The sequence below is a fragment of the Pezoporus occidentalis genome, unplaced genomic scaffold, assembly GCF_034315485.1.
Source record: "Pezoporus occidentalis ecotype Australia unplaced genomic scaffold, CSIRO_AGI_Poc_V1 ctg288, whole genome shotgun sequence".
Lineage (NCBI taxonomy): Eukaryota > Metazoa > Chordata > Aves > Psittaciformes > Psittacidae > Pezoporus > Pezoporus occidentalis.
The window spans coordinates 536,477-607,853 of NW_026914807.1; the positions used below are offsets into that span (position 1 = coordinate 536,477).

General features: G+C 48.9%; 1 long non-coding RNA gene across 1 annotated transcript; it reads right to left on the reverse strand.

Moving 5' to 3' along the window:
• Positions 1–14,129: 14,129 nt before the first annotated feature.
• LOC134167416 (uncharacterized) lies at positions 14,130–26,260 on the reverse strand. The gene is made up of 3 exons (XR_009966177.1): positions 25,903–26,260; positions 17,001–17,238; positions 14,130–14,458 (listed from the first exon to the last, which is right to left on the reverse strand). It is a non-coding gene; the product is annotated as an uncharacterized LOC134167416 (long non-coding RNA).
• Between the last annotated feature and the right edge of the window lie 45,117 nt (positions 26,261–71,377).

Consider the following 71,377-nt stretch of genomic DNA (forward strand, 5'->3'; position numbering starts at 1 on the left):
CTCCTTCCTATCACTCTGTGCACTTGTAGGGGCTTATGGTATTACTGCAAAACACTCTAGACATGCACAGCATGAAGAAACAAGTTGAAAGGTGCATTTGGATGCTCCAGACTCAAATCAGATAAACTCACAGGATTCACGTGGCTTCTGACACCAGGTGATTGCAAATGGTAATAAATACAATCCAAATTTAGGTTGGCACATGCTTTCCTAGCAAGAGGACAGAAAATAACTGCATTTTAACAGACTAAGTGGTTAGAGAACTTTGTTAATTCAGACATAAACCTGTTAGCATAAAATATTGCCAGAGGTTTAAAATGGCCTCAAACAGTTTACATTTTTTATCAGGATCGCTGTTAGAGACAACTAACCCTTTCTCTCCCTCCTTATGAATAATGTTGCTTTTCCACAAGACAACTCAAAAGCCAATCTCTTTGTACGCAAGAGAAATGCCTCTAATCTAGACTTTATTAGACTGATCATTATATAATGGCTTTAGAAACTCTGGACAAAATAGAGCAGCGGGTTTAGCTGACGGTAATGTCAGATTGCTGTCAATAATCCCCAGCAGATGCAAACGTGTGACCCTTTTCCCCCTTAATTGTTGAATATTTATTTTTATCTTATAATGTTAATAAGGTTTATTGTGCTGCAGAGAGAGCTGATATCACATGACCTTCATCTTCCTGACTCACAACAAAACCAGAAATATTACACTGCCTGTCACGTCCTGTTGTTTAATGATAATGTGTAGGTTAGTTGCTTTTCTTCCCCACACAATATTATTTATTCCTTTTGGACTGCCTTCCCTTATTTGGAGTTTCCCTCGTGTTGAGCAAAAAAGCGTGACTGAAATAGGAGGTTCTGGAGCACCTTTTCAGCCTGAGCAGTGGGAACAAAAAAGACCCCAGTAAACCCAACTAGTTTTAAGATAGTACTTTATCAGTTTATGAATGGCATTATAAGACATGATTGCCTACCAGAGCAGGGGACTGGATTTGATGAAGCAGGAGGGACCTAGCAATTCCATCTTCCTAAATAAGACTTAGATAAAAGCCCGAGTAACCCCCATCTCAGTAAATAAAAGCAGACTATGCGAAGGACATGGCAGGAAAAAAAAACCCAGACAATTTTCATTTTCTTTGGAACAAAACTGACTCCATCATGTATATTTGAGATGGCAGGAGCCCAAAGTAAAGGTTTGCATCTGGTCCTCTATTTGTGCTGTGCTGAGCCAGGATCCCCTACACAGATAACTCATTTTGGATCAGCTATGTTGGTGTTGCATAGGATGTAAGAGCCAAACTGGTATGAACAGAAAAATGAAATATCCTGGAGAGCTAGGCTGGAGCTTAGGCTGCACCTTTTCACAGCACTGCAAGGAAAGGTGAGGCTCACATTCAGATGGATTAAATTTATCTTGAATTCACACACCTGCAAACGAATGGCTGCAGTTCCCAAAGCGCTGAGCAACACTGCCATGTCCAGCAACTGCTTCCCACTCCCTCCACAGCAGGGGGAAACCCAAGGTGTGCTTCAGGCCCAGCACCTCCTGCCAGTCACTGGGGCAGACCAACCAGGGCATTTACACCCTTCAGTTCTTGGCCTCACATCTAAACGAAGTAGGGATATGGAGCCATCCTCAGTATGTTTCAGAAAAGCAATCCCAGAGGGGAGGATGCACAGTTAACTTCCCAGCTGGGAAGTTCAGCCCTTTGGGCAGTGGGTACCAGCCTCCCAGCATGGCCTGGCTATGAGTGATCTTGCTGGAAGGAATGGGGCTAATTGTGGAGGAGGTCCCCCACTTTCTGCAGGCAGACAGGACCTGGCTCTGGCTTTGCACCAACAGCTTGGCAAGGGGCGTAGCGGGATGCCCAGAAGATTTAGCATATTGTCTGTGCCAGAAATCTCCAGCTGCACAGTTCTGAACACAAACTTAGTATATACACAAAACAGTGAGGATAAGTAATTTCTGGGTTTGTTACATGTTTTAAATGGCATGAGAGCCCTCAGCTATTCCAACACATTCCCTTTGCAGGTTCATTAATGAGACCTATGGGAATTGGATTGGGTTCTTTTTCACTCAGTTATTTGGACTGTGAGAAAAAAAATTGCAGAAAGGAGAAGCTATTTTCAAGCTAGAACTTTGCTTTTTTTTGGTTTTGTTGTTTTTTTTTTTCTATTTCAAAACTGAAATGTTTTACCAGGCTTTTGCTGCTAAGTCCAGATATTTTGGGCATTTATGAGTTGTGCTGAGACTGGTCTAGATGTTTGTGGGTGGTTATTTTCTTTAGATCTCTGTGATGAATTATTTACATTGTTTTTTTTTTAAAACATGATTTTATGGTCTGAAAATAATAATTCATGGTATAAAAATAATGTTTCGATCCATGTGGTATTGAAACAATATAGTACTTTTGCTTTGTTCAGAGGGCTCTGTAAGCATTAGTGAAGTGAATGTTAGAGTGCACTTGTGAATTAGGCAGTTTATCCCAATCACAGTGACACATGACATGACTCCTAAATGATTTGGCACTGGTATAACTATTTTGATGAGAGGAGGATCATTTTTACTGGGATGATAAAAGCTCCACAGCCCCCAAGCCTGGTTACAATTATATCAAAAATGAAAGTACTGTATCTGGGTCTGGCTGTTCCCCAAATACTGGTATTAGCACTCTTCCACTGACTCTAAACTGGCATAGGCCAGGTCTTGGTTTTCAGCTTGTTACATCAATACTGATGTAGCTAACATGTGACAGGTGTCGTGGTGAAATCATAGATCCATTGAAGTCACTGGCAAAATTCCCATTCATTTAAATGGTCCCAAGGCTTTGCTCTGCACAGTTTAGGCTTCAAGGGCAATACTCAAAACACAGATCACCCCCAGTTACAACATGGCTGTTTCCCTAACCCAGGAACAAGATGATCAGAAAGTGGTAGTATCCTCAGGCATTTTCACAGGGTGGGTAAATCTGGTGGGGCCAATTGCCACAGAAACACCTCTGTCCATCACTTCTTTACATGCACATGGCCCTACGGAAGTCACTGTAGTGGGCAAGCAAAGCTTTAGTTAGTTTTGAGGCAACTTACTATCAAAAAGGAAAGAAGAAGAGATGCATTAACTTCCAGTTTCCCACTGGCTGCCTATCAGTGGAAACCTTGACCCTCTGTGTGCGGTTTTACTGGTGATGCAGGCCTGGGATTCAGTGCATAGCCTCTGGGAATCACAGGGAAATCACCCTGCAGTCACATTCCCTGAGCCAGGAAACAGGCACAGATGCACATGGACTGCCTGCATTGCCCCATTTTTCTGTGCTTTGGCTGAAGCTGTGCGTGCCTCTGCATCCTGTGAGTACTTATGCAGAGAGAAGCTGCCTGTGCTGTGGAGCCACAGTCCCAGCTCTGTGCGGGAACCAGAAAAGCTGGTCCATATCTTCCTTAAGGAAAAACCAACAGTCTGGACTTCTTTTTGTGTCCCTCCTTGATAGAGTTTATGTGCCATAAGCAGCATACTTACTGCTGTCTGGAAACCCACGGAAGATGTTGATTCCTCAGCAAGCACTGCTTAAGAAGAAATAGCGTCCACCCCTATATGGGCTGATCCACTGAGAAACAGCATCATAAGCTCTAGCTTGGCTTTTCAATGCTTTTGATACCCACTCTGTTTAAAGTTAGGCAGGGTGTCTCTGCCATAGACAGTAGTGAAGTCAGAACCTATTGCCTCGCTAAGGCTAACTTCTTTTACCATTAAAGTAAATGAGATAGCACTGTGGAAGGCAATAGCAAAGATTAGGCTTCTGTTTTCAACAGAGGAAAAAAGCTGAGTGCTGGACTGTCCCATCCTCACACCAGTTCCTATCCTCCACCTCATTCTTTCCAAAGTGCTGCAATGCGAAAGTTCAGCAATGGGAAGGGAAGGCGGGATGTCCAGCCTCACTGTGTATGAGGAAAACTCAACAGTAGAAACGCTGGCTGAAGACTGAAACAGATAGATCACTAAGGCAGTATGGTCTGGATCACTTTAATGAGATAGGTATAAACCCAAAAATGTACCTTTCTATGTAGTCAAACACTAGGATATACATTCAGAAACAGAACACAGGCTACAGTCCTAGGACTGCAGGAAGCTCCAGATCTACAGAGGATTGACTCTGAAAAAGATGAGTGTGTCTAACAGCTCAAGAAGGTTGTGGATGAGGTGAGGATGAATCCAAGAAAGGCCACAGAACAAAATGACTAAGTACTGGAAAATGTGGCTTGAAGTGACAGACTGGAGAAGACACTCCATCTGTTTAGCTTAACGAAGACAAAGTTGAGAGAATGACTTGATCACGGTCTCTAAGTACTGACATGGGGAACAGAAATGTGATAATAGAAGGCTTTTCAATCCAGCTGACGCAACCATAATATGATCCAACTGGAAGTTGGAAGCCAGACAAATTTTGACTACAAATAAGGTGCAGCTGTTTAACAGTGAGGGTAATTAACCAGTGGAACTAATTACCAAGGACTGTGGGGACTATCACCAACAACTTTAAATCAGGATTAGATTTCCCCCCTCTCCTGCCAAAGATGTACTCTAGTTCATTCAGGAATGAATTCATAGATGTCTTTCATTGCACGTGTTATAGGTAACCAAGCTGGCTTGCTCTGCCTTTGCAGTCTGCACCCCTGCGATTCACTGTCCCTCAGAGTACCCAGATGCCATGCAGAAAACCTGCAGTGCCTGCCCAAAGTGGCTCATGCTCTTCATACCCCAGGCTGTTAAGTAAGGGGACAAATGGGTAAGAGTGGGAGGAGAAGGCTGTGAGAGATGGGATCATAGATCTCCTTCATGAAAGCCTGTGCATTATTTGGTGATTCAGTTACCTCTTAAAAGATATAAAAAGAATGTAAGAATTAAGATGGTAAATTTAATTGTCTGCCCTGCTAAAAGCCTTGCAGACAAAATGAGCTTTCAGGAAATATACTGATAAAGCGTGCTTTGTGTTCATCCTGACTTTGGCCAGGGCAAGAAGCACCCTAAAATTCAGCAGAGGAAGAAGCAGCCCCTGTCTGGAGTGAAGCTGTCCTGGAGAATGCCAGGGAACCAACGCGTGGTTCCTGGTCTGCAGTTATACACAGCGGAACTGCCACAATCTGTGGTCAGGTCCATGTGGGCATTCGATCTAAGAAAACAAACAGCCCAGCATCAGTGAAGTCTTGGGTGCAGCAGCCAAGAGGGAGATGTGCTGGCTGGCCTGGGGATCTGTGATGGATGGAACCCTGGCCAGGACTTGCACAGTCCCTGGTGGGACCCATGCTGTGCTCCAGCTCCCACTTGCCTGCTGCTGGGAGCCCACACTGGCCCCTCAGCTGAGCTCAGGGCAGATGAAGGGGAGGCCAGCACATGAGACAGGGTATAGACAGCGTCTCCCTGGCTGTGAAATCAAGGGAAGACCGGAGGTGTTTGCAGTTTTCTTGTCACAGCCGTTCTCCCTCCTGACATGGTGGTGGTGTTGACTCCATAGCAGGACCCAGGGCCCGGGCAGCATGCAACTGCAGCTGGGTGACAGAGAGACCACGGGGGGCTCTCCCAGACAAGGCACGGCGTTGCCCTGGACCACAGTGGCCCTGGCAGCCTTCTGGAGCCTTCTAGAACCTTCCAGCACCTTCTCCCCCTTGCCCATGTTGAGCATAGCCCCTCACAAATGAAGTATGTGAGACCCATGTCTCTCAGCCGCGTTTCTGTCAAGGCTGGGACATGCCGGGAGCCATCCATGCCTAGGGGAGGGCTCCTCAGCTGCCTGCCTGCACCTGCTGGCGCTCGCAACTGCAATTAGCTGCACCCGGTCGAAGCCAAATTGAGGCCCCTTTCAAACCGCAACTCTGTGCGTTTTGTTTCCAAAGGGAAGTTCATCTTTTATGTGCATGCGAAATGGATACAACCCAAGGAACAGCTCTTTTTTTAGTGCTGTTTTCCTTCTCTCAGGCAGGCAGGGATTTGCTTAAAAAAGGCAACTGCTGCTGCAGCGGGAGATGCAGGGGCTTGGGTTTTTCAGCCATCCTTCTTTTGTGGCTTGGGAAAGGTGTTTTCTCAAAGAACTGGCTTGGCATGTGGCCTGATCACAGTGAGGGTATCCCTGGTGTGGGTGGGCAAGCTGGACCCCCTGCCCCATTTGGGAAGCCTGTTCCCTTTGTCTGGAGCTAGGAGACGAAGTGGGGGGGATGCACTTCTGCTGTGGGGAGGACATGTGTCCCAGGGGTGCAGTGAACCCTCTTGGAAGCCGCATGGGTACAGACCTATCAGTGCTGGGCAGCCTTTCCATTGCCTTTGGCTCTTTCCCTCCTCCCTCACTCCTCAGCATTGTTGCTCCTGCATTCACATCCCCATTCACCCATGTGGGGTTCCTCCTTCATAAGGAGGCTGCAGGCGTGGTGGTCCCTAGCCCTGCTGAATCAGTTCACCTGCAGGCAGAGCCCCGCTTCGGGTGACTGGCAGGAGGTGCTGATTCAGTGGTGTGTGGGAGATCCTGCAGCCACAGCATTAAGAGGGTTTATAAAAGAGATAAGGTGCAGCTCTGAGCTTCCCTTGGTAATCATGCGGCATGGAATTCGGGACTGTATGGAGACTTTCGGCACGGCTGACAGGTACACAGTGCTGATCCAATTGTCCTCAGTTGCTACTAGTCAAAATAAGGGGCAACTGGAATTACAAAGGATTTCTGGGTAAGCGCTTAGCTTTGATTCTGAATGATCTCTTACAGATAATCCACATGTAATCCTCAATACAGAGAGTCTGCTTTAAAGGTAGCTCCATTTTGAGCAGGCCTCAATAATGCATGGATGTCCCGATTCACAAAGTAAAGGGCAGGAGGAAAGGCGAAAGCCACATAGGTTTTACAGTCTTTTTTTCTAGGCTGAATAAAATTTAGGGAAGTGGGCTATCATGTATATACCATTTATTAAGAGAAGATTACCTGCTTGGTAATTATTTCTTTGGGAGAGTAATTTTACACTACAGTGATCATGTATGACTGTCTCAGGCACGTCTGATGTGTCTAGAAAATAAACAAATGAACAAAAATCTCCTGTAATGACTCGGTTCATGATGTTTATACCACAGAACACTGCTGTTGTTGTTATTTTCTATCTGTCAATGAAGAAAGTCAGAAACTGGGTAGCAGCTGAGACTCAGTGTGAGGGAATGAGCGCGTCACAGTCTGGCACCTAACACTGCATGGCACTGACTGCTGGGGCTGTAAGGTTGGGGTTAAGCCCAGGCCCCTAGCATCTGGAACCTGAAGCCCCTTCTGTGGTCAGCACTACCACTTCAGGCTCATTGTTTCTCTCCTGAACTCATTGTGTCAGAGCGAGGCATGGGGAACACCACAAAAGGGGCTGCACTGCAAGAGCAACACTGCCCAACAAATCCTCTTGCTCTGCACGATGATGAGCCCTGCTGTTCCCCCAGAGAGCTGCCGTGGGGCAGGAAGGAGGCTTGCAGGCCGGATTCAGGTCCGAGCTACCTGTGACTTGCACGTGTATGAAACTACAACTGTAGGCTCACAATTTGTACTGCACTGAGGCCAGACAACAGAATGAGAGAGAGATCTCCAAACCCATCTACACATTTTGCATGATTCATGCTGGCATGAGTCTTAGGGCTGGGTTTTCAGAAGGTCTAATTCCTCTCAGCACCAGCTTAAGCATTCATGCCTTGCTATTTATCTCCTTTGAAGAGTGCTCTTCCTACAACAACTTGGTTACCAGAGAGTGAGCACAGAAGAGTTTGAGTCTGCAACAATTACTTGTGTGAATAATCCTTGGGTAATTCTGAGAGGTTTTACCTGTCTGACTAAGGACTCTCAGAATATCACCAAACTCTGGGATACATATCTTCTAGAAATATTTTTGGCCCATTGTTTCCTCTAGGGTTTTGAAGGCAACTGGAATAGGTTTTGTAATCTCGGGTATACCTTAATTAACATCCCTGCAACATTTTAAACAGCAGGCTCACCTCTTGGCTATACAACAGAGACATGCTGGAAATGATACCTGTTCATCCTGAACCATTATTCTCCTAGCTACCGGCTACAAGCAGGGAAAGGAGGCCCTGCCAAATACCACAGAAAAAAAAATCTAATCTTTCCCTGTTAGCAAATTCTGAAAAAGCAAATAACATTTTCCTAGTTTGTTTGCTCATTTGTTCCTTAAAAGAGGCAAAGGAATCTGTGAATCAGAAGAATTTCCATCTCAAAAATTGCTTTGGCAGCCAGTGGCTTGTAATTTAAGATTAAGTGATTGAATTTCATGCAGCCTTGCTTAAAATTCAGTACCCCACACACTGTCACCATACGCATAAAAAACCCTGCACAACAGCCCCCCTCTCCCCCACCATCTATAACATCTGCTATAAATCTACTATAAGTCTGTAAAAAAATGTCCAATCAGCTGGGAGGTCACAAAATGCACTTAATAAAGACATTGCCTGCATGACTGCTGGATTTTTCCCCTCACAGCATTCACAGCCTATCAGGCAGCTTCCGTCCCGATGCAATGCCAGTGCCCAGGCTGACTTCAATCAAGCTCCACAAATCAGCAGAGCAGAAATGCCTCCTTTCCTCCATCACCTGAAGCCAATGCTGACTCATCTCTCCAGACCCATTCCTGCTGCCCCTCCTCTGAATTTGCTGATTGCTGAATCATTTCCACCACCCCCCTTTCTTTTTTGATTCGCCCTGAACTGAGTGTCCTGTGCTGAATGCAACATGCTTCGTTTCCACATCTGACTGAAAGGGAGTATGGAAATTAATTGGCTCAGGCTGCTTGCAGCCTTTTACACACGCCTGTACTCCGTGAGAGGTGCCGTGCATTTGCCTTTCCGTTGTAGCTCCCCACCAGCCACCTGTCTCCTTGCGCGCACACAGCCTGGATACCAGAGATGGATGTCCCCTTTCTCTCCCTATTGTCCAAGAGGGAGGGCAGCTGGCAGGGCTGTCCTCGTGAGGGCTGGAACTGCCCCCGTTTGACTCAAAATAGGCCAGATTTAGTGAATTCTCCAGCTTGTGGTAAATAGCGTGTGACTGGTGGTTTGGCGAGGGCTGCAGAGAGGTGTTGTACAGTGCAGTGTCACTTCTGCTGAAATGGTTATTTGTTCTCCCTTCTGGAAGCAGAGCCCAGTTGAAAGAGAGCAGCCAGGGAACATCCCTCTGCTGTGGGAGGAGGGTACTGGGGCCCTTGCAAGCTGGAGTATAATCTGGCTCCATGGCTACACCCCATCCCAAACATTTTCACGCCTAGGTTTCTAACTTCCATTGGTTTCATACCCTATTTTCTCACGGGGCTTTCTCCTGACTGTGGAGAATTTGGGTTTCCCTGGAGAAGTTACCCTATGCCTTGGATGCAGGAATGCTACTACTACCATTTTAGACACAGGGACTGAAGATAGTGGTCCCTCTGTCCCACACTGAACAGTCTCCTGATGAGCTGACCCATGGCTCTGTGGAGCTTCTCCAGCTCCATGCAAAAGACAAAGCTGGGCAGAAAGAAGGTCTTATCTCCTTGTCATGCAAGGGCAAGCCCAAATGGAATAAGACTTTACAGACAGCCAGGAAGCAGGGTGATGTCAGGCAGGCCAGGAGTACCAGTGTAACATGGGTAGGAATGGTTCAGACGCAACTGCTCCAAGGTTTTGGGAGTAACCCGGTGATTGCTGGGGGGTAATGGGCTTTTTTGAGGGGTTGATGGTGCAAAACCGATTCTGATTCAATTGCTTGCTGGAGGAGCAAATCTGAGATCCAATGCTCAGGAGAATATTGATCATTTGTACTGATTGTGTTTTCTTTGGAAGCACTTCAAAAAGTGGCTTATAGATTCCTGGAGAAGGACTTCTGTGCCCAGAAACTTGTCTCATTTTCCCCTCTATGATCAGTTGGTCTAACAAAAGATACTGTCTCTACACACAGACTTTGTTTTACCTATGTCCTTTGACCATTAGTCACCACAAAGCTACTTTGAGGTTGCTAGGGCATTTGGCAGGAGATCAGTGGCATGAACACTACAGAAGTCTATAGCTGTCCCAAACTACTAATAAGAATATTTAGGTAGAGACACCCTGACACCCTTACTTCCCTCACCTATGGCATCAGGCCTTGCATCCTACTCTCAACAGGCTGATGGTACGAGGCCCACTGGGTGCTCGTGACTCACTTGTATTTGCAGAGACTTGGGATGACCCATTCTCACAGCACTGTAGGCTTGATGCTGCTTGTGGTGTCTCTGACATGATGCCCATCTTTCTCTTCCATCCTTAAACTACCTCTTGCCCTAGGACTTGTGGCCTACAAGAAGGACTATTTCCTATTATTAATAGAATAGCAAGAAATAAAAGCGCAGACACATTTTAATGTGGTATCATTTACGGAAAAGACACGATCTTCTGCACACTGGATATCAAAACCAAATGAGAAACTGTTCTTCTAGTTTTGTCAGTTTCTCCCGAAGCCACTACTACTTGAATTCTGGAAATTTACAGGATGAAGGATTTTGTCATGATATCTAATTCTAATCTGAAGTGATTTACTGTTAAGTTGAAGATCAAGCCTGTACATATCCCCCTCCAAGTGGTTTCTATGACAGTTTCTATTAACCATAAAAATGTCACTTGCTAGGAAGTATCAGCCTTCTTACAGGCTTTGCAATCATCACTACCAGATGCACACTTACTGAATGGAATAAATAATAGTCTCATACAATTAGCCTAGCATGCAGGACATGTCTGGCTATCTCTCTTGGCTCCAAAGTGATGTTTTCACAAGAAAATCCATATATCAAGAGATGAGGTCTATTTGGATTCTCTGGAGTTCTTCACAACTTGAAATGTTGTAATGCCTTATAAGTAAAGCATAGTGGTATATAAACTTAGGCTAAGAGTTCTGGTGCATATTTTTGTGGTTTCAGTTTGTATAAGCAACTGAAATATCCATTTTATATTGTTCTGACCCAGAAATTTAAAAAAAAAAGTGTCTCTTCTGTGGCTTAGAATGTATTTTGAAATACACCAATGGCTCTGTGGCATTTCCTGCCATTGCACCATCACAGTAAACCTCGTACTTACCAGATGCACTTTGTCCCCATCTACCCTTGAAGGAAATGACACACAGCCTTTATTGAGGCTGTGTGTGTAGTTGAGGGCTGCTGTCCGTGTGGGATGTGTTAGCAGTGTTGAGACACAGATTTGAGTTAATCTAGTCCTCATTTGTGAGCTGGAATGAGAGTTTGGTTTTGCCTCATAGGTCTGTCAGAAATCTTACCATTTACACTTAAGGTCTCTGCTGTTGGCAGGGAACTCAAGAAATCAGCCTGAATAATGAAAATGACATTGAATTGGTCCCCACATTTCAAGCTATATTCTGAAGACAAGTCATAAAGAAAGTTGCAACCTGGACCTACATTGCTGTGCTTGCATCTGAAGATTGAAATCCATGGGGCTGCTGAGCTGAAGTGCTGGATTTGGACAGCATGAGACATATATATACCCTTGCAGCAGCAGAAGCCTTGGAGCCTTGCAGCAAAAGTATCAAGAAGTCTTGTTGTTTTCACCTGCCATGTTCTGCCCTTCTTTGCACCAATCTGACTACAGAAGTTGGTGAACTTTGACTTGTGTGTTGGGGAAGAAAATCACCCTGACACAGTTTGCAGCTGTCACAGTGAATAGAGATATCAGCAAGATCTACAGAGCATCTGGATCCCTTGATGGAGTGAGCCTACAGAGCCTGGGTAGATCAGAAATAGTGAGGGAAAAAGAAAGCAAAGCATTCAGTGATATTTCTAGTGTAAGGAGATTGTGGGTTTGAAAGTAGACTCTCTGAGAGAGACACATAGGCTATGACTTCAGAAAAGGTTGTAACTAACCACCGTACCAAAGGAGTTATTCTGATGTGAATTAGAGCAAGTGTCCTCTCCTGAGATGAGCACCATTGGTGTAGGGAGTTGTATGAGGCCCTTGAGAATCAGGCAAATGGAAGATCTTGTGCCACGCTGGGCAGTGCTCATGGGAGGACATGAGGTAGACAACGAAAGGGTTTAGTTCCTTCTCCCCTCTGTCTCCTTTGCAAAGGCTGTTGTGAAAACGGAAATAGCTTAAAAATGTCTGGCAGAATGATCTGCGATCTGTCAAACCTGCTCTAAAGGGGAAGCTGAAGAAGCTTATTCTATGAGGCTTAAGGAAAAAAATCTTCAAGTATGACTTGACTTCAGTGCAGGCAGAGGTGAAGTATTTCTGGTGCTAGCAGGTCCTTTGTCTTTTATCTACCAAGTGAGTATATATCCCAGAACAAAAAGTCACTATGTGTCTCTCATCCATGCAATTTACAAAGATTTATAAATTAAAGTTACAATTACAGAATATTATACAATATGCAATGCTAAAGACTGCTGTCAGAAGGAAAAGTACATGTGGTCTGTTTGTGACTGCAGAATCTAAGATGAATACCTAGAACGTTCCTCTCCTGGAAACACTATTAATATTTTTTCACATGGTGAAATTGGTTTGAAGCAACTTCACTGTCCCGTGAAGTCTCGTGAAAACAGAAAACAGATTATATTGATACGAGAAAAGATGATGTTCAGAGTTGTCTAAGAACCAAAACCCCACATACATTCTTTAAAGTCTGTGGGATGAGGCTGCTTTTTTCACTGCAATATTCACACATGCACCTTGGAGACTCCCATCTCAGCCAGTGTCTGAGCATGCTCTTGCATTTCATCTGATGGCTCAGGAGCAAAAGTACCAGCTTTTATTCAGCAACATGTAGCTCCAAAATCAATGTCAGCTCAGCATTTTCATTGCTAACAAGCTAAACACATTCACAGATATTATTTGGACTAAAACCTGATAAACAGCAGTGGAGGACTCTGAAGAAGACAAATTGCATGTGAACCTTCTTCTCTGCCCGGGACAGATGAGAGAAAAGAAAAAAGTCATTTTTGCGTGTTTTCATCCCTGATACCTATGATGTGGCTTTTGACAGCCGAATGTCATCAGAAAAACAATGACTTGGTGAGTATTTTGTGTGGAAAGATCCAGTTTAAAAAGTGGGATTTGTAGGCCACACAGAAAAAATACATCATGCCTCCAAATTCCAGTCCAGTGAAAGCCTGGGAATTAGTTGGGCCAGGTAGTAAGCGACCTCTCTATATTTCAGAGTGATAGGAGGAACACATATATGCTGTGTGCAAAGGCACTTGCTGAAAAACCCAAAATTGAGCCAGTATCTCTGAAGGGTACCAGACTAATAAAAATGGGAAGACAAGACTTTCATCTGCAGAGTAGGCATTCCAAAGGTCCTGGGAGCCCTAACTTATCTGCATAGTGGAGAACTCAGTGACAGTTTTGTTTTAGCATCTGTGTCTGTGAGGAGAGAAAGGACAACTTGGTACCAAGTGGAAGATCCCAGCTCACTTTGTGACTGAAGTTTTACCATTATCGTGTATTAGATTTGCCATAGCAAATAAAGAATCGAAATTGAAATAAAGTATTGAAATGGCAGTAAAGGCTACACATGAAATTTAACTGTGTCATAAACCATACCTTAGATGGCTATAATAATAAAAAATGTTGGAAAGCCAGGACAGCTGAAGATTTTGTCCTTTTCAAGAAAACCCCAAATAACCCAAGCCCTCTCACTCCCTACTTTTAAAACAAGTCTGCTGTCCTGCTTCATTTATCAAATGATAACATAATAATACCATAATTGAAGTCACTCACACAGGCAGTAATTATCTAGTGATTCAGTACAGCACAGACTTGCTAGGTGGAAGACTGCACTAAGCTTATGCAGAGATTTCTATCTTGCCCATCAGTTTCTGCATGCTAAATGTATTCTGAATTTACAAATGTTGAAGTTTTAAGGTGAGATTTTCTACGCTTGGGCTAAACCCAGAAGTTATTCATTTTTGTAATGCCAGAACAAAACCATTCAGCCCCTTTTGAATTATGTGAGACTGAAAGACATGGCATTGATAACATTGCTATTAACAGCCGAATCAAGACTCCCTGACAGTACATATAATAATTATTATTATTTTTTTTTTTTTAATTGAGCAAGAAACAGCAATACGGGGGGAGGTGGAAGGCAGGAAACTTCACAGAGTTTATGCCTGCCAGTGAGCGACACCTGATCCAGAATCCAGGCTCTGGTGATGTACAGTGCAGGCAAGGTATGCTTGAATTAATGCCTAAGACCTGGCTGATACATACTTCATAGTTAATCTGGTTACGCAGGGTTTATTTCACAGTCGGAAGTTCTTGCGCTGGAAGGGAGCTCTGCTGGGGTTTTCTGAGCACACGACTGAATTAATGAATGAACGAATACAGCTTGCCAGCACAGATTTAAATTGCTTACTAGATCAAAATCTGCTCATTTTCTCTGTCCTTTATTCCAGCCTCTCTGTCTTTTATTTATTAATTTATCTGAGAAAACAGATAAAGAGCACAGATTAAAAAAAAAAAAACACAAAACCCCTCAAACAGATAAAGTGCCTGCAGACATCATCAAGACAGCAAATGCAGATAAATGCTTCTTTTTCATGCTGGCCTGAACCTTGGCACTGAGCTTTGAGTCCCGGTCCTGGGTTGGGAGGTCCCTGGCAGAGGCTGGTGGGTAGTTGGTGCTGGCCATGGGGCTGGGGGTGCAAGGACCCACGGCTGTGCAGCCTCTGTGGCCCGGCTGTCCTGAGAGAGTCATCTTGCCACCGAAAACCCTTTTTTGCAGCCCCTGGGAAGAGGACAGCATTAAAGCAGTGAAGCACTGCTTTGAAAGGGTGAGAAATAAACGGGGGCTGCTTTGCCTTCCTGCACGTTGTTTCTGTCTTTCAGATCCATGCTGTCTTTGGTATTAGCCAGTTGTCAGACTTTAATGGATGCTCGCAAACAGGATCTCTGGAATATTTTGATTTATTTGGCTACTGGGCAGTCCTGCAGCCTGCTGCCTTGACTGTGGTGTTTGTATTTTAATAGGAGTTTTAAGAAGGCTTGGCTAGGGGTATTTAAGGTAGTCCCTAGGCTTTTACACAGACTTTCTCAGCCCTGCTTAAAAACATAGCACTGAAGAGACGCGGTGACAGATTTTTCAGAAGCGGAGAAGCAGGGACCCTATAAGGGTGCCACTGTTGATGCTGTCCCGAAGCCTCTTTCAGATTAGCGAGCTCCTCTCACACCGTTGTGGCTCCTTTTGCTTCCCTGTGTCTGGACTCCTTAACTCCGTGTCCAACCATGCTGCGCAAGGCCAGGATGCAGGTAGCCCTCCTCCACTGCTGGAGCAGAGCACTGGGGAAAGGACAAGGACGGATGCCCGCTCATCCCCACCGCGCTCCCCAGCTCCTGCTTTGCAAGGCCAGACACCTCCCTCCGAGCCCCGGCACTGGAATGCGCTGCAAGGAGGTGGCGTGTGGCTGCAAGGAGCTCAAGGCAGCAGCGAGACTCCTCCCCGGACTCCGGTCTGCACGATCGCGAGTGAAGACAAATGTTGCTTATTCAAGGTGAAGGGTAGTGGTGGCACGAAGGAAAACCAGCCCGAGCTCTGCGCTGAAGTCTGGAGACCTTCCTGAAGGTTCAGTTTTTACGGTGTCTTATATTTGAATTGTAAAGCTTGTGGAAAGAAGAGGCTGATCATCAAAGACAGATTCTGCCAATATATCCAGGTATCCTGAGCTGAACTGCCCCTGCTCTTCCTCACCTTCCTCTCCCCGTGCTGCTCGCACAGCCTGAGCAGGGATGGATAGCTATGCTGCCTGGTGCAGTGCAGGTGCGCAGGCATCTGCTACTGCGTTATTGACCAGGTTTGCTTTCCTCATCTAGAGACTCGACTGCGAATTTGAATCCAGGTCTCTGGAGGTTCTTGCCCCGTGTGCAAGCACTCTGCCTGCTGCTGGCTTAACAAGGATCAGCACCAATGTGCACTTCTGCTACACACCCTCCCAAAGGGAGCTCAGTGCTTCAGAAACGAAAATCTGCTTTGACTGGAGGGACTCAGCTCTCTAATAAAGAGAGGAGCAAAATAAGTTTGGACTTTGAAGGGGTCACAGTGGTCACCTGCTTAATGCACTCTGGGAGGCTGTTTAGGCACTGAAAACCAAACTGGGGAGCAGTTCCAGGCTGCCCAGCTGCAGCCTGGAAGCAACTAAAAGAAGGAGATCCATGGTGGATGATTTTAAAAGGCACATCGGATCCCAGATAGTCAGTAAGCTCTACAAGTATTTGGTTGGAGGTTTCATGGAGTGACCGCTATCAGTGTGAGGCCCTTCAGAGCCAGCGAGCTGTTTGTGGCTGCCCTCCTTCCTCACCTGCCCCCGGGGCACACACTGAGAAGAAGGGAAGCTTGAGACCTCATGGCAGGGTTGAGCTGCTCTGCTTGGCCTCCCCATGCCTCCAACAGCAGCCAGCTGCCCTGAGAGGAGAACGTGTGATCTCAGCTCATTGCATGCATCTGTGCAGAAGGATGGGAGTGCAAGGGTAAATAGCAAGGCACCTGGGAAAAGGCTTGCTTGGGTAATGCAATGATTGTGAAGTGACACATCGATTCAGGAGGAAAGATGCAAAAACCGGCGCATTGTAACTTCAAACTTCACCAGCTTGCAGTACCAAGCATCCCTTGAAATGCTAATTAAAACGAGCTGAGGGAGAGGAGCCTGCTAAGGGGATCACAGCCACGCTTGGATTGAGTAATAAACATGTAGTAGGCATCCATGTTTCCCTGTATGCAAGCTTTCCAAGCTGAGCTGACTGTAAATGTTGCGGTTATGTGAAACCCACACAGAGTAGGATGAGAACACAAGCTAGAAAGAGGCAAGGCCTAGTTACAAAGCTGGGAGAGAAAAAAACCACAACAGCCTTCCACAAATAAATAAATAACTGCCTGAAATGAGGGCTAATTAACTTGCAATAAACCAACTTAACCACTTAGGGGCAGCGTTAACACAGAGTTAACATGCAAAACAAACCTGTGTTTTCTCACCTGGTTAATTTAATATGCGCGGTGAATATTCATGGTGTATGAAATCCTGATACATCAACACACCAAATGATGCAGTCTGTCAAGCCCAGGAACGTGTGGTAACAGGAGTAACTCAGTTGCTCATCGCACAGTGTTAACTTTGATCAGTTGGTGTTTCTAAACGTATTCATAGAGGAGGTAGGATTTAGCTGCTTTTCCTCTGCCAGGGTCATGGTATGCTCTATATAAAGATTAAAACCTAAAAAAGGAGATAAAAAGGGCTTCACTTAAAATAAATAGAAAGAAGATGAAATAGAAAAAAGCTGTCTTTGAGAAATGCTGCTCTTGCATGCAGGAGTTGAAAAACCCATTTTATCTCCATGGCCACATTCAGAGTCACTTTGCTTCCAGACAGTATGTTTCTTTCTCTGCCTCACATGCAAAGGAGTCATGGTTCCTTGGATTCCTCTGAAATATTTCCTTGCATAAAAAGGAGCTCAGACCCGCTTCAGGTATGTTTACACTCCCTGATCAGAACAAGTACGTAAAGGAAAGGTGGTTTTTTTCAGTGTTGCTTGTCTTAGCTAAGTTAGCTCTGCCAGGCAGAGGCAGCAGGAAAAACACAATAACCCGGTTTTGTTTTCTTTTATTTTTTTGAAATAAATAAATAAAATAAAGGGAGCTTACAGCTTGAATTCAGCCTAAGGTAAAACTCCGCTTATCTCACTGCTTTCTTAACCTGAAGTATGAAAAGTGCGACATTTTCCCTCCTCTTCCCCCCCCCCCCCCCCCCATTGGCACATGGTCATTTTCATGGCTCATACATGGCTTGCCAGTGTCCCAGCATCATCTTTACAAGCGCCAGGTACTCCTGCTGCTCTGGCCAGGGCTGGGGGCAGCTGGAGACCTGCTCCCATGGAGTGTCCAGTGCTCCTGGCAGTGAATACCAGATCCATGCACCACCAGACCACTCGTCAGGAGGAATGCGGATCAGGTGCAAGCATGTGCTCCTGTTTCTGCTGAATTAGCCAGAGAGCACAGTGGGGAACATATGCCAGCTTTATGCTCTGTGCTGGCTGAGGGAGGACAGGCGATACCTGATCTGGCATCAAGTGGGCTCAGTGCAGAAAGAAGATATTGAACATGGCATAAAGTTAAAGTGGGATGGGTAAACAATATCTGATCTGGCAGAGGAAGCTGCTGGTACAAAGTTGGCCTGTCAGAACCATTAAAATAAATTAAAACCAGCAGAGTGAGCGCCATGTGGCCAAAGTGTTTTTGCTGCAGTACCAGGGAATTCAGAGCCAGTGTACTATGCTGTCAAACCATGCACTTGGGAAATGGGTTGAAAACATGCACCCACCCTTGCTGGCATGCCTCTCTGATGAGCAACATGGGCAGATAGGGAGGTGAAGGGCCAGGGATGTTCAACACTGGAGGTACAGACCTTGTCCAGCATGGCCCAAGTGGCAGCAGCTACTGCAAAGCAGATTGTGCCCTGGCAAAGGGCTTCCCCTGGGGCAGGAAGTGGTGCTGGGGGTGCTGTGCTGGGTCCAGGCTGTCAGGGAGGCTGAGCTGGAGGAGAAGAGGGATGTGCGGCACTGCTGCCAGCACTGCTTCTGCAGAGGGAGGAGGGTCAGGCTCCAGAGCCGTCGCCCTGCCAAAAGCATTAAATCGACTGATATACAGTCCTGTGAGGAAAGGAAGCAAGCTGTCAGAAATGAGAGAGAAACAACGGGCCCACTGCACAGCATCACCCACAGACCAGCCTTCTCCTTTCACCTGACTCAAGTGGGTGAAGAAAATGGATGTTTAGGCACTTGCTTCCTTTACTTATAAAATTTGAGTGTTGCCCCTCTCTTTTCTTCTAAGATGGCCAGCACAGCCTGCGGACATCCAGTCCCACAGCTCCTAGGAACTGGAAGGAGAATGGAGGGGCTGACTCGTCATGCATTATGCTGAATATTTACCCCTCATGCATGCTATTTGATTTTAAATCTAGCGTGTAATATGCTTTGCATCTAGCATGTTGCTCTTGTGTGTTTTTCCCTTGCCCTGCCTGTCTCTTGCTGGCAGCTGCCATCGCGAAACAAAAGGCAGCTGCCAGTTTGAGTGAACATCTCTCTCTCTCTCTCTCTCTCTCACTCTTTTCCCTCTTGCTCTTGGAGCTGATGCAACACCACTTCACAGGCTGGGTGGCAGACACTGATGCAAGGGGGGCTCACTGCCCTTGGGATGCTCGGGCATGCGGTGCCTCTGAGATTCACTGCCAGAGCTCAAAGCCGTATTCAAGCTCTTGAACCTGGCTCAGCAGCAGCCAAGAGACAATCTGCTGTCACTCTGCCAGCACACCAGCTCAAGCTGCAGTGATTGCCCATTTCACAGGGTTTGATGTTGCTGCTTTTGGCAAAGGTGACAATTTATTAAATACTACTTTGGTCTTCTGCCCCAAGAGTCAAATGCAGGGATCTCCTCCTCCAAAGAGGTGGTATTTCCATGTCAGCTGAAAAAAAAGCCTGGAAGCAGCAAGACTGAACTGAAATGGCACTTGGAAGAAGAGACTTTCTTGTGTCAAATTGAAGTACCGTGAGGGGAAAGCAGGGTGAGATGCCAGGAACTAGGCTCTCAAGCCAGCTATGAGCCTTGGATGCTGCTGTTCTTTGGCCAGCGAGACTGTGCAGAGTTCAAGCTGCTGCACATATTGAGGGAGTGCATCCCAAACTCATCCAGGATATTTATCCCTTGGTTCCTTTTAAGACTGGCTCACTCCATGTTCTGGGAGACTCTGGAGACCATCAGAGGGGTCAGTTCAGCTGTTTTTTCCAGAGATGGGAAGTATGGAAGAGATGCGTCTGCTTTTCTTGGGGAGCCTTTACCCTGAGCTATAATGGGACCTTGCTTTGGGAAAACATGTTGAACTCTTGACTGCTGTAAATAGCCATGGTCTGGGTAATGCCTCTAAGAAGGGAGTGCTTCCTGATGGAAAAGGACGAAGATTAACTCAAGTTTGCTGGAGCTGCAGTCACTAGCACATCCTCAGTTTTTCCTTATCTCTCTGGGCTGTGGCAAGGGGATAGGGAAAAGGTGAGGGCAGGAAGGTTGTAAGAAGTCAAGCAGGACCCTGAACAATAGTGTAAAATGAAAAATCCACATAAATGCAAGCCTCAGTTCCAATAGGGAAGTTAGGAGATGAGATTCGAAACACCTTCCTGTCTGGTGTGTGCTGAAGAAGCGTACTGAAACAAATTCTCATGCAAGCTGTATCACACTGACTGTCAGAGAAACTGAACCCGCACTCCTTTCCTTTGTGTCAATTTTCTTTCAGGCAGCTCCTGTTTGGTTTTGGTGTATTTTATGTATTTATTTTTTCACAATAGAAATGGGCATTCTCACATCACTTATTGTAAACTCTTTTACAAAAATTGTGGGAATATGGGCTTGCTTTGAGGAGCAGTTTGGAAAGATACTGTTTTGTTTGATTTGCCCGATAATAAAGTCCAAAGCAGACACTGTTTATTTTAAATCATGGAGGAAAGTGAGGAAAAGAAGCTGCAGAAGACAGGTCTGAAGTCCTTGAGTAGCTGTCAGGTCAGAGGAGAAATTACCAATGTAGGTGAGAAGTTTGTGCTTTTTATAAACAAAGAACGAGCTATGCTTCCCAAGTGAAGATAATTTCCTCTAGATTAAGAAGGGTTGCAAATAAGCCAAGAATAAAAGTTTATTGCCACAAGCAAGAGAGGGCATCTTGCATTGCTTCACAGCACTGAATTTCCTCTCAGATAGGCAGCCAGGCTGCCTGCACTGAAAGGGTGCACTGCAGGAAAAGAGAGGCAGGAAAAGACAGGAGTGAACACTTCTGCCTGAGCTATCACAGTCCCTCTCATCTGAGCTCCTGGATGGACTCCACAGGTTTTCTCTGATTCCAAAAACTACATAGGAAGTACAGTTTATGGCAATATTTCCAGTCTGATTTATCTAAGCCACACACTACAAGTGGAGTGTGAAGAAGCAGTAGCATAAATGAATGGCTGGATGCCTTCAGGTTCTCATGATCTTTGTGCTCTGATTTCCCAGAGTTGTGCTGCAAGACCATCAGCGAGTCCCACTGCAAGGATCTCTGTTGCTGTGATGTGACACAGGGCCAGAGGTGCTGTAGCCTACACAATGGCTATAAAATAGGTAAAGCATGGTTCTGCTCTGAAAAACAATATATTTAACTCCTGTGACACTGATGAGTTAGCACACCTATGGCAGAGGGAGTGCATGAGTCAGGTCCTTTCCCTTTGCCACCACCTGCACTGGCAAGTCAGGACTGACAGCTGAATGTCTATCCTTTCCCATTGCTTTGGCTCCTCTTCTCTGAAGGCAAAGGAGCTTTTCCTGATTGAGGTATTTTCCTAATAGCTTTCGCCTTTAGGGAGCCCTGTTTAGTAGCAATCCTGAATGGTCTCTCCATGTCCCCCTGCGCAGGGGCAGGCTGCTGCTGCCTGTGCTGGAGGCTCTGTGGGATTTGGCCTGCAGCAGCCTCTTACAGTGTACACGGCATCTCCACGTCTTCCCTGGTTTGGCTTCTGGCCCCACTGCGGCTCCAGTCCCTCTCTGCCAGGCACAGCTCCTTTCTCCAGCACACATAGAATCATAGAACAGTTAGGGTTGGAAAGGACCTTAAGATCATATAATTCCAACCCCCCTGCCATGGGCAGGGACACCTCACACTAAACCATGTCACCCAAGGATCTGTCCAACCTAGCATTGAACACCGCCAGGGATGGAGCATTCACAGCCTCCCTGGGCAACCCATTCCAGTGCCTCACCACCCTTACAGTAAAGAATTTCTTCCTTATATCCAATCTAAACTACCCCTGTTTAAGTTTGAACCTGTTACCCCTTGTCCTGTCACTACAGTCCCTAATGAAGAGTCCCTCCCCAGCATCCTTATAGACCCCCTTCAAATACTGGAAGGCTGCTAGGAGGTCTCCATGCAGCCTTCTCTTCTCCAGGATGAGCAGCCCCAACTTTCTCAGCCTGCCTTCATACAGGAGGTGCTCCAGTCCCCTGATCATCCTCGTGGCCCTCCTCTGGACTTGTTCCAACAGTTCCATGTCCTTTTTCTGTTGAGGACACCAGAACTGCACACAATACTCCAAGTGAGGTCTCGCAAGAGCAGAGTAGAGGGGCAGGATCACCTCCTTCGACCTGCTGGTCACACTCCTCTTGATGCAGCCCAGGATATGGTTGGCTTTCTGGGCTGCGAGCACACACTGCTGGCTCTGGTTCATTTTCTCATTGACCACACCCTCAAGTCCTCCACAGGACTGCTCTGGATCTCTTCTCTGCCACTGCTCAAGTGGCCTGCCCCTTTGCTTAAGTGATAATGCTCCTCACAAAAGGATTCTAAAACATCTTCATTAAAGATACAAAAAAAAAATCTCTTGCCCTGCTCTTTCCTCTGGTGTTTCCACCCAGATCTTCTGTAAGCCTGTCTAGGTCTGTTTCTGTCCCTGGTCTCTGGTCAGCCAGTCCCTCCTCACTGATGGCTGGGGATCTTATCCCATTTGCAAGGCAGCAGTGGCAGAGAAACAGGTTGTCCTCTGCTTTTAGCCTCTGGGAACGCCTCAGCTACTCCTCATCTGCCTCACCATTATTCTGATTTCCCTTCCAAGACCCTCTGTCCTCTACTAAAGGGCCTCTCTGGCCTCTCCTTCTTTCTTAATATCCCCTTCCTTCCTTCTGGCCTGTACCTCTGTCACCAGGCTGGGGTTTCTGCCACCCTGTCCTCCCAGTGCACACTCTTGCCGCCTTAGGCGCATGGGCACCCACAAAGAGCAGCCCCAAGCCCCTAAAGCGGGCTGCTTCATCCTGTGACATAATGATCTTGGGGACGATCTCAGAGGTCAGGAGGATCTGAGGGTGATCTCACAGAGGGTGGGAGTCACGGGCCATGGTATGTAGGGGTGGACCCTGAGCCTGAAATAATTCACTTTCCTCTTGCCTGGACCTCTGCCCATCCTGGAGACAAACACTGCTGAAAAACAGAGGATCAAGACCAACTGCTTCCCTCTCCCTCTGACATTCCTTGTTCAGTGAGAAAGTAGCTTATGTATGACTGATTCCCCTTGTGATAGGGAGAGAAAATCACTCAGCACACTCGGATGGAGTGTCAGGAGTGACAATGGGGATCAATCAGACTTCCATCTCCTAAAACAATTCAGTAGTCTTTTCTTTGCTGTGGCATGAACCAAGAAAAAATATTTCTTCCTTTACAACCCTTTTACTTGCCACTTCTTCAGCTGAAACTAAAGAGTGTGCCTGACAGTGTAGAAATAGCCTCTGCTGAAGTCCATCCTGGGGGATGCTTTCTAGTGGTAGCATGCCAAGCAAGGACATGCAGAGTGTCACTGCAGAGTCCCAGATTGCCCTCCTGTCCCCAGTCACATCCCCAGCCTAATGGGAATGATGCAGAGATGTTGGGACCCACTCTTTGCTAAATCCTTAGCCCTGGAGGAATCATCAGATCATGCTGTTTGCATACTGAGGTGCCTTCTGTCACCCAGCCCTAAACAGCCTCTTGCTAAGGTGTAGGTCTGGGTCTCAGTGTGAAGTTTTGAGGCCAGATCCTCCCTACCAGTTCCCCCACCAGCAAAAACAACTCTTGTGCCTTACCGTTCAGTGCTTTCAGCTTTTAACCATGGCAAGCTGGGGACAGACCTTAAACTTGCATTCAATCTCAGGGAGAAGAATCAGAGATCATTACAAGCCCTGAGGACCCCAAGCACTGGAGAGGACAACAGAAAATGCCAGTTGCCTCAATGCTGGAGGAGGTCCAGACCATCTGCATTCATAGAGGGACTGATCGTAGCCAGCCGTGCCAGCAGGGCAATCCCAAGCTCTCTCTCCCCTTTCCACAGTAATATCCCTTCCCGAGACTGGTGTGGACTATGGCCCATTGCATGGAGTTATGCAGCTGGGAAAAGCCCAGGTACACAATGAGATATAAAAACCTCATTAGCAAGCCAACAAGAGCAGACACAGTACAGGGCACTTGGGAAACCGGAGTTATGGGGGTCTGCACCAAACAGAGAGGGCAGGTTCACTTGTAAAAGATCCCAGAAATGGGCACCTTTCCTGGGGGGCTTAAAGTTAACAGAGGCAACATGCTGGCACTTGGAAATGCTCTGCAGTGGACTGTGAGGACACAATTTCCCCAGAGAGTAGCAGCGAAGAAACCTAGTCTCAGTCGTCTGTAATCTCAGCAAACCATGGAAATCCCTCTATTTTTTCCATTAAAAGGCTCTCTTGTGTGGGGAAGAGGAAGGCTGAGCTGGCACCCTGTTGAAACCTCCCTTTTAAGATACTCTATAATACCCCTTTTCTCATGTCTCCCCCCATCTGTCAGACTTGCCTGCCTCCTGCAAACGCTTCAGCAAGGCTGAATTTCAAGTGCCGTCTTGCAACTGTTGCTTGCATGTCAACCCCCAAAACGAAAGCAAAAAACGGGAGGATGTTGAGGGCTAAGATACAAGCAGCCCATACGTATGTGATGCAGGGAGACGGTTCATGAGTGGCTGACGCTTGTCCTCCCTGAGCTGGGCTCCTGCTCTACACAGCCTGGCCAAGTCGAGAGCCCTGCTCAGTGCAGCCTGACTTCTCGATGGTTTCGGCCTCAGTAAAGACTCTGGTTCTGATGTGTGGATTTCTCTTTAGGATGAGAAGGGGAGCAAACCCCACAAAGCCTCCTCTCAAAGGCCAAACTTCCCCAGCTGAAGCCAATGAAGAGCAACCCAGCTGTTCCCACTCCCCCAGGTTGGCACGGGCTCTGCAGGCAACCAATCCCCCCCACGCTTCCCCCCAGCAGCCGGGGAGCCTGCGGGGTGCCGGTGGCCGCGGGAAGAGGGCAGAGACCCGAGGCGAGGGCCCCGCTGCGGGTGTCCCGTCTGGAAAGCCGGGGCCCCGGGGAAGCGCGAGGTGCCTGACAGAGGGCTGACTCAGCGGGAGGCAGCGGTTTGTGTAACCTCCAGCAATCCATTATTACAAAGGGGCTTTCAGGAACTCCTCTGTGCCAGGCACTGCGAGGGTTATTGATTGAGGAGACAGTGTAAATGCACAGAGAGGCTCCATCCATTAGGGCCGCTGCTCTCCACCAATTAGAAAAAAATCATTACTCAGCAGCCATCAATGGGCTCTGTGCAGCGCTGAAGTGCATGCATTCAATCTATCTTCTCCCACCTCCCTGAAAACTTAATGACAACTATTAGAGCTCCGCTGAATGCCCGGTGTGTACAGAAGCAAAAGATTCATTTGGTAATCTTAGTAATTACGACGCCATAGGAGGATGCATCCTAAATCCAAACAAGGGTGTGAGGGGGGGAGCGCGGGGGGAAGAGCCTGAATTCCTGCGTTGCGAAAGCCCTTGTCATGCAGCTTCCCGTCCCTTCCCACTCACCTGCTGCCTCCCCTTCCCTCTTCCCATGGCCTCTCGGTGGGCTTTCTGGGCTTGTTTTTCTGCTCCCCAAAAGGGAAACATCATTTTATGAAAGCAAATTGAAGTGGGGTGACTTGGGAAATATTTGAGACCTCTGGATGAGGCACAAGCCTGGCAACACTGTTTGACAGCACTGCCCTGAGCAATTGAGGAGGCGAATTCCCATTTACAAAAGCCCGTAGAACCATTCTGAAGCCCCGCTGGCATAACACATGCAGGGTGCAATTTATTTACTCTGCCACAGCCCTCTCCTTCCCCCCTGCCACACAGCCTTTTCATTTACACATGGCAGGACTGAGGCCGAGCTAGACCCTTGTCTGCCTCCTTGCCAATGCATGTCACTCCAAGTTACGGGGAAAGCAAAGTCCCAGGAGGGAATTTTTGGAAGAGCTTGAGGATGGATGTGACATGTCATTGAAGTTGAAAGGAGCAGTTACTTACAAGCAATGGTGCTTTTCACAGGCCTCCTCTTGTCCAATCTGGGAAGAGGTAAGTCATCATTATATGAGGGGCACCGACAATGTTCATCAGCAGCCAGAGCCTGGAGACTGCTGTCAGTCATGCCGGTGTTCAACACTGCACCTCCCAACAGAGGAGTATCTTCCACACCACCAGCAGCCGTGCATCTGACAGATGTCATCAGAATAAGGGAGAGCTGAAAGTGAAACTTTGCTGTTCCCTTTTTAGTACCCTCTAGAGGAGCTGATCCTGCCAGGGCCAGTTCTTACAGCATCAGCCTGCCTGGAGGGGAGGATCGCTAGTGCGAGGAGAAGACAAGCTCCCAGTGTCTGCCTCAGTTCAAGGTTGCAGGCTGATCTTGCAGAGGGTGAGGAAGCTGGGTCACCACATCTCTGTAGCTAACCTCGGCATGTCTGGGATCAAGACATTAGCCATGAGCATTACAGCTATGATTGGCCTCAGTAATGATCAAGTATGAGCAGCATGAGACTTCTTAGGCCTTTTCTTGGACTCCTTGGTCTGTTTCGCATGCATGTGTTGTAGGAATAATGCAAAAGTTCCTGGAACATGCAGCAGATGGAAAAATATGTTAAAGGGGAGATGGCACAGACAATCATAGGAAAATTGGGAAAACTAAAGTAAATCCTAGAGTCTTTTTATTTTTTATTTATTTAGTTTTATTTTTTATTTATTTATTTTATTTATTTATTTAGTTTTTTATTTTGGTTTTACTCACGGGAGGTTCAGCAAGATTTATGAAATACAGAATGAAGGTCTCAGACTTCATCAGGTTGTTAAAGAAAATGCAACATCCAAACTTTCTCCGAAATGAAAACAGAAAAAGGAAGACATTAAAGATTACTCAGTGGGGAGAATAGCCTTCCTCCTCTGTGTATGAAATGTGAGAAGGGTACTGAGGGAGCAGTTACTCTTTCTGCCACATTACACATCATAGGACAGGCACAGAGAGCCCGTTCCTTGCTGAAGGCCAAATAGGCCTTTGAAAACCTCAGATAAGCAACATATTCATATCCATCTTGATGTTATCCAGCAACAATGATGAAAATACACAGGTGGCTGCAAGCCACGTGCAAAATGATTTTGCAGCCTGTGTCTGTCCCTCATGTACCCTAACTTTCATAGAGGCTAATGGGTCACACAGCAGGGTTATACCCCTGTAAGTGACTCTCACACTCTGTCCTGGTGACCCTGTTACATCCACCACTAAGTGGCTTTTAATGTGAAAGTTTATTAAAGAATTAATTCCCAGTCAGGCGAAAGGACGCATCTTGATAAAATGCAATGACAAGATCTGCACATTGAATCAATGTGGTGAGGCATTGGGAAGAATGGATGAAAGAACTGGGAAGAAAGGATGTTGCCTTCGTTACAAGACCCTCCAATACCTTCTCATGATCCTTAAGGTCTCTTCCAAGCCAAACCATTCCGTGATTCCATGCTCCTTCCCCCGCAGTGTGCTGCCAAAAGGCACAGACATTCTCCCTTCCTTCCTTTTGGCTGGCTGGGGAGAGCCTCTGCTCCAGAGGCACTAGAAAAGGGAAGACCACGGCAACCAGATTAAATGACAGGCGCCCCTGTGGTTTCTATTCAGCCATGCCTGACCTTGACATGTGAATCGGAGCCAGGAAGGACAACATGCAAGAGTCCATCTGATCTGCCGCTCCTGGGGAAGATGCTGGCAGCTACCCTGTGGTCTGTGGATCCGGCCATCTGCCGCAGACGGGGGGTAGCTGTGTAGAGGCCCAGCTGGCAAACAGGCTGGTGGCTGGCTGGCCCTTAGAGAGTGAACAGTGTCCACAGGTTCATTGCAGGTGGACTCAGGAGACCACGGCATTCCTTGAGCATGGAATTTTGTCTGTGCTCCTGCGGCTGAATAGAGACCAAGCTCACGGGCAAGGTGCTTTGCAAATCAGGCAGAATGATAGATCAGAGGACCAAACACCATCTTGGCCCTTCTTCTCTTTATGACCTAAAGCCAAGCTGTCTGCTAATATGGAGCTCACTGTATGACTGCCGTTAAGTCATGGAATTGCTTCCCCCGCTTAAATGGGAGCAATTGGTGCTGGGCTCCCTGTTATATATGAATGTACTTACCTGCAAAGCCTTTACCACTGTCCTTCACCTCTTTGTGAAGACCTCTGCAATGCAGAGAGGGGAAAAGATCAGGCATTGAACTGATAGCACTGGCCATTTACTACAAACTGCAGGATTTTGGAGAGTGAAGGAGGATATATTGGATCCTTTGAGCAGTGGGGCACTTTGTTTCTCTGACATTGGTGCTCAGAGAATGGTGTAGAGGATGATTGCCTAGAAATACATTTGCTAAGCTATTTGCTTAAACTACAGAGTCACTTGGGCACCATCAGACCGAAGGAAAGACATGAGCTCTTTTGCCAAGAGACTATTGATAACATCTTTGAAGAGAAACCTTAAAGCCCCAGTGCCATTTGCTGAGTGTCCTTCTCCACATTAACTGTGATTATTGTATTTAAGGGGTAAGGACAGTAAGATTTTGTGTCATAGTTAAAAGAACTCCAACCCAATAAAGACACAAAGCCAAAGCTTGAGAAGAGGAACACATACTACAATGAGCACTCAAAATATGGTTATTTTACGCTTTTCCTATTTTTTAGACTGTTTTTTTTTTTTGTTGACTCTCTGAATAAGGAAATGGCTGATGAGGGTGAAAACTCTGTTGAGATGTTCTTCAGTGTGTGCCTGGGGATAGAAGGCAATTTAATCTCCAAGGCTTTAACTCATCCTAAATGACAGATGCACATCCTAAATGCCTTCTAATGAGATGATATCTGTCTATGTTCTCTTCCTGTAATTCCAGGAATGTTCAAAGAAGCTGGAACGAGAAATCTGCCCAGAGACTTCCTGCACATGTAAGACCATGTTTTGAAACTGTATAGTGGCCTTTGCTGTTTTGCAGGCTATGTTATTGTTCTGGATGGTGTATTTTCAGCATATTTATCTACATTTGGGAAAAGGTCTTCTTGATGGTCCAATCTTACCCTATTTGGAAGTACTCCAGTTGGAAGCTCTCAGGGATTCTTTTCAGAGTTTTCTTGCCTTTCATTATGGACTTTTCATTATAGACTGTCTATACAATTTTAAATGTTTCTTGGTGATTAGGCTGTTCCTTCTGGATCCTTGAACCAGTTTTGTCAGGAAACACCATTTCTGCTGTGGCAGACCAGACAGGAGCCTTGCTTTGGTGGGATCATTACTTGGGTGTCTTCCCCTCACCCCTTCCACTATTTACGAGTTCTCTCTTAACAGCATTATCTTTCCGCCTCTCCTAGAAGAGCTTGTCCTCTTTTCTATAATTTCCTGTTGCCACCTACAGAGCGTGGTGTCAGCCGTTTACAGCTCCCTCTGTTCTCTCTCATCCCCCTCCACTGTGCTTTTGTCAGTCATTCCTTGTCTTCCCCAGCTCTTTATTTCCTCATCTTCTGCTTCCTTCCTTCACCATCATGGCACCCCTCTTGTATTTCCTCCTTTACCCTCTGCACTGTGACTATGTCCCAGTACTAACTGACTTGCTACTGTGTGCCAAGACAGGTCTTCTTGTCTTCACTTGGACCTTGTCTGAAATACCATAAAGACCTACTGGATCAAAGGCAAAGCCACCTCATCATCCCCCAGTCCTCTCCATGCGTCAGCTACCCTGGGAGAGAGCTGCAGGCTGGTGGGGAGGATGTAGCCCCATTCCTCTTCAGCATGAGGAAGGACCTTCCTGACCTTGGACCCTAAGTAGAGGAATGAAAGATGAGCTACCTCCGTTAGGCTTGTCTCCTCCACCTTGTTATTGTTACCTCCTTCCTGGAGGCCCCCAACTTGCCCTACAGATGTCAGCTATTTTTTCCCTCAGATTCTCCTGCGGTTTAGCAGAAACCAAATTGCCCTCATCCATATTTACCTTAGTAAGACTGTTGCTTCTATTTCAGGCCTGGTGGAGTCCTTACATTCTCAAAATCTGGGTTGTTTCTCTCAAACACACTATTTCACTTAATGAAAGATGCTACCTCTGTCTATAACCCTTCCACCCTTTCAGATGAAGACATAATGAGGTACAATCTCCCTCACTTCTTCTCTGAAACACATCTGCTTTGTGTCATCTCTTCCATTCAGAGATGCTTCCTTGGACAGGACAGGCTTCTTGCCATCTTCCTGGAAGCAACACCACTGTTCTGCCTCTGCTGCTATTGAAATTTATGTTGCTGGAAGAGTCCCTACCACACTGTCAGGAACAGCACAGGTCACCCATCAGCTGCCTAGAAAAACAGGCAGAGAGTGTCTTTCCAGCTGAGATATGAGGACCACCTGCTGCCAAAGTGGGAGACTACTTCCAAAGCAGTTGACCGGAGTATGCCAAACTCATGCCAGTGCCCCCACAGGGTTTGAAGTAGTGATGGTCGATGCAATTAGACCACAGCAGGGTTGCAACCTGAAAAGTGTGCTCTACCCAATCTACCAAAATTACTAGGTGCTGAGGCCACAAAGTCCACAAGACTGGTTTCGTGCTCTGCTTTGCATCACTCCACTGCAGAGTCTGTTATGCCTCTTGTCTCCAGCAACAGGGAGACCTTAACTGCATGAAACGTGGCCTGAGCTGCTCCTTTTTTTCTCCACAAAGCACTGGAGAAGGGCAGAGCCCATGCGCAGGCAGAAGATGGAGAGGAGAGTCAGCGACAGAGGGGATTGCCCTGAGGAAGGGAGTTGCCACTGCCTCAGGTTTGTGGTGTGAAGGAAGAGAGGGGCTATACCAAGTCCTCCAGTGCAAAACACTCTACAGGTTGTGCCAGGGGATGCAGTGTCTCAGAAGGGATCTCACTCTACCCCAGTGTAACTGGACTGACTAAGCAATAAGAACTAGGGAAGAATAAAAAGACTCTTGCCTTCACATGGACTCCTGAACATTTCCAGCTCAAACCTTTGTCCTAGAGGCTCAGCAAAAGCATTGCTGTGGCCCTTCTCTTGGTATCAGTGTCATGAGAGATTCAAATGGCATTGTCCACCTCCAAAGCTTTTGCAGAATGAATGTTTTCGTTTTCCTATGTGCCTGACTTGACACACATTCCTGGACCACTTGGAGGTCACAAATGTAATTAAACCTCTGTGAATAGTAGCAGACCTCACAGAAATAAAGGCCTTAATCCAATCAAGCCACATTTGTACTCCCTGTACAACATCAAGCGTGGCCAAAGCAGAAGGGACAGACCGTGGCGAGCTAGAAGGGCCCAGGAATTTCCTCCGTGAACCACTAATTATGGATGAGAATGTGATTGTGACACTTGCAGACAATACGAGCAATTTCTCAAAGTGGGGTCCCAAGGCTTGGTATTATCACGCCCAGTTAGTGCAAGAAACACTGGAAAGATCACAGCTAGTTCTTGGAGTAAAATAGTTAAGGCTTTCGGGAGAGCTATAATTTGTTAGGTGGAGATCAGCTTTAACAGATTTGCTTTGTATTGGTAAATTTGGGGAGAAACTCGTCCTCTCTTTCCTGTTAAAAAGGGGAACGCAGAAGCAGCCTGTTTCCCTAGGAAGCGCTTTTAATCAGCCCGTGCAATACTAATTAATTTTTGCATAACGTCCCATGCTGCATTCCACCCTGGAGGAGGCAATGCTTGATGTGTGGGCCAGGTGATTCACTGGTGATCAGAGGAGCCGGCTGCAGACCTTTTCTGGAGCTGACAGAAAAGCCTCCTGGAATTCTGAGAAGAAGAACATGTGACAGTGTTGTCACAAGCTGGGTGACTTCAACCCATACAGCTGTCAATGCTTGTAGAGGGCTGAAATTTTAGCAAGGAATGGGCAATTTCTTTGCTAAAGAATTCACAGTATTCATCCCAAGTAGAGAATTCTTACTAGCCTGGTGTAGTGAGTAAACACCCCTTCACTGATCAGATGAAGATACAATCTGTAAGTGGAATTATATGGGCCTTTGAGGGATTTTCTGGGTGAGCGGCATGTTGTTAACTGTCAAAATATTAGTAAATTGTGCCTTAACAATATACAGTGAAGTAATGAAAAACCCCAGAAGTCTGTAACAGGAGCAAGGTAGGTACACAGAGATGGGAGGTGGTTCCTGATGGCAGGTTCTGGTTAAAAGAAAAGGTGCTTGAAGTGTGGAGCAAGGTGATGTTAAAGGACCTTATTGATAGAGACCTTGAGGAAAGGTAGGAACAAACAGCTGTGTGCTTCATAGAAACCTGCATCCACCCTGCTCGGAAACAGGACCAGAAAATAGAATGAGAATTGTTGCTACTCCTTGTTGTTCAGACTGAGGGGATAGAAATCACGCTGGCGATCTCCATATGTGGGGTGATCTCCATGTGTAAAGCTGTACAGAGAGTAAAAGTGCTGGTCCCAAAATGTTTGTAGTGAAAAGGGAAATAATACCCTTGGAGGGAAAGCACAACTTTTGCTTCATGTTTTTCTACCAAGGTAGGGCTGAAGTTTTCTTGTGCCTTCCCTTGTGCTGGCGGAGGATGGAGAACGTATGAAAATTACTTTCATTGGAATCATTGAGCTTGAAAAATGGGGCTTTAAAAAGGAGAGAGTGGGAGAGAGAGAAAACCGTAATGTTTTACAAACCATTTCACCTGCCTGACAAGCAGCCTCGGATCAGCTTCAATGTGCACAAGGTAGTGCCCTGCCTGTTCTTCTCCAGGGACCTGCTCCAGAGAAGGCTCCTGCCGCAGGCCAGACTGAGGAGACCGCTGCCACGCTCCGCTCTTCGTGCTGCTCCGGGCTCTGTGCTTATGCTCAAGTTCAATAGGCTTTGCTCCTTTGCTCATTCAGCTGATTAAAAGTCATTTTTTTCTCAGGCCACCAGCATGTGAGCTGCAAGGATTTGTTCGTTATTGCTCAGCCATGCTGCGAGATGCTGTCTCGAAGTAATTAATTGAGCAATGCTTTGGAATTGCGGAGGAAAAAGATTTTCGGGGCGGGGGGGGAAACATAATGCAGGAAGGTGGGGAGAGGCTTACATTTTTTTTCCTTTGAAGTGAGGATCTTTTGCTGAGAGGGAGGGAGGTGTAGCCAGAGAAACCAGCTAGCTTGTTATTTTACAGCGTTATTCTCCACAGCTGTATGGATAAACACATAGCTTCAGCCTGCTGCTTCTGCCTCATTTTAAAAATAACTGTAGGAGCGGAACTTTGTTAATGAGAGTTTGTTGTGAGGATGTTTTTCAGGAGAGGTAAGCCCATCCCCATTGCAAACCCTCCCTGCTATCCAGCACGTGCGAGTGGGGAGCCCTGGGAGGTCCAAGCCACCATACGGCTCAGGGCTTTTGGTGTCGTTTGCGGAACATCTGCTCCTTTCCAGCCAGACCTCAAAGAATCCTGGAAGGCTAACAGCAACCACAAGTTCATGCAAGGAAAAAAGGGTGGAGAGACCCGGCAGCTGTCAGGCGGGAGTATTTATATCGAGGCTGCCAGCAAGGAGTGAAGTCCGTAATTCCCCCATAACCTCTCTTGCCTGGCATGGCATCGGCTGTGCGTTCTGTGCTGCCATGGCCATGGGATTAAATGGCACTAAATCATAATCAACCTTTTAGACAAAACTGCCTTTAAAAGCAGTTAAAGACAAAGTCTTTACAGACAAAGTCTCCTGCCTACCGCCCTCACTTGAGCCTGGGGGCAGGTTTGGTCAGCTTGCACTGAGGTGACACTCTGCAGGTTGTTTTGCAGTCACCCTTTGTCAATGAGGTGCTGCAGAGTGTGGATCCACCAGTACTGGAAGCTGGAAGCACTCTCAAGTGAAGTGGTCTTTCATCCCAATAGGACAGGGAATGAAGTGTAGGGCAACTCAGACAAAAAATGGGAGCCCTTGGAGGGGGGAGGGATATATCAGGAATTCTCAAGAGAGCTAGAGCAAGAGTGGGACCTATAGGCAATCCTTTACAGGGGCAGAGATTATGTGTGAGCACATGTGTGAAGTCTCCAGGCAAATCAGGCACTGTGTATCCCAGTGTACAAATAGCAGCATACTGTATTTTGCATGCCCTTAGCGGATTTTGAACTGAGAGGCACACAACCAGTTGACTTTCTGTTTCGCAACAGGGAAAACCAGGTAGCAAATTCAGAGACGAAAATTGAGTGTGCCCCTTCTCACACAAAGACCTCTATCTCCTATGAGTTTTGTCATACCTGCCTGCCAAAGATGGCACATATCCAAAGGCAAGGGCTGCAGAAACTGCTGAGAGAAGGAATTACAGTAATATAAATAATAAGTAATAACCTGCTGGCACTCCCAGTGTCTACCCACTCCAGAGCTACCCAGCCTCTGGCAAGACTCAGCATCAGTGTTTCAGGCAAAACACAAGTAGCCTTGTCATCAATGCCCCTAAAAGAAGTATAACAGTGGTCCATCTGCTTGCCAGTGGTTTGGCCCAGGCACTCCTGTCCCTGGAGCAACTCTGTGATGCTGGGCTCCTTGTATGAACTGTGATGGTAATGGCTCTGGCATGCTCAGATTGTTGAGTTTGAGGGTGATCTTGAGTACCTTTGTAAAAGGAATTATTTGAATCATAGCAGCAAGCGGAGTTTATGAAAAAGCAGTGTCTATTTATGAATCTGTGGCTTTTAAGGAGCACTGTGTTCCTGCTCAAAAAGGCTCAGCTGGGGCCATGAGTTCAGCATTGTTTTCAGCCCGTTCTTGGGGCTGCATTTAATTGCCCTGTTGCATAATAATTTCAAGCTATTTTAAGGAAGCATGTGTACTCATCACAATTATCAGAGAAACACAGATTCCCAGAAGCAGCCCTCATCGCAAAGCAGCGCTCAAGCCTCCTCAAATAGCCAAGCCTGAGCCGCCTCTCCCTCCCACCAGCCCTTTCCTTCCCTGGGCCCCCCCATCAATAATCTGCCTGCTTTTGCCAGCAGTGATGCTTATCAGAAAGGGCAGCTCAGTGAACTGGCAGGGACGTGATGCGAAGGTCACCCGGGGATCCCTGGCCTCAGGCACAGCCCACCCTGAGCCTCCCAGGAGCCCAAGGGCACAGGGCTGGGGAGCAGCCCCACCGCCGCTCGGGGAGGGAGAAGAATAGGGCAAAGCGAGGGCAGAAAGAGAGAGAAAGAGCACAAAAGAGCGCGAGGCATTTAAATAGCGCTTGGGATGGTTGTTGTGATGGGGCCTGGGCCCTTTTGGATGTTGCTGCTGACACTTCTAAACGAGCTGACGGCGCCTGGTCTAGGGGATTATGTTCAGCAGCGACTTGCTGTCCTTGCCAGTAGGCACAAACAAATAGCGTATTACACTGGGGCCAATGTTATCGAAATGGCTTTAAAGAAGCAGTCAGCTTTAGTCTCCCTCTGCTCATTAGAAACGGCGGTTAATCACTTGCTGTGAAAAGGCTCACCACCACGTTGCTTACTCCTCCAGCCCTCCTTTGCTGCCCTTCTCACAAGTAAATTCCTTATTCAGCTGGTCCACCCCTCACAATCAAGTAATTTCTTATGCCTGCCACCCACTCTGCCTGGATTAACCTCAGGTGGTCACTACATTGCAGGTTTCTTGAAAAGCGCTGCCTCTGAGCAAAGTCGTCTCACTTTTTATTCCTAAGCCTGCTTTTTAAAATCCCTCTGTGTATCTTGAACCAGCAAGACTCTTTCCCTACAGGCTCTGCTAAGTGGTTTAATAGCCTCCTGTTTCTCTTAAGTCCCAGTGCTAACAGTACTCAGTTTTACCTGTGCTGGGTGTGCAAAGAGTGCTGGTGGGAAGGCTCTTGCTGGCTCCCCAACCATGCTGGGCACCTTCTTCACTGGGAGTCTGAGCTGAGATGCAGCGGGCTGTGAGGAAGGTGGAAGAGCTCAGGCTGCGCTGGCAGCAGGCTGGTTGTGTTAGCTAACTCAAAATCTAGCATGGTTGGTATGGAAAAGCAGTCCTAGGCTTTTGAATGGAGGCAGAGGCCAGGGACATTGGCTTATTACATGTTAGCACTGCCTGATGTCAAGTGGTGGTGCCAGTGTCCATTGCAGGGACATTTTGACAACCTCTCTGCTCTAGCTGTCTGTTTATTAGAAGCACCAAGACGGTGACTGAAAAATGAGGAAAGTAACACCTAGACCCTAATGTGCTGCTAATGTAACCGCAGTGGTTCAAAGCTCTGGCCAAAACAAGACGACTTTCCTTTTGCTCAGTGCTGTAGGTGACTTTAGAAGAAATTGCTGCCCCTAGGACAATGTTGGATGCAAGCAAGCAGGGTGGCTGGGCGGGCTTCCATACCTCACAGGGTATCCACAGATGCAGAGGAGCCTTCAACTGGATTTCCAGAAAACCCCAGGGTCTCACTCACTGGTTACAGGAAAGAAAAGTAGATCAGAGGGAAACATTAGAAATGCCTTTAAACAGAGAAACTAGGGAGACACCACATTCCCTGAAGAAGCAATAATGTTTTGTGAGAGCATGGGGAATCTGTTTCACACTGCAAAGTCTCAGCTATGGGGATTTTATCTGTGTCACCATGTGCTGTGTTACTGCCTGCAGACCCCTGTTTGCAGTGGCACAGCCTGCAAAGGCTTGGCTGCAAGTGGCAGTGTGGCTTTTGCTGAATCCCAGTGACTGGAGAAAAGGAAGGTGCTCTAGTTCACTTCCAGCTATTGGTTATGGTGTGTGCCATAGCTTAACCTACAAGGTAGCTAGCAGAGCTGACAGCAGTATGTTCCTGTTCTCTTGCATGTGCTGCTGCTGGTTTGCACTGTTTTTCAAAATTTGCAGAGCCCCTCTGATGTCATGGAATCATAGAACAGTTTGGGTTGGAAGGGACCTTCAAATGTCATCTAGTCCAACCCCCTGTAGTGAGCAGGGACATCTTCAACCAGGTCAGGCTGCCCAGAACCACATCCAGCCTGGCCTTGAATGTTGCCGGGGATGGTGCATATACCACCTCTCTGGGCAGCCTGTGCCGGTATTGTACCACCTTCATTGTAAAGAATCTCTTCTTCATATGTTCTCTGCAAATTTCATGGCAGAGAAATTCAGCCTCTGCCTTGGCTTCCTTGCAGGCAATGCAAATCTGCGACTGAACCCTGAAGAGGGAGGCAGAAGCAAGCACCCTTGGTATGGCCACTGTCTTGTCTGTCCCCTGGGCCACTGGAAGCAGCAGAGCACTGTTAGTGCAGCTGGGAAGAGAGTCCCCCCCAGCACTTCAGAGGTTTGGGGTTTTGGGGACAGGGACTGATCTTCTGCCAGAGGTCCTGCCACAGGTCATAACAAGGGGTGGTTGAGCACCCAGCTTGAGCTGGCATATGAGAAAATCCCTTGCAGAGGGAGAGGTGACTGTACACACTGGCTGTCATAGGCAGTGCTGGCAGCAGTGCCTGCCTTTGCTGTGTGTGCTGCAACACAGCTACTGTTTCACAGCTGGACTGATGTGTGCTCCGGTCACAGAGCATGGAGCATGGAGGGAGAGGCAAAGTGAGACCTCAGCTCAGACCGTCTCCATGTTTCAGGGGGATTAATCTGTGAGGCAACGTTTTTTAAGCCATTCCAGTCTTTCATTATGTGCATCGCACTGCAGCTCCTCATGGAATTTCAGAGTTCAGCTCCTGTGGCTGCAAGAAAATTCTAAAGCGCATTTTTTCTGCAGCTCTGTGGAGAGTTCCCCTCACCAGATTGACCAGGAGTGAATCACAGCGCCTTACTTGGGACATCCCCTGTACCTCAGGCAAGGCTCACGGCTGCAGCCTCGCTGAAGCCACCAAGACACCAGCACAACCAGTCTGTGGTTCGCTACTGTAAAACAAGTAGAGCCTTTTTGGCTGAGGGAGAGTAAACGCTCATGGGGGACAGGGAGGCCCCCTTGCACAGGCAGCTTGCAGCAGCGCAGGGCTAGGCGTGCGAGGATGGACCGGCTGCTTTAAGACCTTCCTCCGCTGCTGAGGCAGCTGGGGCTGGACCGATGCCTGGGTATAAACTAAAGCAGCTTCACAACTGCTCTAATTTATGTTCGATTGCCAGCGGCCCCGGGGCATTTCTGTCAGCCGGGGCTCAACCAGCTGTAACAGCATCTTGGTTTCAGCTTCTCCTCCTGGCCCTCACTGCTTTTGCCGGTGGCTGAAAGGGACTGGGGTGCAAGCAGCCCCGTCACAGGTCTCTCTTGTCAGACAGATCTTCAGGGCATCTGTGCTGCTCACCCCAGTATCTTCTGGCCAGGTTACAGCCTGTGTTTCCACCTCCCTGGGTGAAAATCGTTTCCTACTCATACGGTACGTGTGACGGTGCTTTGCTATCTATATCTGTACATATGACGTGAGCAGCAAACTCCTCTGCAAACCGCCCACAAATCACCCTGGAGTCAAAAAGCCCGATTACAAAGACTACAAAGAAAAATAAAAAGCGCCGTCTGAAACTCAGAAATAGGCGATCTACAGTAATTTTTCCCATCTCTCTGCTTTTGCTGGAATTAATCAACAATCTCTGCCTGCAATTGCTGGGAGTAATTTATTTCGAGAAATGCAAAGAAAGAGCGTTTAGGATAAATATTTAAATTTCCTCTTCCAGCCCATCCTATTCTCAATCATTGTTTGTGCTCGGTTCAGCCAGCTATGCATAAGCTGATGCTTATTCTCTGTGCTCTGGATATTTACATATTTTTTTCTGCACTGAATCTCTGATCCCTAAGTCTTTCTTGGGTGGGGAAACAATTATGTAAGTAAAATGTCCTTGGTGACTCAGTTCTGGGTGAGAACATATAGGGTCACCTAGGGCACAGAGAAATCCTTACAGACAGGGATGGTGCTCCCAAATGGATGTCAGCACCTGCCGTTTTTTAACTTACTTCCCCCTTCCCTAGGACGGTGCTGAGGAAAAGGGAGCAGTAGGAGCAGACACGCAGAAAGCTTGGTTCTGGAAGGTGTATGTATGCTAAGTTGTATGGTGTGCACAAAAAGTGAGACTGGAGTTTGGTGTAAAAAATGAAAAACCTTTTCTGTGAAACCCATGCAAGACTTACTGCTGTGGGATCTATTTTAAAATGTTTTGTTGTGGTTGTTGTTTTTTTAATAGGAAAAATACCTAAATTGAGCTATGGGAATAATCAAACAAAAGAGCATAAACTTCAAAGGCAGTGCTTCATATCTTTCAAATGGAGAAGTTTGAAAGGAGGAAGAAATGAGTATAAATGATTAATTCCGATCTGTGATTGTTCATGCATGTGTGGGATGTGGGTTTCCCCCAGCTTCCTGTAGCCAAACATCTATAAACACAGTCTGGATGGGCCCTGGCTGACCCTTGCCTAACTCGTGCCGCCCCACCAAGGCTGTGCTTCCCCCTTTGGTGAGCTCGAATTAGCCTGTGCCAATAGAGGTTTGCACTGGAGCTGGGTGGGGGGAAAGCAATCTATAAACTTTAAAGACAGCTCATCCACCACGTGCAATTTGTATTTTACACCTCATAAATTTTAACAGCTGAAGTTATAACTTCACCGTTAACCCCCTGCATGCTGCACGCCTGCCTTGGTGCTACAAGGATGGAGGCGGTGTCAGCACATAAGAGTGGCTGCAGCTTGAGGGGCTTTCCTAGCATCACTTCCCCGCCTTGGGGAGCGTGGATAGGACGGAAGTGCAGCTTCCCCTGCCTTCTCCCCCAGCTTTGGCAGTGCTGCAGCAGCCAGGAGGAATTTCTTACTTTTCCTCCTAAAATAGCTCAGCCACTTGTTCAAACCCTTCCTTCCATGCACATTCAGGTTGAGCATTAGAATAGCAAATGCCCTCCAGATACCACTAAGCGGCTGCTTAAAAGCAAAATAGCAAACATAGAACCACGGATGACTGCAGCATGGAGTTAAGATGCACTGCACTGCTGGCAGGCTGCGCACGTAGCTCTAGCTGGACGGCTGCACGCTTGATCTTCTGTGACTGTCATTTGCACTGTCATTAAAACCCATTGTTGTGACTCTAAAGCAACACCTCAAAACACTTGGTGGAATCAGAGAGAAGGTTTCTTATAACATGAAAACTGCACATGGAGGTGAGAGCTGGGACCTCTGCTCTCCGGTGGTGTTTCATTATGGGCGCTGAGACTATTAAACCAATTTCCTAGCACTGGGCTGCGAGGTGTTTGTTGGATTTCCCCAGCCGAATGAACTGGCTCTGGAGCCTGCAATTCATTAAGCGAGTTATCAGTCAACAGCCTCCCCTGCTCTCTCTTTGCAGTGTCTGCGATCCCTGACTTGCAGCTTGCTTTTCCAATTTGGTACCACAGGAGCCAGTTTCAAAGTCTCTTTATCTGGGGCCACAGTGACCCAGCACTTTGTTCAGTTGAGTGCGAGCTGTTGTGTGAGAGAGGGCCAGCCATGCCATCCGCAGCCCTGTGGATTCAGCCCCCACAGCCACCTGGGATGGCTGTCAAGGAATGAAGTCAGGTAGCAGCATACCCATGGTGACCCAGAGCTCTGCTGGGACCATATCCTGAGCTCCATGGTGGGATTATTGGCCAAGCCAGCAGCTGGGAGTAGTGGGAGCTGGCTCGGAGCAAGCTTAACTATCTGGAGGGCATGGTGCAGAGATACCCCATGGCCAGCCAGCCTGATGTGTGCTGTTAGACCTATGTAAGCTGTCAGCCCCTTAGCTAGCACACTTGAGATAACATCTTAAAGCGAGACAATGCTGTAAGACAACATCTTAAAAGTGTCTTAAAGGCAACACAATGTGTCCCTCAATGCAACCTACACCACCCAAATCTGCCTTAGGCTTCCACATCAACAACCCCTTTCAGAGGGCAGCAGCAAGGGTGTGTTCCCAGTCATCCTCCTCTATGTCCTGGTTTCCAGAGAGCCGTGCTGGGATGTTTTTTTAATGTTCAGTCTGTACAGATTTCCTGGTGAAGAGATAGAGCCTGAAAACTGCTGTTGGGGGCTTGCTTTCCTCATGCTGTGCTGCGAGGGACCCTTGAGAGCCATTGGTGGGACAGGGATTCAAAGCCACTGCCTGTAGGCTGAAGAGGCACGAACTCCCACCCAGCCTAAAGGTGTCAGAGGAATGTGGTACGCTGGGTCAGCTTTTATCATCTCTCATCAAATTCAGAATTGGCTCTAAACCAGACCCCGTGCTGCTGTCCTAGAGCCATGACAAGTCCCTTGGTGACTCTGCAGGAGGCTGTGCTGACTGCTTGTACATCCAGCTGCCGCCTGCTCCCCTCTCCCTGAGAGACAAGCAGGGAAAATTGGCCCATGCTGAGGTGTGTGTGGCTGCAGCTGGATGGCTACCAATGCTCAAATGTGCTGGGCTGCTGCTGAGGCACAGTACTCTCTTGGGAGCGTCGCTCCCAGGGGAAAATATGGTCTTTTGGGAGATCTCCAGTCAGGCAGGAATGGGCTCCCCCTCCCTCTGGCTCTGCTTTCACCCTTCATTTGGGTAAGGGTATGGCAGGGGGTGACCAAAGAGCTGCGGATGCTCGATGGTGCCGGGCTGTGCTGTGCACTTATGCTGGCACTCGGTAGTGCGGGAAGGCTTTTTCTTCCAGGCCTTTGCATTTGCAATTTGAATTTAATCCCGTGAGCTAAAGATAGCTCTGGCTCGCCTATTGTTCCTCCAGCTGGCAACAGCTTTATTTCTTTGATGCTTTCAGTGCTCAGTTGTTTCCAAGGAACTGGGAGAGACGCTTTTAATACAGAGCCTGTCCCAGCACTAAATCACACTGGTCACCATGTTCACCCTCCTGGCTCTCCCTTAGGTGCTCTGCTTCTTGCTGGCAAGGTCTCTTGCAGGAGCTGCAGGTCTCCCTTGTGTTGGCATGAGCTTTGTCTGCAGGTACCTGCAATGTCGCAATCCAAATTCCTCATCTGGCTTCAGTGCTCCTCCAGCAGCAGGGTTCTTCCTCAGGAACAGTCCTTTCATGAAATCCTTGCTCAGATATTTGGTAATTAGCCTTACTACCATTACTCCATTGAAGAAGTGAGTGATGTGATCCTTTCTGATATTCTTGGTGGCTATTTGGCTTCATTTATGTACCTCTTTAACGTGCCCTTTTTTGAGTGTCTCTTTGGTAATTTATTTCAGGACCTTTCTGTGTCACGTCAGCCAAGCAACCGCATGCTCTGCAAGGTCACTGAATGCATGTTAGTCTCTCAAGTAGTTTGCACCATGATTTGAAGTGGATTAATGTCAGTAAGCTCTTATCTCCGATTGCTTAGGTTTGTAGTTGGTATACGTGCATCACACACATATATGTATCATACATATTGTGTTGTGCAAGTGATTTGATATCTTCCAATCTTAGGGACAAAACCTGAATTTGGGACTGTTCCATGCTAATTCATGACATTAATTAGCTATAGCAGGCAGCCAATAAACCAACATAAATTGTTTCAGGTTCCTTAGGAAATGTGCCAATACGAGCGCAAATACCGATTTAGATGTGGAATTTTCACAGCGCCTCTTGGTGAAACTCATTCATTAACTTAAATAAACGTGAGATGGCTGCAGGCTGCTTATCAACACTGCGAACAGGAAAAGGGAGAATGCTGGGTCAGTAAATCCCTGCCTGCGCACACCAAAAGCATGGAACCCGCTGTCAGGAAGGGTGGGGAGAGCCCTGCCTCGCTGCGGGCAGCAGCCGGCTTCCTGGCCGCGCAAGCCACAGCAGTGATTTCCTGCTCTCTCAGGAAGCGCTGCTGGTTCGTACGCTGGCGTGATGCCGAAAGGGTTGCTGGCCAGCGTGAGCCATGGAACTGTGCAGGAGGTGAATGCAAAAAAGGAGTTAAAAACAGTTAGGGTCCTGAAGTGTTCAACAGGGACACTTCCTTTTCCACGGAAGAAAAAGCCATTCCCACTTGGAGGCAATCTGGCAAAAATCAAACATGCAGCATGAGGGGAAGTGTGCCTTTGTGTTCCCAGGTACACTAAGGGGAATATCTGCAGCCTTTTCCCCCTTTTCTCAAGACCATCCTAGTGCTGCAGAAGACTGCATCTGAGTGTATGAAATAAATACTGCTTTTAAAATACTTTTCTCTCCTCAGCCCTGTTCCAGTTCCTGGTTTGGCACAGAATGGGGATCTCAAATAAAAGCAGACGGCAGGAAAACTCTGACTATTTGGAAAACTGGCTGCGAAGGAGTGCAGCTGTAAGGGACCAGACACTTCAGCAGAATGGAAGCAGGATATAAGAAGTCTTCAAGAAGTGGGTTACCAAGTGGCCGTAGGGATGGACAAACACCATAAGCATCAATTATTTACTTGAGCACATGTGTTTCAGGCTTTGAATGCCTGCAGACATAGGACTGTGAGTCAGATTTCCCCATGCAGCCTTGGGGACTTCTCCCACACTGCTGCTCAGGTGCTTTTCTCCAGGTCCAGGGGGTGTCACAGTAATGGGAGTTGTATTTTGACCGTGACAGCAAAGGAAGCAGACACAGGGAGCCTTCATTGTCTTGATACAGTTGTCAGTGAATGGTTGCTCATGTCAGACGCAATCTTGGTATCCCCAGGAAATGTGCATACCTGTGCAGACACAGGTCACTGCTGTACTGAGTCCATGTAGTCCTTCAGGTATAACCACCTGGCACCCCTTAAAATAAAAATAGCACATTTATTTTATTATCAGTATTACACAGGGAAAAAACTAAAGCTCTCCTGTAAGAGAATGTTGATGCTCTGATTTAAGGGATGAAATAAAACTGTTTGTGAAGGCAAAGTGTTCCCCTATGTTTTAGGCAGAGCAACACTGATGATTTTAATTGCATGTCCCCTTGGGGGAAGCAATGACAGCAGCTACATTGATTGAGCTTCAATCTGTGGTCACTAGCAGGCACAAAAACTTAGAGGAAAAGGACATGTCTGACAGAAAGAAAAATAAGGGTCTTCTCCCTATTGGGAGCCTTGTGGAGGACATTATATTTGAGGAGCTAGTGTCGTTGGGCAAGCCATGTCTGCTCTGTTAGTTCCTGTACTGGGGGTGCTGCAGTCCCATGTATGCAGCAGCATAAGGAAACATGCTGAGATGCCTCGTGCCATCGGTGTTGTGCTCTGGCAGACATCCTGAAAGAGAGAACGTCCCTGCCTGTCAGAAGAAGATAGATGACTTTGTTTGTCGCATGAGATTAAAGGCACCATCGTATAGGAGGGAGACCCAACCCCTCAATGATGAGATCTGTGGTCTGTGCTGTGGCTATTCATCTGGAGCTGCATGAAAGTGGGGTTCCCAGCATCTGAAGGGACATAAGAATTACTTTATATTCCCCTTCTTATTTTGTCTGATTAACAAAACAGTTTTATTATTACACTACCTGCTTGTGCCTTTCTTATTGGCATTCAGAGTGACCCCTGCACCTCCCCTTGCAGCATGCCCTTGATTCCCCTCCAAGTCCCTCAGGGGACTGATCCATGAGGAGCTGGTCCAGGGTCTTGTAGCCTAAAGAAGACAGTGTTCTGCTCAGACTCCAGACCAGAGCTCAGCCTGGGAGGCACAGAGGGCAGAGTGTAGGCAGCCATACAGGCAGCTCACTGCTGCTTCGTGTGCAAGTGATGGGAGCAAGGGTGAGAAACCACGGTGGCTTATGGAGGGATGGGCAGCTGGATCCAGGCAAGGGGAGGGATAACTCAACCCTCCCACCTACAAGGAGAAGCATCTGCTGCTGCCACTGCAGATAGCACACACATAAAAAGCTGTGGCATTCACTTCCCAGCCTGGGCCATGCTCCCCTTCCCGGACCACTGCCTGCCAGGATGAATCAAGCTTGCTGCTGGAGCCGGGGCTTGGTCCTGTGCCAGGAACGTGCTCCAGAGGGAGACCACAGAGAAATATGGAATAATTTGCAAATCCATAAAAAAAAAAGCCATTGCTTCTCGGCAGGGGTCTCTTGGCAGGTGCCAGAGAGTGTTTGTTGCAGGTGTCACCTGTGCTTGTGTGCTCCCCAGGGATAGATCCCTGCACCAGGTCACCCTGCAGGCCTGTGGTGCACTGGGATGGGGATGGGCTCAGAGTGCCAGAGCATATAGGTCTTGTGCATGGGATGGGGCTGCTCCCGCCACAGGACCTTGGGAGCTGTTAGGCTGGGCACATGGTAATGTGGTGCTGCAAGCGAAGAAGACCCTCGCTAGCCATAAAATGGCACAGAAGACCCCCAGGAGTCTTGTAGAACAGAATGGTAGAGTGTAATGAATAGTCAGACATATGGTAAAAATGAATTAATGTCGAGTTGCCATCCACTCTGCCATTTTCTGCTTTCAGTTTCCCCGCTGTGCCTGTCTCCTGGCATCACTGAATCTTGATTCAGGGAGATGCAGCCAAGTAGCTCCCTGTGAAGCCAACATCACATCCTAAGTTGCCCAACAACTTGGTAGTGCTTTCTCCTGGCTCCATCTGGCTGGGACTCTCTCCTGGACTGGTGGAAAGTGACCCAGCCCCATTAGCATGGGTCTGCGTCTCCTTCCCTCTGGCAGGAAGCCTTCAGGAGAAGCCAGCTGATGGGGAGCACAAGTGCCTTTGAGCAGGAGCTGCTGTGAGCACGTCAAAGCAAGTCCTGGGTCTCAGCCCTCATCACCTGCTGATGCAGTGGCCTGAATTCAGAACCGCAGGAGGTTCACCTGGAGAGCTCTGTTGGGGGGTGCAATGGTTTGTCTGCTGACCGGGGGATGCAGGCTGTTTTAGCAGACAATGTCCTGGCAGAGTAAGGCGGAAAGGTCCAAACTGGTGAAGCAAACTTGTGGGAATGACTTTTGGGAGCCTGATACATTGCTGCAGGCAGCACCAGTGCATACATGAGTGTTTATATGCATATGTGAGTACACATGTGCATGACAATGCCTTGAGTAATCCCACTTTTCCCGCTGAGGAGAAGAATAAAGGTGCCACGTGCCATGTTTATGCACTATGAGGACACGCTAAAAAGAGGTTGCAGAGTCTAGACCACAAGCATCCCTGCACTGCACACAGCATGGATGGGCTTTCTCCAAAATGAGTATGCTGCTTCTTTTCCCTTGGCTGGAACTGCTGCGGCGTAAGTCCCAACTTGAACAGAACTGAGGAGGTAAAACAGAGGGGCAGGAATGCAGCTGAGGGGCTGTGCAGGCAGGGGCTGTTCTCTGCTGGGGTATGCAGGCAGCCCGCCTGCCTGTGGTGAAGCTGGAGGAGCGGGTTGGTGGGAGCACCGCAGGCTGAGGCAGGCATTTACATGCATGTTTGTGAATGTATGCATGTGTTTGTGTGACAGAATATGGAAATGCTTGTGTTAAAGAGTGAAAGAGGAGCTACAGCCTGGAGACACGTATTTTGCTGCAGGTACAGCAAAGCCTCCTCATGCTTTGGGGTACTTCCATCCCGGAGCGGGGAGCATCGCACCCGCTTCCCTCACCACAACCCCAGCAGCCCCTCGCTGTGCCTGGGAGGCAGTGCAGTTTTAATCAAGGCTCCTAGCTGGAAGCAACCTCATGTTTTTCAGTTGAAAGTCATTGCTGACTGAAAAACAGCTGTCGTGGTACAGAGCCTATTCTTGGATTTCTTGGAAAAAAGGGAGTGCTTGTAGGGGCAAAAGGGCAGGAGATGGAGGTCGGGGACTTGCGCTCTGCTGCTGGCTCAGCCACTGACTTCTCACGTGATGGGAGGCAAGTCACTTGTTTTTTATTAATATAAAAGATATAAATAGGAGGGGGAGACAGAGCAGAAGAGAGGAAGAGGACAGTGCTGTTAAGCAACCTTTGTGAAGTGATTTAAGAATCCACAGTGTAAAAAGCCATAAATGTCTCACCACATTCATTACTGAGCAGCAGTGGCTGTGGCTCACAGACAGCCGCTGTGGTTGGACCAGCCCCTGCTGCCAGGACCTGTGCCTCCCATGACCACCTCCTGAAGTCATTTTTATTATCCAGCAGCCACCTGTAACCCTGATTTTTTAGTACTGCTGCATTCTGAGTGCTGCTGTTCTGCAGCCAGGCCCCGCTGCCTCCTCCTCCTCCCTTGAGTGCCTATGCTCCTTCCCTTCTGCAGGCAGCCGGCTCCTGCCTCCCACAGCGGAGATCAGACACAGCGGCAGCTGGGGAAACAATTGGGTGCCAAATTAGAGCGGCTCTTCAAGTAATTGACTGATGGAGCAGCGCTCCTACTCTTAAAAAAGGGAAAAATTAAAAGCCCCCACAGTTTCGCAGTATGAGTCACTGGGGCGTCTGTGCTCTGAGCTGCCTCAAATCATCCCAAGGTGGAAGGCAGAGGGTGGAGCTGTGCTGCTCTGTACTGCCCCAACTCCTGGAGAAGCCCAGGGTTTGTCTGGCTGTGCCAGGGCAGAGCTACAAGATGCCCCAATGGTGCAATCGAGCCCCATGAAACTTGGCTCCCTGCTAACCATGCCCCCAGGCCCTGGTTCCCATAGGCTGGGGTAAGAGCTCCAGGAGCCACTGCAGACACTCACAGCTTCTGACACACCGGCACCCATGAGACAGCTCCTGAAGGGATGTTTCAGTCAAGAAGTATGGGGGAGGAATTTCCTCCAGACCTGAACTAACCTCACATCCTCTCCTGCTTCTGGCTTGGAAGCAGTCAGAGCACTGTGGGCTCTCACCAGCACCGTGGGTCCTGCCAGCAGCCAAACAGCCCAGTACCTCCAGCCATGAAGTACAGGAAATCTGACCTTAATTGCTCTTAAAAGACCATACAGATGACCTTTTCCCCTGTTTTCCCTCCATCATTTGACATCATTAATTTCCCTCCATTTTAATACCTTTCTTGCAGGAATTAGGGCTAGAGAAAACAAGAGAGCAGTGATAGCTTCACACTGTCACAGGACCCCAGGAGTTGGGGCTGCAACAAAACCTCCTGATACCCCAAGACTCACAAGAAATAGAAATTATTTCTGAAACTTATGCAGCACTGTGCTGGCAGTCAAAAACAGCAATACAATATCCTCACTCATCTTCTTTCCCACCCTTTCCAGTGGAAAGGAGAAAGAAGATTTCTGCATGCTACAGTACTGCTATTACTGTAGGTTAACCTGGTGTTTAAGAAAAATTGTTAAGCACCAAATCCACTTCAGGGAATGGGCCAAAGCCCTCCTTGGCTGTCAAAGAGGTGACTCTGAGTGTGATGATTCGTTGAAAGGGTAATGATGTCCTTTGCCATCGTGTTGTGCCTTGTCTTCCAGCTCTATTCCCAAAGAACGACACCAGGTTCAAGAGAGGCTGGCCCTTCTGTGCTTACTAGCATCAGTCTTCAACTCTGGAGCAATACTCCAGAGCAACATACAGACCAAAATTTAATCCTGAGTTTTCCATACAAAGCAGTGGCCCTGGCTTCAGAAGCCAGGCTGCAAACAAACTGGGAGTGTAAAACTATCCCTGTGGCCAGCACACAACCATGGGCTGTTCCCTTCGCTTTCCAGTGGCTTCTGTCTTACCTTGCGGTATATCAGAGCAGTGTCCTCAGGCCACTGCTTCCCACAAGCCTGTTTTTCAGGCTGCTCCCAAAGCTCTTTGCAGTTTGAAGTGTTTTGGCTTTTTTTTTGGCCCGTCAAAGTAACCTGGATAACGTGGCTGCAAAGCTGGGCAGCAGAGTGCAGTTCTTTGTACTCTCCCGTTTCCTCATCACTGGTGTCTACCCCTTATGTATTTCTCATGGACGACTATGTTGATGGTGCAAAGGCAGCTCCTTGCCTCCCTCCAGGTCTGGTTGTTTTCTCTGGTTTTGAGTACAAGGGGGTAAATTAGAAGTTGGCATCCCCCCACCAGCTAATGTGGAACCCTGATGAAGCTCCAGCAGTGAGAGGGAGATGAAGAAGGGACTAGCCCCTTGCAGGAGCATGGCTCCCTCTCCCCATCCTCAGCACTGATGGGGGTTTGGGCCTTTCCCTGCCTCATTCCAATGTGGACCCTCCGGTGGAAGAATGTGCATCCCTGGCTGTCTGGAAGAGATTCTGGCACATCCCCGGAGCTCCTCCACATGGGTTTGGCTGGTGAAGAGACTTTCTAGTCTCCTGGGGTTGGGTTGTGGGGTGGGTGATGGCTGGTTTTGCTTCTACACCAGCTCTACCAGATGGCTGCACTTTCTCTGTTGCTGTGTGGATGGTGAGTGTGTGTGTATGTGTGTGACTAAGCGAGCCAGCGCTGGCTCATGTTATTTCCTCCCTTCCCTTGGGGCTTGACTGGGTCCTGGTTTTTTTCTGCTGCCTCTCTAATAAAAAAATGTGGCTCAGCCAATTCTCGTGAACCTGAACGCAGAAAGAAGGAGACAGGGAGTGAAAAATGTGAAATCAAAGAGGAATCTCTTTTCCCCCAAAATAAATGCAGTTCCCAGGGAGTGGGGCTGGGATCTCCTTGTCCATCCCCTGGGTCTGGGAGCTCTGTGTCCATCCCCCAGCAGCCCGTTGGGGGACTATAGTTACTCATGCTGGAACCAGGAGCAGGAGAGGTGCTCTCCCTGTCCGAGAAGGCTTGTTAGAGCCCGAGTTTGCTTAAAATACAGCTCTAATTACCTGTTTAAACAATAGATCTGTCCCTTCCTTGGTCTGTGAAGACTGCACACATTTTAATTATCAGGAAGACCTTGGCCATTCACCTTTCCGAGGTATTTAATGCTTCCAGTCAAATGCCTGCCCTGGTGTACTCTGTTACTACGCCACCTCTTGAACTCTTGCTGGCGGAAAACTGCAGGATATCACTGGTGAAATAGCATTCTCTGGCAGATCTTTTTTTCCTGCATAATCGTGGTATTTGGGTTAATTTGCTTTGCTGGGCACATTAGTCTTTGAGCCTAAACAAGAATATGCAGGCCCTCCTCCTGCCTGGCCTTTTTCCCTGTGCACACATGAGAAATAGGGCTTAGCTTGTGTCTTAATGTGTGATAATATTGTAATCCTATAAATGAAAGCCAAAGCTGTTCCTGGGATAGGATTACCTGTTTCAGAGACACAGGATGGGAAGGGCCCTCCTTTTCCTTTGCCCAGACATAGATCCATCTGCACCAGCATCACATTCCCTCCTCAAAACCCTCTTATTTTGGTGTATTTCTCCTTTCCTAGCAAGCAGTGGGCTGGAAAATGCTTCAAATCACAGAGCGATGCAGTGAGGGATCCTGCTGAGCTGAGCGCCCGGAGGCGATCGAAGCACTGCTGTCCCTGGGCAGGAGAAACCATCTTTCCCAGGCCTCGGCTGCACAGCCACGGGAGGCTGGCCAGCAGGAGAGATGTTGCAGCTAATGAGCATCCTTCCTCAAGGGGCCCTTTCCTCACGGACGCCAAGCGAGCACAGGTTGGGATGCCCTGGCAGCTAAATCCCAGCGGCTGTCTGAGCTGCTGCCAGTGGCACACGGCAAGGAGAAGGCTATTTCAAGCAGGCAGCAACTTCTTCTGCATCTCTGTTAGTGTGCATGGAAGGGCATCTCTGTGTCACACTGGGCCCAGGCAATGAAAGGGTGGTAAGAGGCCTTTGCTTCAGCAGAGTGCCTGAGAAGGGGGCCAGGATGCTCAGAAGAGGGGAAGACACATATTTGCAGTGAGAGAGAAGAAGGAGGCCAGACACTGCCCGGCCCGTAAGTCTCAGCCCCTGTGGGCTTGATGCAGCTGCTTGGGAGAAACACAGAGTAAACTCAGCAAGCTGCCCGGGGAGTCTGGATCTGTAAATCTCAGCAGCCTGGATTTAAAGAGATGCCAGAACTTTTCATGAGGTTAGAAAAGTGCTGGGGCAGAGACAGAGGAGCACCTGGCTGTTTCATCCTCCCCACACCGCGGAGCTGCCGCTTGGAGATTTTGCCTTCCCTTCAGGAGCTGGTGAAGCATAATGGAGCCTTTTGGGACTGGAAGATACTGCTCTGATTTAGGGTAATTGCCTGTATGTCATGATTCAGTGCATCAGCTGAGCGCTCGTCCACCTCTGGACATGATTAACTGGACATGATTAACTGTAAAGACCACAGGGATTTTCCATGGGACTGGAGCATGTGCTTCCCTGCTGTGCTGAACTCGGTTCCCTGTTACCGCTGCCACCTTCAGTGGGGTTGCTGGAGAGCGCACGCAAGAATTCATCCCTTTTGTATGAGATCCCCCTTTGTTTTATCTGACCGACGAAATTGCAGAGCTGGAATATTTCAAAATATTTGCTCAGCTGGCCATGAAACGTGACCGTTTCTTTGGGGGGAATGGCTCATTTATTCTCCAGCCAGATCAAGCACCTCCAGCTAATGATGAAGCATCACGACATGCTGAAGCCCTGCTAATGGTAGCGTCCTGAGGAGTGAAGATAAACAGTTCCTGCCGCAGCATGGGGGGAAAGCCGATCCCTCCCCTCTGCTGATGACAGAGGATGAGCAAAGGAAAAGGGGAGGGGGAAAAAAACGTGCTGCTCTGGATGGCCCAGTTTTCTTGTGCCTTTTTTTTTTTATTTTATTAATACCTTGTAGCCTTACCAAAGCTAAGCAAAGAATCCCTTTCATCCGCTGGTCTGTTTTCTACCTTTGATGGCCAGCCTTTCATTTTACTTTGAGGTATCCCCCCTCAGAAAGCTCCTTGCTGCCTAGCCAGCACATTTGTTCCTCTCTGGCTGGATGCAGATGTGACCAATTTGCTTCCCCGACACAATGCAAGTAGAAGCAGGGGCAGAGAGGGGAGGCAGGTCTGTGAAGCCGAGTTGCACAGCAGAAGGCAACGAGAAGAGCACCGTGCTATTTATTCCCTTGCTTTCACCAGGGTCTTCAGTGTCCCGGCAATGCTAAATCTTAACTTTCATGCTATAGTGCACCAGGATGCAATTTACTTCAAAGACAGCATAAATCCCTGGCTGCCGCTTATATCACAGGGCTGTTACATGAAAGGGGTTTATGTGCTTCGGTCCCAGGAACAGGTTTGCACTTTTCAGTGTGGATCTTAACTGACTGCCCTGCAGTGGCCTAAAAATCTCGGAAGGGCCACAAAAGCTAGGCTGTCCCTGCCCTTCTGAGACATCCAAGTGCCGAGCTCTGCCATTCTGGGAGTGCTGTCCTCACATGCAGACCCATTGCACAGTGCTGGCTGCCTCAGTCCCAGGCTGGACGGAGAGGGAAGGCAGGCATACAGCAGGCCTGCTCTGGGATTATATTTTTTTATCCTTAGGAAAAATGCTGGTGCTGGGAAGGGAGGGGGAGGAAGGAAGCCAATTCCTCTCTCCTTGCTACCACAGCTGACTTGGCAAAGCAGAAACCAAGACAGCACTTTGGCCAGGAAGAGCTGCATGTGAGCTGGGTACTCCCATTGCAGAGATGGGCTGGGGAATGCATGGCAGCATGAGTATCTTCCATGCCCTGAGAGTGAAGGGCCTGCCCCTTGGCCACTGTGAGCCTCTTGGTCTCCATGAACCACACAGTCATACCGCTTCAAACTGACCCTGGGAGCTTTTTGTTGGTGTGGCAGTGTCATAGGTTTGAACAGGGAGGTGCTACAGACCCGTTTGGGCACGGGAAGAAGGTACATTTTCAGAAGTGACAGCCTGCAGAGCCCAGACCCTGGTGTCAGGGGTGATGTAGGCAAATAGAGCCCTAAATCATTTCCAAAAGTGGGAATTTGGCTCTGTTTAAACAGTGTGTATTCACCTCTTGGCCAGGAGAATGGTTTTCTCAGCCCAATTCCAGACAACCACCTTGCCCAGGAAGACTGGTCTTGTGTGCTAGTGAACATAAATGAATCTAGAATACATCCAGTTAAATTTCTAAGAATTTAATTTCTTGGCTAAATGTGGGAGCCCAGGCATTTTCTGAATATTGCTTTTGGAGTGAAAGAGGAGAAAAAAATCCCTTCTGCCCTCTGTAGTTCAACCATATTAATAATGTCTTATTTGCAAAGCTGTTTACACCTCCCTTCCCTTCTGCTGGGGTGCTGCTGTGTGTCTGCCCTCATCAGAGTGCCGCTATTAGCTGGCTTTATTGCGCAGCCATGCTTCATTGTTAGCCAAAGTTGCTTTATCTCTGTGAGAGCAAAATAAGCCATTCCTCTCAGAACCACCCATATTTCATGGCCAACTAAGCAATATTGCAAAAACATTGAGATTCCTCAATTTCCTTGATCGCATATAGCAGATGCTGATTTGATGCTAGGAAAACTGATTAGCAAACCCCTTCCTGGCTAGTCTGTCACGGCGCTGACAGCCCCAATGCAGTCAGCTTGTCCAGCAATAGAAAGACTATTACCAAGTGCATTTTTCATGCAGTGAGAAGGAGCATTTCTATCTGTTTCTATGCACTGAAAACAAATTTCCAACAGCTCGCATAGAAAAGCACCAGGGTTATAATCCGCTCCCTGTGCGATATCACCTTCGAATGCGTTATCACTGGAAGTGTAAAATCCCTGCTCCTCTCCCGCTGGAGCCCCACTGTCATTAATCGAAGGCTTTCCCTGGCTGGGGGTCTGTCTAACTTGCATGGCTGGCTGTGAAACCAAGGGCATTACTGGATGATGCTGTCATGCGCAGCCATGCAGGTCCCTTTTAAGGGAGCGATGGAGCTGTTGTAGAGGGGGAGCTGAAATCTAGTGTGCATAATATCAATGAAATGTATAGGCTTTCCGAGGCTAAAAATCAAGATCAAAAGTTCAGGGTTAAATTCAGCTGTCGGGTCCAGATAAGCTTATCTCCAAAAAGTGGCTTATGAGGGATCTGCTCCGTGCTGAAGTGCTTAACTGGTGACCTGCAGGACTTGGCACTGCGCTCCTTCCCACCAGGGCTTACCTCCAGACCTGAATGTCTCCTGCGTTTCAGATGCTAAAGCCATAGCAGGGAGGCGAGGGGTGGATAGCATGTCAGGACAGCTGCGCTCTGGCCCCAGGCCTCCCGCAGATTGCATGCTTTCTCTTAGCCTGCGTGTCCCAGAGAGAGCAGCGAGCGGCGAGCACTGTGGTTTGCTATTACACAGAGGCCTGATCTGGCAAAAAAGGAAAATTAGAGAATTTTTTCCAAGCATTCTTTTCCACTCTCTGGGAAAAAATAAGGAAAATGAAGCAGGCATGGCTATAATCAGCGGCAGGAGCAGAACAGCTCTCTTAATTTGTTTTAAAGTGTCCTTCAGGACTGTCTGGTTAATAACCACACTCCACAGTGCTGTGCTCCTCAAGGGGAGGAAAGCGCCACTTGGGAAACTCATGGGTTTTTTACCCTGTAGCAAATGCCCTCTGCTTCATCCGACTGGAGACAGGAAGGGAAGTGTAAGGAAGCAGGATGGTGGAAGAGGATGAAGTGGCAGCAATCTTCCCTGTAGCTGATGCAGGACTGGCAGCTCTCCTTTTAGGATGCTGCAGAGGGTTACTGGTGCACAAGAGGCTGCAAAAAGCTGTGTTGACAGCCTGTGTCTAATTGCAGCCCTTGGCTTAAGAGTGCTGGTTAAAGGCATCACAAACGTGAGGCGTGCAGCATTTGCACTGTGTGAGTCGCACGGCTGTTTGTTCTCATTGGAGGTGGTTGCAGCACTCGGGTGTGACAGGTTTCTGTGAAGGGCAGTAAATGGGGAGAAAGGTCATTTGATCAGTCATCCTGCAGTCTGGTGGTGTGGTGGCCTTGGTAGCGAAAAATAAATCAATCCTTGCAGTCAGTGCCTATTTTTAAAACCTAAGCAGATGTTTCCGGGATGCCACAGAGAGACACGGTTCTTGGTTAAACAGTGAGGTGCCCACTCACCCAACTGGCCTGTTACTCTCCCCAGGCAGGGTCCTCCTTCAAAGACAGGATCATGGTGCCCCAGGTCTCCCAGGAGAGTTCCCTCTCAAAGCTGATGGTTCCTTTCAGAGCAACCCTATACACAGTGAGCCTGGAGGGGGCTTCCCGCAGCATTCAAGGAGTGCTCCTGGCATCCAGTGCCAGCCCCCACCATGGCCCCTTTGGCTTCCCAGAGTGCCCCTGACACAGCACATAGGAGCTTCCAGCTCCAAGGGAGCCCGGCACCCAGCTTTTTCTCACAGTATATGATTTCTGTGTGGAGATACAGATATCTGTGTGCGCACGTGTGCCTGTGAGAAGGGAAAAGGCAACACGTCTTGTATTGGATGTATCGAAATGCAGTAATGTGAGGCATTTCCATGGTGCTACCTTAAAATGAAACAGAAATGTTTGACAGACTGAAAAATAGATGTGTTTTTTTAAAAAAAAAAAAGTGTTTTTTTTTTTTTAAAAAAAAAGAAACAGAGCTGCTTTAAGGGTCTTAAAAATTTAAAGTTTTAACATTTCCTATGCTCTTCCTTTCCTTTCTTCCTTAAAGGCAGACTATGATATTTTGGCAAAGAGTTGATTTTATTTTGCAAAACAATCTTCTGTAATATCTCAGAATAATAGGAATATTCTCAAAGCTTTACAAGTCCAACGGGCCTTCACTGGTAGTTTCATTCAAAGAAATCCAAGCGCTATAGCAGGGAGATCCTAAAAGCAAAATGGCCTTCAGCTCCCGTGTCCATCCCCTGCCAGACGTGAGCCTTCAGCTAGGAAAGTAAAAAGGAGACTAGTGAAATGAAGTAGGGTTTTATGTCACCAAACCCTGCAGCTTTTCAAATGTTGCTGCATGGAAGGCTGATGAAGATCACTCCCTGAGCTTGTCACTGGTTTACCCCACAGAAAAGCCCTAAGGAAGGGCTTCCTGGAAATAGTTTTACACTGACATCATTTTATTTGCATTTTGAGGGCCAATTTTTAATTTTTTTTTTTCCTGGAAGTGAAAAGATGGACCATTCTGCATTCAGAGAAACCTGAGACATGGAATCCTGGGCACAGCTTCCCACCCTATGCCACAAAAATTCTGATAAAACCATAGGATTTGGGACATCTGTTGCAAAACAAATCTACTGCACTGAGTTTCCGCACCCCATTCTCCTGGGCAGAGCCCAGTGTGTCTGAAGATGCACTGGGGCAGTATTAATCTCTTCCTGCCAAAAATAAATGGGGAGCAAGGAGCTTAACTCCAGCTGGACCTGGTTAATCTGTACTTAGATTATCTCAATTGCGCCTAGGATTAAGAAACGCTTTAGCAGGGACTAATTTTACCCAGTGGACAACATGTGTGGTTGACTTCTTAATCCCATCGCTTGACTCCCAGGACTTGGCTTCCAAGGCAGCAGGGCCCTGAGCATCCCTGCGGCTGGGCCCACATGTGTGGGGTTGTGCCTTTCTGTGTGGGGCTGGTGTGGGGAGCCTGGATGCAGTTTCAGGTCTTCTGCACACCATCACTCTGCTTTTGGTCTTGGTTGCTTCCCTCATTCCCCTCCTCCTACTCTAACAGAACTCAGGCTTTTAGCATGTGGCAGGTGCAATGCAAAGTGTTAGGCAGGACAAGACAGAGCTATGTTAATTACTCTGATTTTCTGAGGAGATGCTGTGGCGGCGGATGAAAGGGAAGCCAGCTGACACGAGCATGTTTCTTACTTCCTGCCAAGTGGTGCTTTGAGACGGTCTCCAGTGGTACCCCTGTGGGAGTATAATGAGTTGGGTGCACTGATCCTCAGGCAGCCTTCTGGGAAGGTAATTCCATCCCAGCCTCTGTCCCTTGGAGGGGAAAACAGGTCATGGGACAGCAGAAAAGGAAATCACCCATTTTGGGGAAAACAGTAAAAACCAACAAAACCAAAAACAATGTTTTCTGCTTGATTCAGGAGAAATTAAACATTCTTTGCACTTTTTGGCAATAACACCCCCCCCCCCCCCCCCCCAAACAAACAAACTCCCTGTCCTGGGTTCAGCAGTAGCAGTAATTTTTCTCCTCCTTGGTAGCTGGTGCAGTTCAGTGTTTTGACTTTTGGCTTGGGAACAGAGCTGATAACAATGATGTTTTGGTTTGGCCAAGGACTTTGTGAGCCTCATGCTCTGCCAGGGAGGAGGCCAAGCGGAGAGGAAGCAGAGACAGGACACCTGACCCAAACTGACCAAAGAGGTATTCCATACCACAGCATGTCATGCCCAGGATGTAACTGGGAGTTAGCTGGAAGGGCTGGTAGACTGCAGGGTTGGAGGAGGTATCGGTTGGTGCTTGGTTGGGCTGGGGGGGCGAGTTATCGGTCAGCTGGTGGTGAGGTGATGTATTCTCTTCCCTTGTTATTTCCCTTATCATTATTATTATCATTGGTGGTAGCAGTAGTGATTTGTGTTATACCTTAGTTACTAAACTGTTCTTATCTCAACCCATGGGAGTTGCATTCTTTGCGATTCTCCTCTCCGTCCCTCCGGGAGTAGGGGGAAGGAAAGAGGGGGAGGACAGAGAGTGAAGGAGCTCTGACTGGTTTTAAACCACAACAGTTCTTTTTGGCATCCAACATGGGGCAAGAGGGGTTGAGATAATGGCATATCTGGCTGGATTAATAGTCACTCGTCACAATGCTGATTTATTGGCTCTCAGAGTTGTTCCTCTTGATCTCACAGTTTCAGAATGCAGTACACTACTTAGAGCCGGTATTTGCTGTGTTAGTGTTTATCAAGTGTGGGGCTTGGGCTAAGGTTCTTGTCTCACTGTGCTTTATGGCAATGGCTTGTAATACGGGCGGGCTCCAGCAGCAGGGCGGGACGGACGTGGCCGTGCACTTGTACCTGGCCGTCCGGCTGCTCTTCACCGGCCTGGCCCTCGCCCTCGCCTCCCTCCTCGTGAGGCCGCGGGGAGCCGAAGGGGAGCGGCCCCGGGAGCCGGCGGCTGCTGAAGCGGCTCGGGAGAGCGGCCCAGGGGAAGCAACCGGCTGCGGGAGCGGGGCCGGAGGCCGCGGGGGGACGGCTGCCGGTGGAGGAGGTCGGGGCGGTCGAGGAGAGGAAGGAGGCGGCTGCCGAGCAGCGGGAGAAGGCGGCGGAGGAGCCGAGCCCCGCGGAGGAGCCGAGCCCCGCGGAGGAGCCGAGCCCCGCGGCCGAGCCCAGCCCCGCGACGGCCGAGAGCATCCCCCGGAAGCCGCCCGCCGAGCCCCAGGAGGATGCAGGAGACCACGCAGCATTTCCCAGCAAGGCAGAGGAGGAAGAGCTGGACTCAGGAAAAGAGAAGCTGGTGGTGGGAGAGCCGGCAAGCACAGCAGCTACACCAGCCCCAGTGACAAGTACAGCAGCATCAACTGAGAGTGCTGAAGGTTTTGAATGGCCTTTGGGTATCCTTGGGACCTGCCTGCTGATTGTGATGGGGATCAGCATGTTGGCACACACAGTGACTGTTTTACCCACAACCGTTTTGTCTGACCTCAGAAGTTAAGCAGAGTCAGGTTTGGGTCTTGTCTGGGCTTAGACGACTATATAGGAGGACCAGGAGATTTTACCCAAGGCTGGACAGTCATGAGTGGCAGGGTGTGTGGGACAGTATGGGCAAGTATCTAGTCCACTGGGCCCCTCCAGTGCTTTGGAAGCATCGGAGATGGAAGGCAGCTGTATGGAGTCCCCAGCAACAAGCTGCAGAAACTGCTGAAGGGGACAGTGAATTATTTTGAGCCTGGTGGGCCCATGGCACTTCAGGCCATCAGAGCATTGAAGCAACATAGAGATGGACTCATGATCAAGAGGTGGACTTAACAATGGGCACTATTACCCAGGTTATTCACAAGTGTGAACACTGCACACAGTCTCTCCTGCTCTGGAAGACTGTTACAAGAGATGGAGCCTGACATCATGGACCAGATGGATGCAGCAGCTTTATAGCTACTGGTCCATGCACTTAGATAAGAGTGATGGTATATTGAAAATGTGGGATCTGAGCATGACGTGAATGGTATGGAATAAGGGGTGGATAATGTCCTGGGTTCAGCAGTAGCAGTCATTTTTCTCCTCCTTGGTAGCTGGTGCAGTGCAGTGTTTTGACTTTCGGCTTGGGAACAGAGCTGATAACAAGGATGTTTTGGTTTGGCCAAGGACTTTGTGAGCCTCATGCTCTGCCAGGGAGGAGGGGAACCGAAGAGGAAGCAGAGACAGGGCACCTGACCCAAACTAGCCAAAGAGGTATTCCATACCACAGCATGTCATGCCCAGGATGTAACTGGGAGTTAGCCGGAAGGGCTGGGGGACTGCAGGGTTGGAGGAGGCAAGGGTCAGTGCTTGTTCGGGCTGGGGGGGGGGAGCAAGTCATCGGTCAGCTGGTGCTGAGGTGTTGTATTCTCTTCCCTTGTTATTTCCTTTGTCCTTATTATTATTGGTGGTAGCAGTAGTGATTTGTGTTATACCTTAGTTACTAAACTGTTTTAATCTCAACCCGTGGGAGTTGCATTCTTTGCGATTCTCCTCTCCATCCCTCCGGGAGTAGGGGGAGGGAAAGAGGGGGGGACAGTGAGTGAAGGAGCTCTGCCTGGTTTTAAACCACAACACCCTCAAAAATAAAAAAAAAAAACAAAACAAAAAGCCAAGAGGATTTTGCTAGTAAGAAACCATGCAATAAACTCCTCAGTTTTTTGCTTGCAAAATTGGCAGAATTTTGAGAAGCTGAAACCAAAGTGGAGGCTTGCAAGTATGAAACACTCATGTGGCCGATATCCAGCAGCTCTCCTGCCAGGGAGGAAAAGCCTCTAGCACTGATTATCCAGCAGTTTATGCAGCTCAGCTTCAGCAGGGAGACCTTTAAGACAGCAAACATCCCAGCATCCCTGGTTATGAAACCCCAGGGCTCATCCCTGCAGTGTCCCCATCCCTTCCCCACAGCATCACTCTGTGGCACCTCCACATGCAGGCTCCCCCTCCCCAGGGTAGTGCAATTCCCAGACTCGGACAGTGCCCAAAAACACCACTGAGCTGTAATTGATGCCTGAGGTGACAATTACAGAGGCCCTTGAGAGGAAGGCAGAAAGAAAAACAAAACCCCAGCCCCAAACAAATAACCAAAGCAGCAGCGACAGCAAATAACCCCCTGCACAATAAATAAAGCCAATTAGCTCATGGATTTAGCTCTGGATTATGTGGAGTGAGCCTGGCGGAAATAAGGGCAAGCCCAAGACCTGCCAACCACAAAAGCGTCACTGTTTCCTGCTCTAAAAAAAGATGAAACATAAAACCCCCAGCACCAGCAAGGGTTTTTGTATGGCGGTTGAGGTGGCACCATGAGGAATAGGGGAGCAGAAAGGCATGTCCTGCTGCGGAGGGGTGGCTTTGCAAGCACTGTGCTCTGATGACCAAAAGGGATGGGGACCTGCTTTGTCAGGTCTCATGGGCAGCATCAGCCCATGTGACCCCCAGCACCCAGCAGGTAGGTCACAGATGCCAAATAGGGGGAGAGCCAGTCATTCAATCAAGTATTTAAGACCAAGGTTAGGAAGGGATTAACATGGCCTTTCCAAGACCTTGAACTCTTCTCTTAATCTGGATTTACAGCTGTGAACTCACCACTGAGACCATTAACTGACTGTCCTCTGTTTTGCAACCCTCATATCACTTGTAAGAAATGCCCTGGTTGTACCCCACCATTGCATATCCTACCCTTAACATGAACTACCTAAACCCCACAGAGCTCTAGGGTCCAGACACACTATATCCTTCTGTGCTAAGCATGCCACAGTGTCTCTTAACTCCTGACAACCATTATCCAGCTGCTGAATGAGTCTTATTATAAGCAATGTTTCTAAATCATATTGAAAGCATGAAGTCAGAAGAAAAAAAGTGGATCTGAGGCCGTGCAGCAACACCTGGCAAGTTGGTTTAAAAAAAGGGAAAGAAATACTAGGGAAGTTGTTGACACAGGATCCTGGGGTGGTAAATTACAGACATCAACATGCATGTCTCACCCAAGCCCCCGGCAGGGCTTACCTAGCCCTCCAGCTGCAGGGTGACACCCATCGCAGCTGCATCACACCTGATCCTGCACCTTTCCTTCCTGGAGTCTCTCAGCAGCTTAGCTCAGAGCAGGACAAAAGGTTTTGAGATGTGGCACAAACTGGAGGTAGTTCATTGACCCAGAAGATTTATCAGTCCTAAGGAGGCTGGGGCAGACAGGCTCCATACTGATAGCTGGCAGTTCTGCCCCTTCTGCCTTTGATCCTGGGGGATGCCTCTGCAGCGTTGCTCTAGCAAGCGAACAAGGTGCAGAGCAGGGGAGCAGATAAATTATGTGTATCCCTGAGCTGGTGCCTGTGTGTGCTGTGTCACTGTATTACAGCCAGGATTTGATTTGGGCCATAGCACTGGTTTTGGCCATTGCTAATTAAAAGCTCTCTGGTGGTGACCTTGCGGCTCTCACAGAACCATTTAGGTTTGTAAAAGACCTTTAAGATCATCAAGTGCAACCCTTGATTAAGATTGTGAAGTTACCCCCAAGTCCACCACTAAACCATGTCACTAAGAGCCTCATCTGCATGTTTTTTTAACACTTCCAGGGATGGTGATTCCACCACTGCCCTGGGCAGCATGTTACAATACACAATCATCCTCTAAGTGAAGAAATTTTTCCAAATGTCCAGTCTAAACCTTCCCTGGTGCAGCTTGAGGCTGTTACCTCTTGTCCTATTATTTGTTACATGGCAGAAGTGACCAGCCACCTCCTCGCTCCATCCTCCTTTCAGGTAGTTGTAGAGAGCAAGATGGGGAGGTGAGGTGCCCCATCCCCAGCTTTCAGGTTGTCTCCTCCAGCCTTGCTACACTCCTCTCTGGTGGTGCTGAGAACACCCAGCAATTATCAGCGCTGATGCAAGGGGAAATCCCAGCAGCAAAGGGTGGGAGGGAAGGAAGCAAAAGGCAGTGGGGTGGCTCCATGGGAGCAGCTGGATCTGCAGGACGCTGCCCTATAGATGGGGAAGGCAGCTCGGTGAGAGCAGGAGAGTGTTGGAGCAGGAGCATCGGGCTGTCAGGCAGCACCGGGAAAGAGAAAACAAACCAAGGCAAGGAGGAAGGAGGCCGGGTGTGACAAATTAAAGATCAGCGCTGCCTCACATGGGGATGATCCAATGTTATCCTGTCAGTCCTGAGCATCCCTCCTGGCTTGAGCGAATGGCAGCTCGCAGCATCCTCATCGCCTGAAATCCTGGAACTACGGAGCGTGCTGGCTCAGCCCCGGCTCCTGCACAGTGGGGAAACAAAGGCGAGAGGGAACAGGCAGATCCCAGCTGGGGCCTGCCCGGCAGCCAGCCCTGGGTGTGCGGGGAGGGGGGGAGGAACAGGTACGGTTCATGTTTCAAGCTGGAGTGAAAGCAGGGGGGGAAGGAACCGGATCGTCTATGAGCTGTAAAATAAAAGGAGGTTTTGTTTTATTTAGCGCGAGGCCATTTTGACCAATGTAAAGTATCTATCAAAATGGAGACAGAAAACAGTCCTGCCTGAAAGCGTCATGGCCAAATTGGCTTTGAGACTCGCGTCGTCCTGAGCCAATTAAAATGTCATAATAATGCAACCTCAGAAAAGCCCAGCGCCTGCTCGTTATGCAAGATACGCAGGGAAGGAAATCATTCCCCAGATAGAAGTGTTTATCCAAATGGCTTTCCGTGAGAAAGCCTGTTGGTGAAAAGGGAAAGTCAAAGCCCCTAGAGCAGCCTGCACCCTGCTCCATGTTTGCAGCACCCATGCTGGTGTCCCCGGAGCTGTTGTCCCCCATGGCGGAAGGGGGGGGGGGGCGTGTGTCTTTGCAGGTCTGGGAAGGTCTTGCCTGAGCAGCAGAACTGGAGGTTTGGAGTGGCTTCATTTCAAATGGCAATTTTGGCCTCTTTGTTGAATTTCCCAGCCTTGATGTGTCTTTGGGAGACACGTGTCCCCCAGGTATATCAGTAGTAATGGAAAGTGCCACTGTCACTACAGGCACTAACTCAACATCTTGATGCCCCATTGATCCCTGGAAGAGTCCGGTGGAGGGTAAAATAAATGCGGTTTGCTGGGAAGGGAGGAGAGGAGGAGAATATGGAAGACACTTTGTTTCACCAGCCACTGAAATCAAGGGGAAACCGGCCACTGACTTCGGTGGACACAGGGCTGAACTGTGCCTGTGCTCCCCAAGAAACGGAAGAGACGTGCTGAAAGGCATCTCCCCAACTGCTGTCATCCTGCAGTGTTTTCCTGGAACTGCCTGAAGGTGCCAAGGCTTCTGATTGGTACTGCCTTGCTCTGAGGAGCATCCTGGATCTGCCTGGAGCAAGATGGGGACCCCCCCACATTCCCCAAACTGCAGGTGGTCTCCAGGACCACTGGGAAGACTGAGCACGCCCAGGCCGGAGGTGCTGCGCAGCGAGCACTCGGGATAAGGAGTATTCCAGAGGGAGCTGGTGCGTGCCCTTCCGCAGGCTGCAGCGAGCCCTGGAGGCCAGCCTCTCGCCTGGGGGCCGGCTAGCTGCCACAGCCAAGCGCTGTGCTGGAGCTCATTAGCCCTGCTGCGAGGGAAGTTAATTAGCTCGGGGAAAACGCCGTGCTAATTTGCCTAACCGGCTTTTGGGACCGAGGTTAACCCCGCCAGGCAGGCTTGGATGCGCTCCTTCTGGCTGGGGCCGTGCCTCCTGAATCCGTGAACGCAGGGGGGATGCCCGTGGGCTCCAGAGCTGCTTTCAGCGTGTTACCCATGCTCTCCGGAAGCCATGCGATCTCCTGGCAGGGAGCACTGCCATCCCGAGGCGGCACCAGGACTGCCGCGACACCGGCTGCTCCTGCTCGGCAGGCAGATGGATCAGCCTCTGCTCTTTGCTGTGGCCACGGGCAGGGCAAAGCAGGCACAGCATGCAGCTCTGTGCCTGGCGGCAGTGCCGTGGTGTGCATTCCCGTGGCTGCTGCACAGGTCTGTGCTGCATTTACCATGCATGCTGCCATCCTTGCCTGTCCCTCTTCCCTGTCCAGCTGCTCCCTGCTTCCACGCTGCACGCTGACTGCCCCCCAGGCCCGGGCATTGAAAGGGCCTCCTCTTTTTCCTTCCATCTTTGTTCTGCCTTGTCTTGGAAGAGCGTAGAACTTGGACAGGACGATTCGAACAGCATGTTGAGCAGATGGAAGCAGGTCCCTGGCTGTGGCCAGGTGGAGGGAGCACTCAGCAGGCAGAGTCTGGGCATGGCAAGCTGAGAAACGGCTCCTGGCTCTGCAAAACACTGCTCCCTCTCCACCCAGTGCTAAAGCAATTGCTCTCGATGGCTTTAGAATCATTGGTTTTGGCACACAGACATGGCTGTTCTCTTTTCCCTGGCCCCACGGGAATCTGAGCCTGGTTCAGTGTGACTCACAGTGAGGGAGAGAAACACACACGGCACAGAGCTGGAGAGAAGCAGGCGCGGGGTAATCTTCAATGCAAGCTTGCAGGCTTGTCTATAAATAGAAGGTGAACCGTTCCCTAGTAATTAGCCAGGAGACGGTTTATTTGCAGCAGCACAATTTCAGCAGCAGTGATTTTGGCAGGAGGAGGCTGCCCCAGCAGCTCTAACCTTGCAGAGTGGTAGGAGGCTTGCCTCCCTGTCCCAGGGAATGTTTCCCACAGGCAGCAGACAAGAGAGGGCTCTGGTGCATCTTCTGCCTGGATGGACAGAGCAAGAGGCCAGAGGAGGAGATGTCCCCTCTCTGCAGTGGCCTGCTGGATTTCTGGGATTAGTTGCTTCTCAGCCTTTGCACTGGAAGCAAAGATAATAGCCTTTTGTGGGGGGAGGCAGCAGCATCCTGGCATAAGGGCTTGATCCGTAAAAAGGGGTTCAAACAAGGACAAGCAGAGTCTGAGGTCTCAGCAGGGATGAAAGGCATAGGGACCCAGGTTGGATTACAGCAAGGACTAAGTTTGAGGCACTCGCTCACCTGCAGGTGCCTGCTGCAGGTCTTTGCACCTAGGGGAGGTGCTGAGGACTGTGTACCCCCAAACTAGCATATGGATTTAGGGCTCCTTTTCGATGATGGGTGGTAGGTGTCAGGCTGGGCTTTCCTAGCCAGCCATGGTGGATACATGCCAGGTAGCTTCCCTTCTGGCTTTTCTTTCTTACATCTTAATGCTGCTTACAGTGGGAGTGGGACAGGGACAGAGTCAGCTTGAACCCAGGTCTTCTCACACATTTTTTGGGTTCTGATAGTGTATCCTGACTGCAATAGGAAAAAGTGCAAAGAGTCACCTCAGCACTGTGCCAGCCCTCTTGTGCTGGTCCAGCACCGTACACCCCAAACCTACCCAAACCCCGCCACAGGCAGAGAGGAAGGACAGAGGGACTGGGCTGGTATTTTGAATGAGGAGGTGTGAACTGCCTGCAGAAAGCCTTGTGCTGCAGTCTGAAGGCACAGCCCTGTGCGCATTGGCAGGGGACAGTCACCATTGTCCCATGCTCTGCAGAAGTGTGGGGTACTGTCACCTGCATCCTGGAGTGGGACAGCACCCCAGGAGTGTTGCAGTTGCATTCCAGACCCAAGAGAAGGGTTATCACTCATGATAAAAGTACCTGGCTGGTCTGGTTTTGGCAGAGCAAAAGCCCTGTGGTGAGAAGACAACATGCTATATGACCTACAGCCAGCCACTCTCCCTGAGCTGGGAATGCATCCACCGCCAAATGAATGAAAATGAGCTTTACATCCCATTTCAGGCAATACCCAGCCCCTGCTGTCGTCCTGTTGATTTTGTGGCTCTGCAATCAGGTTTAACTTCTCAACTTCCCATCTCCTCCATTGCTGCCTGTGAGGCCTGTGCAAACAGCGGGGGAAGCGGGCTAATTGCCTCTGGAAGAGGAGCGGTGATAACAGCTACGCTGGAAGACCCATCATAGGCCTGCAGTTAGCAAACTGAGAACAGAGGAAAAAACACCCCCCTTCCCTGGCCGCTCTTCTGAAGGATTACTGGTACCCATAGGAGGGAGTGCTGCTCCAGAGTGCCGGGCACTGCTGATTTGTGGATGTCCCCTCTACCGGGACACGATTAACTGGAAAATTTACTAGTGGAGAGGTCTCTTCAGGAGCCAGTTTAAAGCCGGCAGCTCCTCCGGCTCGCTCCTGCCTGGTGCAGCAGATGTTGACGCCAGATGAAAATTGAGGAGTGGGATGGGAGCAGCCAGGATGTGCTCCTGTGCTGGTGGTGGGGATGATGTGCTGCCTTGTAGTTATGCTGGGGGTTGCTGGAGAGCCTCCAAGCCATGCCCATGGCTGCCCTTGGAGCCAGCACTGTCAGTGGTGGGGCAGGAGGGGGCCTTGCTGTGAGCCCCACGTTCAGAAGGTTATGCAGAAGTTATGCGGACACACTGTGCCCGCAACCAAGGACCACCACAGGCTCCCTTTCTGCCCCAGGCTCTCTGGAAACTGTGTGTGTTGGTGCATGTGCTCTCACCCTCAGGCAGGGTAGGGGTGTGGAAGAGATTTGCCATAATGTGCCTCAATAGCCAAGCAGGATGGCTGGTGGAGCCTAGGGTGCAGAGAGGGGATGCAGCTGACCTGGGACATGGAGAAACAGCCTGAGCTGCTTCCTCTTTACCTGTTTTTTCCCCTCTGCCTGTCCTCTGCCCCTGCCACACCAGCCCCATACACATGTCCCCAGCAGCCAAGGCCAGGCATGCCACTGCTGTTCCCTTGTGCATCCCTCCCCTCTCTTCAGGGATCTTCCTGCAGACAGAAATCCTCCGGGCAGGGTAGCGGCCCTGCCTTCGCACAGTGATGCGTGAATACAATCAGCCCAGCCTTTCCAGGAGTGCAGGGAGCACGTGGAGAAGGTACACAGCCTCCCTGGAGACATTATACCTGAGGTGCGCTGGAATGGTCGTGGAGATCAAGAGCCAGCTTGGAAATAGAAATCAGTGATGGGCAACGAGGGTAGGAGGAGGCAGGGGCTGCCCCTGCACCAGAGATAGCCAAATCTGTGTGACTTGCTGTCCCCCCCTCAGCAATGAGGGACAAAAGTTGTACTGGAGTGAAGGAGGAAACCTGTCCCAGACTGCCAATGGATCTGAGATTTCCTGGATGCAAAGGAGGCGGCTCCTCTGCTGGGTGGCAAAGCACTCATTTCTCTCAATGGCCTAGAAAAATAAAGCGAGCAAGAGGACCAGGACAGGGACGGAGGTCAACAGACACAGCACGTCCCATCTTGGTTTTGCTTCACCTGAGCTTGGGTGGGTGCTCAGCCCTGGGAGTTAGAGAGGTGCCTCCCAAACATGCCCTGATTCCCAGACCAAAGCTTGCCTGCTTTTCCCAAATGCGCACAGAGAAGGATTTGAAGTGTCATCTAAATGGGGGCTGCTGATCCAGGCTTCTCTTGCTGGGAAAAGGTGGGGTTGCGGGGAGAAAAAGCCACCCTCACTGCTGCTGAATTAGCAGAGGTTTACACAACAGGTATGGGCAATGCCTGCAATCCTCCTGTGCAGCACAGCATGTTAAGAGTGGTTATTGTGAACAGCTCTGCAGGATGCACAGCTCTTCCCTGCCTGCACTGCCCTCTCCTCCCCTTCTTGGCCTTTGGCTTCTCCAGGCTGTGGGCAGCTGTAGTGCAGCAGCCTGCACCGCTCTGCACCAGGACAATCCTGACCTTAGCTGCTTCTCCCAGTGATGGGACACATTTCGGATGACTATCAAGCCCTGGAGCAGAATCTGCTCCTGGCATCCCTCTATCTTTGTGGCTGGGGCGATGCCAGCGGTGGATCTGTCTGGGAATGCCTGCTGCTTCTTCAGTAACAGGGAACTTAAAAACCTCAACATCCCAACATCCCAGCCTGGCACAGCGGAGCCATGCGCCCCTGGCAATGCCAGCTGTGTTCTGCCTGGAGCAGGCCAGCCAGCGTGATGGACAGATGGTTGTTGCCCATAGTATCACGTTGCTGTTTCAAGGAGGGACTCATGCTTTTTCCTCCATCACTTCTGCATTTCAAATACCAATCTTCCATCCACTTGTGCATATTCAGGTATCAAACAGCCTGCTAGGAAGCCTTGGATTGAATCAGACATCTGTCCCCCAAAGGTACCGTATGGCATGCTTCCAGCCTCAGAGCCCTCAGAGCTGTGCTGTGTGTCAGAGCAGGGACTGACTATATGGAGGAGCAGCACCCAGCTCTGCTATCAAAGGGTTACAGCCACATCTCCTTTTCTCACCTCACTGAAAACAAAGCAGTGAAGCCTGTGGCTCCCCATACTGCGCTGTCCTGAAGCCATCAGCATGGAGCTCCCTTCTGCAGGGCATGACTGGGGGGACCCAAGCTCCAGCCCCAGCTCACAGTGAGTGGTGGCACAGCCTAGGTTTAGGAAGGCATACAGGAAGGAGGAGAGACCTGTGTCCTCTTTGCTCCTCCTCCTCTCCGGGTCACCCATGCCAGGGCACTCAGTGCCTTTCACACTGACACAGAAATGCTTCCTAGAGTCCGTCAGGGAGGTGGGACCCTGGCACCCGTACTGCAAACCTCAGCTGCCTGCATCGATGGTCAGCTGCAGAAGACTGCAGAAAACACAGTCCTGTTTCCCTTCCCTCCCTGCTTTTCCCACACGCATGCATGTGTGTGCTTACACATGCACACACAAGCGCATGAACATTTTGTGGGGCAGGAGCAGTGGCCTTGGAGCAGCGTGGCAGTGGGTGAGAGCACAGCAGGCAGCACACAGTCAGGGGAGTTGCTGGGCAGCACTGAGAGATGGGATTAGCTTAGGGGAGCAGAGAAATAAATGATCCTTGTGGTGAGGTTCAGGACTTTCCCTGACGCATGCTGGTAAGAAACTCAAAAATAGGGCCTGAGCACAGCACAAACACACTAGCTACCTGCTTTGTAAATCACCGGAGCCCAGGCAGGGTGAGGGCTATGGGAGGCTGGGTGCTTTCTTCCCTGTGCAATCTTTGCAGGCCCTCCCATGTCTCTGTGTGGGAGACCTAGGTAGAAGAGCAGTGCTCCTCTGATGTGCGTGCACAGGGACAGGGATGGGGCTGCACCTCCTGTCCTCCTGCCTGGAGCCTTGGCACTGGCTGTGAACCTGGAGCTCAGTGGGGGACTGAAACAGCTGCCCTTCTCCCTGCAGTGGAAACCTCTCTTTCTCCCTGCTCTCAGCCTGTTCAAGCTCTTCTGCTTCAAATGCTTCATGGGAGCCTCTAGGGAGGGGTTTGGGGGCTCTTTCCTGGGACCCCGTCTCATGGTGTACAAAATGTGAGTGAAAGCCCGGATAAAGACCTGCTCAGTGATGCTGCGAGGGCTCGGGACCCTTGCCTGGCAGCACCCCCAGCAGTATTAAGGTGCTGTATGGAGCGTTAAGCTCGGTGGTACAGGAGCAGGAGGCCAAATCACATTCCTCCACCAGTCCTGGGAATGTGAAGCCTGGTCCTGACCCAGGGGCTGCCTGCCTCATGCATCACTCAAATGACAGCAGGGTTATTTTTTTCCTGACAGGACCCAGAAACCAGGTCACTCTGCATGTAAATCTGTAACAAATCTGCCTGGGATTAGGCAAGGCCACTGAGAGGTGGCAACAGGCGGTATTCATCAGATGTGCCCATAGCGAGCGGCTCCGCACCACACACTGGGAAGGGAGAGGAGGCACATTCTTTCACAAGCAGGGGGGTTGCTACGCCGGGAGCTGCCATCCTGGGTTGGAGGTTTTGGGCCACGACGGGCTCAGCAGAAACAAATGCTGCATTCCAGGGAGGCCATTCCTTGTGCGCTATTAAAATATAATAACATGATAGCAGTAAGCAGATCAGTCAATCCCTCCACGGGCTGAGGGACCCGCGGGGCAGAGCTGGGCTTTTCCCAGAGCAAACTGGGACCGGCTCACCAATAAATACAAATAACACCAGTAACAAACCTCAGATCGCTGGCCAGACTTTGGTGAATGGTGCCCTTGCAGGATGCGGAATGTGCGAAGGACACCGTCCCGGGAAGGGGGTTAGGGGGGAGAGCAGCTACAGCAGTCAGGGGCTTGTGATCTGCTTCCCACTCCCCCTTCCTTCTCAAGGAGGTGCGCACAGGCATATGGGATAAACCAAATCGCATCTCTCCAGCGGCACGCCTCCCTGATCTGAACTAACCAGCTGAGCTTTCAAGGGTTAAAGAACAGCAGCACTTGTCTCCATGGGCATTGCAGGACCTATTTAAAAAACTCGACCCCTTTGGCTCAGTTGCCGAGGGAATTTTTCAGCTGAAAATGCCAGGGCTCTGAGAACTATTAAACCCCACAAACCCTTGATTGCTTTTATGCCTGCCCCAGGCTGCAACCTCAGATCTTTTCTTTTCCCCTCTGCAAACTGCTGGGTAATGATCCCTTGCGGGTGCCAGCTCACCTCCCCTTCTCCCAGCTGGCAGCCAGGCTCCGCAGTGATGCCCTTTTGTTCCACTGGTGCTGAGATCTGCAAACTCATTGCTAATTACTGCATCTGGGACTTCCAGCTCCAGCGACAATGCCAGGACTTGTGGCGGGCTCCTGATGGCCAAAGTTCATCCCCCCTGCTTATTTCCTTACCAAAGACCATTATCTCTCATTTACATCTAAACTAGTTTTTTATACCAGTTTAAATGCTGCCCCTCCCCCTGTTATCTCAATGCAAATGAATTAAAAGTTCATTCTTCCGATGCTCAAATCCTGCGCACTTTCTTTTTCACTTCTTATTTAAATCACACACTGTTTTGAACTAAACCTTTTATTTCCTCCCAATTATTATTTCTGGTGTGTTTTCCAGAGCCTTACAACACGGCATCTGATTATACACAAAGCTTCGGAATAAAGCCCTGTTTTTTCCCTTCATTAAGGACACAAAGAATTCCTGTGTGAGCCAAGCAGCACTTTGGACATTAATACAGCTTTACACCCCAAATCACATCCTGGCTCTCTGCAGAGCAGACTGGGGAGTGGATCCGTGCCTTTCCTTGCTGCCAGCACCCTTTGCAGGCTCCAGCCAGCTCCTTCCCTCCCTGGAATTAACATCCGATTAAGCAGTGCCAGCATGTTCACCAACAACTCCCGGCCGCTGACTCTGCCCGTACCATGGCCGGGTTAGCTTTCTGGCTAATCCTGCCTGCTTGGGTCCTCTCTGCTTAGGGGCCCAGGAAGCTTGGTGGGCCGACCCAGGAATTTGCTGCTGTTGACTATTATTTCCCATGGAAAGGAGTTACAGGGAGTAAAACCTCAGGAAGGCTCAGTAAACCCCACGGCCCTCCCTGAAGCCTAAAATTAATGAACTTGAGAATATTTCCGGCTAAGTCATAAACCCAAGGACACAAAAGCAGTCAGTGGCAAAGCTGCTTTTAACCCATGCAGGCAGTCGCTGCGTCTCTCCTGGATCTGAGATCTTGTTGTCTGAAAACCACCTGAATCAAGCCAGAAGCACAGGAAACCACCCCATCCACAGCATGTTTCCCTTATTTAATGTCATCATGCAAAAAGGAATAATGTATGCTGTGTTTACCAAACGGAGAGGGGAGAGCTTTCTGTCAGAACGATGCATTGCTGAGCTGATCAGCTGCACAAGAAGCCTCTCTAAGCAAATGTGTTTTATCTCATTCAGTATTCCAGCATTTAAAAAATAAACTACTAATTTCTAGCTAGTTTTAAAAATGCTTTTGGTCGTAAAGAAGAGGTTTGACTGTCACACGGAGCCAAGAAGAAGCATTTGGAACCATGGAGATTCAGGACAGGCTTCAAAAGCAGCTCACGGGCTGTGAGAAGCAATTTGCCAAATGGACACGGGATGGAAGTTGAATCACTGGTTTTCCCAAAGAGAAACTACTTATAATACAGAAAGGT